The following is a 72089-nucleotide window of genomic DNA, read 5'->3' on the forward strand; positions in this document are numbered from 1 at the left end:
GCGGCTTTGTTGACCCTTTATAGTACATAACCATCATGTTACAGTCGCCTACTCTATAACTTCTTGCCTCCCGCGGTCTTTCCTTCCTTCTAGAATCGTCAGACTTTAAAACACAAGCTTGGGATCAGATAATCCACTGCTTTCCAATTTACCTAGTCTATTCTATTCTTTCCGACCTTGGTGGAGTCCTGCACTATGGGCATCAGCTCTTCACCTTGATTCCTTAATTAAAAATACAGAAGACCATGGTTTCTTTATTACACGAATGCATTTATTATCAATCTATGCATTCGAACCATAAACATTAAGCAGCAGCGCCACAATAGAAACGACTGCTTATTTAAAACTGCCTATTTTAAACATGTTAGTGCATTTTTAAAATTATTACTGTGATTTATTTCTCTGATAATTACCAAAACTCATTTTAATTAATAAGTTGAAGCACTTCTAGCTCGAAGACGGAAGTGGAAAAGTCACGAATAATCAACACGTTGTGTTCATCTTTACCAAGGATTCATTACAATACAAAGGTACCGCAGACATTTTTAAAGACAGCATAATCAAAATAAACAATCGTGATATTGTCACGTGTCTTCTCCTATAACTGAAGGTTAAGCAGAGTACAATCTAGATCAACACATCACTAATTTGTCAGGAAATGCATGCGTGGTTTAGGATTTTTAGATTGTTTGTATAAAGTGAGAGATGTGTAATATTTGTGCCCTCACCAATTCCCCCGCCCCACGCACACACAGACAAAACTAAAGTTAAATTAAAATCCTTTATTATACAAAGGATTTTTTCCCCCAGGAAGTTGTCATTGAACGATAGATGACTGACACATGCTGGATTAGCAATGTTCAGTTTGCTGAGCAATGAAAACACGATCTGGGAAATATTTTACGCTTAGTTCAGGATTTTACATGAATACTATCTCAGAATTAAGTTTGGTAGAACTTTTGAAGGATAAATCCCCAAGCTTGACAGCTTTTCAATCATGTGATGACCGTTGTAGTATATTTGACCAGCACTTAGCACCAACACTAGGAATATCGAACAGTAATACGAATTCTAAAACATTGCAAAAGGATGCCTAACAAGTCAATTGGTTATATGAATTTTAATTTCATATAATATAGAGTAAAGACAAGCATTTCACTCATAAAACAGAAATATAGTAGAATATTCGAATTGAGTCTAATTAAATGATACATTGGAATTTGAGTCGCTGCGTGGTTCATTAAGTTAAAAAGTAGAAAAAGTTATTAATGCTTATACTGTTCAATATTTTAATATGATTAGTGCGACTTCAGAAACAAACATTGTACTGCAGGACATGATTTGCAGCGTTGAAGAGAGTATGAGGCCAATTTAAGCAGTTTAAGCAGACTATGATTTCAACAAGTGGACTTTCTAGCTGGGAAACTAACAGCTGCTGACACTGCCAACAGTACACAAATATCCTATTTCACTTAAACCCTTGTGCCTTAAAACTTCTCTGTTCGAAATTCTTATATCCTTTTATGGCACTTACAGGCTTTTTGAATCTTGGCTACAGCAAAGCACTGTTATGTTTACTGAAAATGCCCATATCTAAAAATCAGGCTCCTTTCGGAAGTTTTAGAATCGTTACTCAGGAACGGTCATCTGCATTTCTGTATCAGCTGTTTATCAATTTTAAGCATTATTCATTCAAGTATTACTTTCAAATGGTTTAAGCGGTCTCAATTTTTAATGGATGCGGAAATGAAAATCGCGTATAGTACTTATATAAGGCCCATTACCTTGATATTAGATGCAATTCTGTGCATAAAGTGTGCAGAGATAACCTTGAATAGTGGATCGCATTGCCGTGCAAATGAATGTTACTTTTGCTCCGTAGGATTGCAAGAAGAATACGCTAATTTGTGGGTTCATGCTCTCCTACAATGAGCCAAAAGCATACGTTTTTGACCAAAGGGTTTGAAAATATTTGTGGTCTGTGATTGGACTAACAATAGTGGTGTCAAATAATTCTTAGATTTTCTCTACTTTATCTATTCAAGTTACCATTGCTATAATTATGATCAGGGATTAGTTGAAAGCAATTTGTATTCAGTTCTCAAAGTTAACATACCAGCTGTATGTTCCACTTAAGTATACCTCCCTATTAAATATATACTCTGCCAAGATAGAGTATGTGCTTCAACATGAGATGCTATAGAATGGTAGGATGCAGTTTGGTGCCTGTAGTTTCCCAATGGCAAGTCATTGAAGCACCAAACAGAAACCAGGTAGCTCTCCACAAGAATGGAAGGAAAACACTAAGTGTGTTCCTCTCTGGCTGTCCTCTCATCTTTTTAGCAGATTGATCTAGAATGACTCAGATAAAGGAAGCAGCTCATTTGGGTCCTCTCTTGGCTGGGGATAGGAGGAACCAAAATGAGGAGGCATATTTAAATATATTGGGAATGTATATTAAAAAGATAATTATTTCTATGAAATCCTGATTTGTTAAATGTATATTAATACAAGTTATCTTCATTTAAATATGGCTTACAATTCCTTCATAGAAAGCATCTTTCCACCTCTGCAAATGCTAATGAGTTAATTGTTCATGCCAACAGATCAAGTTAAAACTTCATTATTCACCAAATACAGTATAAACAACATTCTTCTAAGTTCTTTGGGTATCCTGCATTGTAAAGAAAACTTTAAAATAATTTTCACTGCAGTAAACTTTGAAAGTATGCTTTTGATTGTATATTCTGGCAGGCAATGGATTGATGCCCCAACATGCTGCGCAAGAAGCAGTGGCATATAAGATTGTGCCCATGATTTCCACATCCTGAGTTTCTGATCTCAGCCATGCCCATCAAGCGAGGCACCAAATAGAGGTCTTGTGCTTCAACATGGAGAGAGGAAAAGTTGGAGTGCAAGTCACTCTGCACTACTTGCATGTATCATGGCAGTCACTTTCAAAATAGGAGGCATAAGGGGGAAGGTTGGCTACCTGTCCTCTCGAATAGGGATGCTGAATGGTATAAGGACATCCAAAATAAGGAAGAAGGGGTTAAAATATCTTAATGACTGAGTTGTATCAAACAGTGCTTCAAGTTAGATCCTGCAGACCATGAGAGATGGCACCACAAAGCTCTTGGAAGCCAGTTCTTATCATTCTGTTCAGGTTGTCTCCCAAGGCCCAAAGGCTAGTGGTCAAAGCATTAACTTTGAATGCACTAACTGGTCTGGATGCCTCTCTGTCAAGGGGCAACAGCTACAGTTGTTCTGGGTGCCTTCATTTGCTCCAGGTAGCGCTGCACTATGTCAAATCCTTCTTAGATATTATGCATTGAGAATGTCATAGCACTCCACTATGACCCCTTCCATCTGTCTCAAGTCTTCCAGGATGGTCCTCAATGCCTCCATGTGAATGCGATACTCATCCAGAATCCTTTTTAGAGCAGAACCCCAGAGATCTGAGTTTATAGGCTCTGGAGCTAGGGACTGATGTGTCACCACCACGTGCTCAAGAGCAATTAGGGATGGGCAATAAATGCTGGTCTTGCTGATGATGCCAATATCCCAAGAATGAAAAATAACAAATTTTAAAAATGTGTGTAGAGTCTCCACACCCCACTGTCAGATCCCACTTTCACATCTGCCTCCTCCGGCACCTTAATGTGTTGTGACTCACCCAGTGAAAAACCCTAATTGAAAATATCTACATCCCCCTATATGTATTTCTCTGGGCTGGTGAGTGAGAGACAAAGGGTTAATGATGGCTTAGGTGAGGATGTGGCTTGTTGGGAGAAGGTGAAAGGCCATTTGCTGCTTTAATCCTCTTCTTCTTCAGTTGCAGCTGCTTTGGGTTATTTAGAGAAAAAAAATGAAGAAATGTTGTAATGTCACACTGTTACTGTGACAGTTCGTCTGTACTTTTGAAGGTACCTGATCATGTTTCTTGCTACAGTGTTTATGCTCCCAAACCATTATACAGGCCTGCGGCAGATAGTCCAGACAAAACTGCAGCTGCTACTGTCCCTCCTTCATCTTTATCCCCAACAGGTTCAACCACATGGCCGTCCAGAATCTCCAGGGCTTTTTCATCATGAGGAGTCAGAGGTGTTTGGTTCGGAGATCACCAGCTGTGGCCTGAAATTCTCAGCAGTTATGGTTCACCTTCTCCCAGAAGAAGAAGACATGACTATTGCAGCGAAGGCTGGACAGAGTCTTTTGTTACAACAGTTTGACACATAAGGTTATTTGATGGGCAAAAATCAAGAAAAGACAGCTGTGGTGAGTTAGCGAGGCTTGTTCATGCATGGCACACTATGAGAGAAGGTGCATTTATAGGTAGCAGGTGACTCAGCATAACAGAAGGTACTGTCCTAGAGCACCGTGAGGGTAATGAATGAAGGAGTGCCACAGATATAAAGAGATTCCAAGGGAGGGTCAGAGGGAACAGGTAGCTTATGTTGCCTACTGTAGTGAGGTTGTTGAAATTCTTCCAATGTTATGTAGGAGTCCAGGGGATCAAGGAGGTGGCACTGACTTTTTTTATTCATTCATGGGATGTGGGCATCACTGGCAAGGCCAGCATTTGTTGCCCATCCCTAATTGCCCTTGAGAAGGTGGTGGTGAGCCTCCTTCTTGAGTGGCTTGCTAGGCCATTTCAGAGGGTGATTAAAAATTAACCACATTGCTGTGGGTCTGGAGTCACACTTAGGGCAGACCAGCAGGTTTCCTTCCTTATAAGGGCATTAGTGAACCAGATGGGTTTTTACAACAATCTGGTAGTTTCATAGCCACCATTACTGATACAAGTTTTTTTATTCCCAATTTTATTTAATTAATTGAAATTAAATTCCCCAGCTGCTGTGGTAGAATTTGAATTCAAGACTCCAGATTACTAGTCCAGTGACATAACCACTATGCTACCGTACTCGCGGACTGACATAACACCTTCCTCCACAGAGTGCATACTACATTTTTAGTAGGTTTCTTATCCCTAACTCCAAACAACCCATCCCTCCACCTGTGTATTTCCACTAGGAGGACATCCATGTCAGGCTCCTTTAAGATTGTTGCTATTCTCTTGGCCCTTGCTGCTATCCTTCTCACGCAGGATGACTGCTTCCTCCAGTGCTGTCACTGTCACTTTCAGCAGCACCAGCATCTATATCCTGCTGTTGCATGGGTCTCTGCCTCTCCGATCGCTACTTTCTGTGCCCCTGTGCCAGCTTTGGGAGCTTAGTTTTTGCCGCTTTCCTATCGTACCTCCCAACGTACCTGAGACATTGCAGACTGGCTTTACACAGCTTGTCCATATTCTAATTACCTAACCCCGCAATTTAAGATGAGGCCAGGAACAGAACATCATTGCAGGCAGAAGTCCTGTCCTGCCCTGCTTAACTTCTGGCAAAGCAATGGTGCCATTCGAATTTTGTGGTGTTTACAAAGATATCAGGGGGAATTTCAAATGTGCAGGAAGACCGCCCGGAAATTGCAATGGGAGGCCTGGTTCATTTTAATGGTCGGGTCTCATTAACATCGCGGGCCAGCTCCCCATCCAAAAATGGACGTCTAAAGGCAGCTTGCAAGATCAGGCGGCCCAGAGGCTGCCAGACCAGCAATCAGGTAAGTCACGACGGAGTTCAGGAGGGCTTCACAGGTGAGGGTGATGGGGGTGGGGGGATAGCTTGGCGCTGCAGTGGCCCAAACCTTCTTTGCGGGGTCTGGAGGATCACACCTGCTCCTCCTGACCCTACACAAAAATTAGTTTTAAATTTACCTGACAGGGTCTCTGTTGGGCATCCATCAGGTTTTACAGAGTGTCTGTGGCGAACACCCCACTCAGTAGACAGTTAGATAGCACCAAGTTATCCTGATTTGCATATATTTATGAGGCGCCTGCCTGAGTCAGGCGGCACCTCACCCACCTGAAAAACAGCAGCGTTAAAATAGTCGCGGGGCAGGAAACGGGCGGTAAGTTTATCGCTTAGATTTCAATGAAGGTAGTTAAAGCTCCCCCTATCATTTTCTGAAAATATATGAGCTAAAGTGTCACGTATATAATACCTACATAGAATCATTTCAGGAAAGAACTCGAAGGCAGGGGTCAATCTTAGGGTTCAGATGACATTAAGTCATAAACTGTCACACCTTTGGGAAATAAAAAAAATACGATTTTATGAAGAAGACGCAAACCTTTTACTGCTGAAGGTACATATGTAAGTACAGATTGTGGATTGGCTCCCCCGAAGGGCACAAGATTCTCACAGTAAGAGGAGGGGGGCGCGCGATAACACAGTGCTATGGAACCATTCATGGGGACGCTCTTGAATTACTCTGATTTTCCATATGGCCAGTCCACCCTTGTCTAAGTAGCTGCTGCATAAACAGAATATATGTTAGAATGCTGGTTTACAACAGAAAACATTCATTACAAAGCTAATCTAATTCAATCACACCAGTCATACTCATATGCTCTATGATCTTGCATCACTGATTGGTAGAGTAACTGATTTGGCATGGCATAACATCCCATGACAAATCCTGCTTTCTACATTTATCACACGCATGCAATTTGCTGCCTGAATACTGTATTTTTGCATAAGAAGTCCCAGAGGCAGTAAAAATGACAGTTTCTGGTGGGATTTGAACAACAACGAATCACATATCATTTACTCATTGGTTTATTTTCAATAAACAACCATATCCCAACATGCAGCCTGTACAAAAAAATTAAGAAAATAATTCTATGCTGAACAAGAGCTTATTGTGTTTATTCCTTAACTCTTGTTAAGTTAATATTTTGTTTCCATATATTTGCTCTGTTTCCCAATTTGGACAAAGCCCCTTTTATATCGGGTTCTTTGTATGTGTTGCTTGTTTTGCTGCTGTTTGCTGATAGTATACATGCTCAACTCTATAATACAAAGTAAGTAATAGCTATAAGTTTATCTTACAGTTAAAATTGTAGCAGAAGTTGTGTTGTAAAGAAAGACTTTAGAATAATTCCTATTGAGTTCATAGTTATGAAAATCTACCAAAAATTAATTGTAAACAACAACCATCTGCATATAATTAATTTCCTAAACTTAAAAGAGTGAAATATTGTAATTCACAATCTCAACATTTTACCAATATGTTTTTAGTTCTTTGGCGCCATCTTCTGGATTCACTAATGATCTGCAGGGCAACTCTGGAAAAACATTTCATAATTAATTACAAATATTAGCTTTCCTGGCCCCTGTAAAAAAAACAAAATAAAACTTTTTTGGAAATGGTGTTTTTACTTTTTGTTGTTGCATTCTGCCTGAAGCCTATACTTACAACATTGTTTAATCCAGAAAATCATACTAAAATTACCCCAAAACTTGTGAGCACTCAAACAAGTGCAACTTCTTGTAATATTCACCATCTATCTATATAGTCTGAGTTATGCAGCCTGACATCATTTGGTTATGTTTATTTTCAATAATTTATCAAGGTCTGACAATATGGCCTAGAAATTCAATCACGCTCAAAAATGAGAGTGCAGGAGTCAGGGCACACACACCTGTTCACGTGAGTGCAGGGACCACTTGACATTGGTGCTGGTACCCCATTATAATGGGTCAGGCATATAACTATGCTGCTTATTGGCTGTGCAACTGATTGGGGGGTGGGCAGGAAATCGGGGGTCTCTGATGCCACTTATAGGCAGTCTGCACCTCTTAAAGGGGAGGTGCACTCTGGCTGCAGAAAGGAGAGAATGCTTATGAAGAAAAAATGGCTGCAAGAGCTGAAGATCGGGCCCCCAGGTTCACTGATGCTGCTTTGGCGGCCCTGTTCACCCTGGGGAGCAGAAAGCCTCAAGGCAACACCTCCATCATCAGTGAGAAGAGGTCGCTGAGGAGGTCAATGCCAGCAGCTTAGCGCCCATGACATGGCTGCAATGCCAAAAAAGTTTAATGACCTCAGCAGAGTTGTCAAGGTAAGAATCCTATCTCTCAACTCAACTACTCTCTCCTCACACCTGTACCACATGTAGCCTCACTACTCTAACATTCCCTTCCCCTGCTTCCCTTAATTCTATTACAATCACTGCACCACCCTTCACTCCATCTCCTTCTCCACTTACTCATAAGAACATAAGAAATATGAGCAGGAGTAGGCCATACAGCCCCTCAAGCCTGCTCCGCCATTCAGTAAGATCATGGCTGATCTTCTACCTCAACTCCACTTTCCTGACTTATCCCCATATCCCTTGATTCTCTTAGTATCCAAAAATCCATTGATCTCAATCTTGAATATACTCAATGACTGAGCTTCCACAGCCCTCTGGGGTAGAGAATTCCAAAGATTCGCAACCTTCTGAGTGAAGAAATTTTTCCTCATCTTGGTCCTAAATGGCCAACCCCTTATCTTGAGACTATGACCTCTAGTTCCAGACTCTCCAGCCGGGGGAAGCAGCCTCTCAGCATCTACCCTTGTGGTGAATTACAATCCTAGCCACTTGGGGACTATCCCAGATCAGGCGTACTTCTCAGGTGTTCACTCTCAACCTAAGATTCAGATAGCCAAATCCTAAAGACACTGAATGCGTCTGAAGGTCTGGTCTATCTATTCCCAAGGGAAAGGGACAACCCGAGAACATCACCATCCTCCAGATAGTATTTTTAGCAAGTTCCAGCCAGATTGTAATACCCTTGATATTGTGAGGGGTCTCTCCTCAGTAATGTACCTCTTCACCAAAAGAGTGTACGGAAATGGGGTTCACGAGTTAATGATACAGAAAACTATGAGAGAGTTTTATAAAAACTACAGAGGTTTATTGATTAAGCAATTTTCAATCTATAGCTGGTGAGACCAGCAATTGCAACATTAACAGTTCCTTAAGAAGGTAAAAAATTATCATCTTCCTTCTAGTAGAGAATTTAACCTTTCAATCTAAATTTCGTTACGGTAGATTGGTTCTCAAAATTATTTAGACAGGATATCCATCAATTATCAAGGAAGCTTTTACCTTAAATCCCCAAGTAGTAGAAGACTATAGAGCCGGCAAGATGTCTCCTTCCTTTTTAAGGTGAGGATTCAGCTCACCTCACCCTGATAGCCAAGAAACGCTCCAGCCCATCTAAGCGAATCTAAAAAACCTAATCTGAGCTCTCAGTATTTATACTATTCTTTCCCGGTTGCTTCATTTTGGCTGTGAGTGTTCTTGTTGACAAAGTTCTTGTTGATCAGCTTGGTCACAATTCTTGTTGATCAAATTAATCAAAATTAGTCATGTTTCAGCTCACTGCTGTTTTTCAGCATATGTCCACTGTAAAGGGTTATCAAGCAATGGTCAAAGGCAGGTACCCTTGATCAAATCAGCCATGATTCAGGTGACTGCTGTCATATGTCTGTAGTAAAAGGTCATCAAATGATTATCAAGGGCAGGTACCTCTTGACCCCAAATTCCTTCACACCCTGACAAGCCCTCTAAAAATTTTATACGTTTCAATGATATCACCTCTCATTCTTCTAAACTCCAGAGAATATAGGCCCATTTTACTCAATCTCTCCTCATAAGACAACCCCCTCATCCCAGGAATCAATCTAGTGAACCTTCGTCGCACCCCCTCTAAGGCAAGTACATCCTTAGGTAAGGGGACCAAAACTGTACACAGTACTCCAGGTGTGGTCTCACCAGAGCCCTATGCAGCAAGACCTCCTTACTCATTTGTCTTACTAATTGCTTGCTATACTTGCATGTTAACTTTCTGTGTTTCATGTACAAGGACATCCAAATCCCTCTGAACACCAACATTTAATAGTTTCTCACCATTTAAAAAATATTCTGTTTTTCTATTCTTCCTACCAAAGTGAATAACTTCACATTTCCTTGCATTATACTCCATCTGCCACCTTCTTGCCCACTCACCTAACCTGTCTATATCCCTTTGCAGACTCTTTGTGTCCTCCTCACAGCTTACTTTCCCACCTAGCTTTGTATCGTCAGCAAACTTGGAAACATTACACTCTGTCTCTTCATCTAAGTCATTAATATAGATTTTAAATAGCTGAGGCCCAAACCTGCCAACCTGAAAGTGACCCGTTTATTCCTACTGTCTGTTTTCTGTCCGTTGACCAATCCTTAATCCATGCTAGTATATTACCCCCAATCTCATGAGCCCTGACCTTGTGTAACAACCTCTTATGTGGCACCTTATTGAATGCCTTTTGAAAATCCAAATATACCACATCCACTGGTTCCCCTTATCTACTCTGCTAGTTACACCCTCAAAAAACTCGAATAAATTTGTCAAACACGATTTCCCTTTCATAAAACCGTGTTGACTCTGCCTAATCATATTATGATTTTCTAAATGCACTGCTATAATGTCCTTAATAGATTCTGGCATTTTCCCTACTCACACACTCTTACTCTCAGCATTATTGCAACCCTCACTTTCCCACACCTCAAATCTTGTACAAAACATCTGTACCATTCGACCATGACAGGCACACTCTCAACATAGCTCACAAGGATGTCACGATCATCCTTGCTTCTTTCTTGCAGAAGATGGTCACACACAACTTAAGGCAGCAGACATTAATTAGAGAAGCCAAAGGCTGCTTGCACACATTCTCTGCACTTGAGGAGGACGTGCTGGACATCACGGGCAGGGGGCGAATCATGGCTGGGGCAAGCAGACATCCTGGAAGAAACATCATGCAAGATCTCTCCACACAACCCTCTTTTTTCCTTCTCACTTCTGAGTCACCCTACATACCTACCTGACAAACTGCAGCTGCTTTTAGCACCACCCATCTTTCTCTGCTCTCCCTTCACTCTAAAAGCTAACCCTTGTCCCTCTCTTTAATTTCAGGTTCTGAAAATGTTGAGGTCCCTATGCCAAAGCAGGAAGAAGAGGGTAGCCTTCCTGAAGATGCAGCATCACTTGATCTCACCCTAGCAACAGCCAGCTCAACCATATGTACTTTAGAGGGTAGACTAGAGGAGAGGACTTCACAGGGGCTTTCAGAGTGTCACATCACTCCAGCACTCTGTTCTTACACAGAGCTGTTGGAGGGCCCAGATACGGCCCCAGGAGAGTGGCATTGACTTCATGGGAGATGCTGTTCTTTCCCAGCACGACAGCATGCTCCCCCGCCACCCACTCTGCCATTGCCTTTGTCGGTACCACACAGCTAGCTGGGCTAGACTGCCTTGGCCCATGCTGAGCTACTGCAGTCTGTATCCAAGCCCTCAAGTCACAGAGCTGCTTGAGGTTGGCCACCACGGCTATCTGAAGTGTCCTGAGTGGAAGCTTAGCAGCCTTCCACTTCCCAAGACGCAGCCACTGAGGACACACCCCGTAGGAGCACGAGGATAGGTAAATGAACACAGAAAGAAGGTAATTGGACGGTGCTGGTGAGGATGGTGGTGATAAGAATTATAGGACTGTTGGTGTATTGGGGATGGGAGGGATGGTTTAGGTGAAATGCTCTTGGATCAGTTGCTCTCTGAGGGCTCTGGCAGTTATGGGAACTGGTGGTCAATGCTCCTCTTTGTGCTGCTCTTCCTTTACCTCCACTTCTTGCTGCGTGATAAGAACTGGTCCCTCAGAATAGCGATTATGCAGCACACCATTACATGTTTGAAAATACGGTTAGGGCTGAACTGCAGAGCTCCTCCCAATGGCCCAGGTAGCAGAAGTGTTGCTTGAGCACACCCATGGTTTGCTCAGTTATATTTCTGGTGGCGGTATGACTCTCATTGTAAGCATGCTTTGTGACTGTGCCCGGGTTCCTGACAGGAGTTGTGAGCCATGTCTAGAGGGGTTAACAATTGTTGTCAAGTAGCCAGCCTGTGACCTGATGGCCTGGTTGGAAGAAAGGCAGTATAGAGGACTGGCGTAGCATAAATGAATCATGACTGCTGCCAGGAAACCAGGCACTGACCTGCATGATGCGTTGCTTGTGGTTGCAAACAAGTTGCACATTTAGGGGAGTTGTATCTCTTTCTATTGATAACGATGCCAGGCTAGTGATGGAGAGCATGCAGGGCACTGTGGGTGCATTCCATGGCACCTCGGACCCTGGGAAAGCCTGCAATGTGGGCAAAGCTTGGTGCTCTTTCGTTCTACTTCGTTCTGTCTGTGGTGAAAGTGATGTATGTGTTCCTCCTGATGTAGAGAGACCCGGTCACCTCCCTGATAGAGCAGTGCACAATAAACTGGGAAATGTGGCTGATGTCACCTGCTGCAGCCTGAAATGAACCTGTGGCATAAAAGTTAAGAGCCATGGTGACTTTGACAGCCACAGGCAGTGCTGTCCATGCCCTGGTTTGGGGATCCAGTTGTGCCTGCAGCAGATGGCATAGCTCGGTGACACGCTCCTTGGTGGAAGTACAGGTGCCTCACACATTTCTCCTTAGTGAAGTTGAGGTATGAGAAGTGCTTCCTGAAGACCTGCTGTGGGTATGGCCTGCTGCACAGCGCCATCCTGCTCCCTCTTCTCCCAGCTGCTCCTTCTCTCTCCTGACTTCTTTGCTGCTCCCCCTCCTCCTCCGTCCCAAAGGCAGACCTACCCATCCACCCATGACTGGAGTAAACTCTTTGCAAAGCAGACATAAGCAGTCCAGCACCAGCACAAATATTTTCCCAGATGTTAAAATTCACTTGTGGAATGCAGAAAATAGCAAAGAAAAGGCCCAGAAGTTAACTAGCAACCTAAGAGGACAAACCAGCATCTCACCTATATGGTGGGAATTAATCCTTTAAATAGTGCTTCTGCAGGGTTCTTCCTGATCGTTAGAGCCATTAGTTGCTGATCGAGTTTATCACGTGGCTAGTCAGGCGCTGGGGCAGACCAATTTCACAACAGGGTCCTAAAACCAGCATTGGACCCTTATTTTAACATTACACTGAGCTTCCAGAATAGTTCCAGCATGCGCCCTGGACAGCTACAGAGGAGCTTGATCCAATATGGAGGGCAGCGAACGTCCAGCTCATGCACGTGCTCGCCATTTTGGATAGCTAAGCACCAATTTTACGCCTGAAAAATTGCCGCTGCATGATCACATTTCCAGGCTCATGAGGATTATGGAATGAAAATTATTTTTGTCTTTTTTACACGGTGGCAGTATCAAACATATCTAGGCCAATTGTACCTTACCAGAGCTTCACTCTATGCAAACATCAACTTGTTCAAAACTCTGCTGCTCACGTCTTGTCCCATATCCTACCCACTAATCCATCATCCCTGTCCTTACCAACCTCCACTGGCTCCCTGTCAGTCAACACTTGAGTTCAAAACCCTTTTTGATTTTTTACAAATCCTTTTATGACTTACCACCCTACCCTGTGGCCTCCTCCAACCTTATGTCCCAGCCCCTAGCCTACAGTCCTCCAATTCTCGACTCCTGTGCATCTGCCTCTCGTGATTGTGAGCCCATCACTTTGTAATAACTTAAAGTGGTTACATTTTTTCCCAAATACAATAAGTAACTTCAGTACACCAGGTTCTGAATTCTCTTTAAAAGATGAACATTTGATTTGTTTATATGTCTATGAACAACCAACTGCTAACTCAATAATTCTAAAATGCTTTAATGTTTTTCAACAAACTTAATAAATTGGAAATGTCTATGGATCCATATTAATAACAGTTTATTCAGCTATAAGCACTGACTTGCCACCTCAGTATTTCAACCAAAATACTTTTATTAGAATAATTAGAACACTGAGCAGGAGAAAGGAAGCACCAATTATTTTACATCACTGTTAGAGTCTTACGAAGCCCTTTGCAAATGGCATGATGAAATGTATTTAAATAAAGATAAAGGTCAAGTGAAAAAAATATCAGAGATAAGCTATTGCATTATAACATCACCTCAGTTTCTGTCTTAATGTTTCTGTTCCCTGGTACATAGAAGGCACAGCTTTGAGCTAAAGCAGAGTAAATTAGATATCAGCATTTATATCAGGTGGATTGCTTTCAATTGCTATGGTGTCAACTGTAGCTCAGCAGTAGCACTTTGCCCCTGAGTCAGCGGGATCAAGCCCCGCTCCAGAGACTTGAGCACATAATCTAGGCTGACATTCCAATGCAGTACTGAGGGAGTTCTGCACTGTCAGAGGTGTTGTCTTTCGGAGGAGACGTTAAACTGAGACCCCGTCTGCCCTCTCAGGTGGATGTAAAAGATCCCATGGCACTGTTCGAAGAAGAGCAGGGGAGTTCACCCGGTGTCCTGGCCAATATTTATTCCTCAACCAACATTATTAAAAACAGATTATCTTGTCATTATCACATTGCTGTTTGTGGGACCTTGCTGTGTGCAAATTGGCTGCCGCATTTCTGAGTGATTACACTTCAAAAGTACTTAACTGGCTGTAAAGCGCTTTGGGACGTCCTGGGGTCGTGAAATGTGCTATATATGTGCAAGTTTTTTCTTTTCTTTCTTTAATAGATAGTCACAAAAATAAAATCTTTCATTAGTAACATCACGTACATTTTTCAAAACAAGTTTCATAAATTAGTCGGCATGTACCTAAACTAAATAGAAGCACAATAAAATTATATGTATAAATACAAATGTACTTGAATTTAAAAGTAGCATTTGAGATGATTAAAAGAAATTGATCCAAAACTTACTCCCAATTTAGTATTCATGGAATTTAGCATTACATTCACTGGAAGCTTAATTTCTTAATTAAACACAGCACACGGTGCTGTATTGTGAAAACCATTGCATCATATTGCATTTTGGCCATGAGTCACACTTTTTTATTTCTCATTTCACCAGAATGAGAAAACTAAAAATATTTTTTAAAATTTACGAACATAATGAAGAATTATGGATGCAAACTCAAATCCTACTATTCTGCGGGAAGCAGCATTGTACTGCCCCCACACCACAGCTTTATTCCATTACAGTGAAATTGTTTTCAACTCAAAATTTGCAACAGTTTCTATCTTCTGTCTTTACCAAGGAAGAAGATGCTGCCAAAGTCATAGTAAAAGAGGAGGTAGTTGAGATACTGGATAGGCTAAAAATTGATAAAGAAGAGGTACTAGAAAGGCTGGCTGTGCTTAAAATAGATAAGTCACCTGGTCCGGATGGGATGCATACTAGGTTGCTGAGGGAAGTAAGGGTGGAAATTGCGGAGGTGCTGGCCATAATCTTCCAATCATCCTTGGATACGGGGGTGGTGCCAGAGGACTGAAGAATTGCAAATGTTACATCCTTGTTCAAAAAAGGGTGTAAAGATAAACCCAGCAACTACAGGCCAGTCAGTTTAACCTCGGTGGTGGGGAAGCTTTTAGAGACAATAATCCGGGACAAAATTAATAGTCACTTGGACAAGTGTGGATTAATAAAGGAAAGCCAGCCGGATTTGTTAAAGGAAAATTGTGTTTAACTAAGTTGATTGAGTTTTTTGATGAGGTAACAGGGAGGGTTGATGAGGGCAATGCGGTTGATGTTGTGTATATGGACTTTCAAAAGGCGTTTGATAAAGTGCCACATAATAGGTTTGTCAGCTAAATTGAAGCCTATGGAGTAAAAGGGGCAGTGGTAGCATGGATACGAAATTGGCTAAGTGACAGGAAACAGAGAGTAGTGGTGAACAGTTGTTTTTCAGATTGGAGAAAGATATACAGTGGTGTTCCCCAGGGGTCGATACTAGGACCACCACTGTTTTTGATATATTAATGACTTGGACTTGGGTGTACTGGGCACAATTTCAAAATTTGCAGATGACACTAAACTTGGAAGTGTAGTGAACAGTGAGGAGGATAGTGATAGACTTCAAGGAGGACATAGACAGGCTGGGGGAATGGGCGGACACATGGCAGATGAAATTTAACGCAGAGAAGTGCAAAGTGATAGATTTTGGCAGGAAGAATGAGGAGAGGTAATATAAACTAAATGGTACAAATCTAAAGGGGGTGCAGGAACAGAGAGACGTAGGAGTATATGTGCACAGGGCTTTATAGGTGGCAGGACAGGTTGAGAAAGGGGTTAAAAAAATATACAGGATACTGGGCTTTATAAATAGAGGCATAGAGTACAAAAGCAAGGAAGTTATATTGAACATTTATAAAACTCTGGTTCGGCTAGAACTTTAGTATTGTATCCAGTTCTGGGCACTGCACTTTAGGAAGGATGGGTGAAGGCCTTAGAGAGGGTGCAGAAAAGATTTACTAGAATGGTTCCAGGGATGAGGGACTTCAGTCACGTGGATAAACTGGGGAAGCTGGGGTTGTTGATTACACAAATTGGGGTTGTATTCTCTAGAGTTTAGAAGGTTAAGGGGTGATCTGATCGAAGTTTATAAGATATTAAGGGGAACGGATAGGGTGGATAGAGAGGAACTATTTCCACTGGTTGGGGATTCTAGGAGCAGGGGGCATAGTCTAAACATTAGAGCCAGACCTTTCAGGAGTGAGATTAGAAAACATTTCCACACACAAAGGGTGGTAGAAGTTTGGAACTCTCTTCCGCAAACGGCAATTGATACTAGTTCAATTGCTAAATTTAAATCTGAGATAGATAGCTTTTTGGCAACCAAAGGTCTTAAGGGATATGGGCTAAAGGTAGGTATATAGAGCTAGATCACAGATCAGCCATTATCTTATCAAATGGCGGAGCAGGCACAAGGGGCTGAATGGCCTACTCCTGTTCCTATGTTCCTGAGTTCCTATGTTCCTACGTTGTTCTCCTTCGAGCAGAGAAGGTTAAGAGGCGATTTGATAGACGTGTTCAAAATCATGAAGGGTTTAGATAAAGTAAAAAAAGAGAAACTGTTCCCATTGGTGGAAGGGTTGATAACCAGAGGACACAGATTTAAGGTGATTGGCAAAAGAACCAAAGGCAACATGAGGAAAAACGTCTTTATTCAGTGAGTAGTTATGATCTGGAATGCGCTGCCAGAAAGGGTGGTGGAAGCAGATTCAATCGTGGCTTTCAAAAATGAATTGGATGAATACTTGAAGGGAAAACATTTACAGGGCTACAGGGAAACAGTGGGGGAATGGGACTAACTGGTTTGCTCTTACAAAGAGCTGGCATGGACTCGATGGGTAGAATTGCCTCCTTCTGTGCTGTAACCATTCTATGATTCTATGTTTTATAGAGTTACTTTTATCAGTTTACATTTATAAACTTGGTAGGATTTGCATGGTATTTGTAAAATCAATGTTAGCCAGTTGACATCTTCTCTTGTTTACTAACCGTGCAATTATGTGCAATGCCACAAAAGTTTTTTTTTATAAAAATAATTCTTGCTTATTATAGCTAATGAGTTCAATATGTTTACTAATATTTCGTATATAATTAATTTGAGCAGCGTTTTGTTATTATTTACTCTATCAGTGTGTAACAATGCTAAACTTGAAAAAGTACATTTCTGTATGGCAAGGATTCAAGAAAAGTAAGAAAATATTTAATCAATGGTTGTTATGAATTCTAGCTCTTTAAAGTAAAACTTTTTTGTGTGTGCAAGAAGCATATAATTGTTTAGCCATTGAGCTCTGCATACATTTTTATTTCTTTTGATTTAATCATTAGCAATTAATTGAATTATATTTTATTTACTTCATATTTTGCAGTTTCCAGTTTAAGTAACAATTTGAAAATGCCATTATTCATCTTGAGTGCTGAGTGGGAGATGTATTGTTTTAGCATTACATTATATCACTATGGCATTTCCCTAATTTATTGACTGGCTTTTATAAAATTGTTGCAAATTTTAAATTGAAAACAATGTCACTGTAATGGAATAAAGCTGTAGTGTGGGGACAGCACAATAGCGTTTGTAACAGAATAGTAGGATTTGAGTTTGCATCCATAATTCCCAATCATGATCTCAACCACACCATAAGGAGGTAACAAGCAGAGGTGTGGTCCTTCCCCACACAGAGAGATGGGGAATTTGAAGGAGAATGACTTCAGGCTGCTCGCACACACATCACATCGATCATTTATAGAATATTAACAAGGGCCTGGAAACTGGGACAAGACATTAAAAAGAGAAAAGTGAGAAAATACATATATTTAAAAACTACAGTAGCGAAGTGCCCTTTTCTGTCAGAGTGTAGCTAAGTATCCCACTAATCTTCTCATACCAGTCCCTAATGAATCTTTGCTAATAAACGAGCAAACGCATATCAACTTTAGCAACTAGTACAGTCTTTGATTACTGCAAGTAGCTTACAAATTGATCCATAAATCCTTTCAGATAAAATCAAACAATTAAGATAAAAATATATTAATGAAACTAATTAATACAATCAGCAATGTATGTGAAATGTTATACTGGATAGAAGAATTGCTTATTTTCTGTTCAAGATGTTTGTTAAAAAAAGTTATTTTTGTCTCTAGATTTCTCAAAACAGAATAATATTTAACACTCCCCGTAACGGCATATTTTCTGGACGTCACCACAGAAGTTCTGTACTAAAATGAATAGTTAATATTGATCAAAGAATCTGGATAAACAAATGACTGTGGGGTTGCTGGAATTAAACATACTGACAAATGTGGGGGCCAATAGTCCCCCAGGGATCTGTGGTTTGACTTGTCCAGATGTCCAATATTTGTGCACTCTCCATTTATTATGTATCTATGCCATTTCCAGTACTGGCTGTTGAAATATTGCCTCCTCATTGTAGAATCCAAACAATACATTGTCTCCATGGGTCCTGTGTAATATGGGCCTGTTCTAGTGACAGAACCTAATTGAAAAAGGCAAGATGAACACAAATGTGAAGTACAATAACTAAAGCCAGCAAAGGTTTCCAAACCTTTCCTGTGTCCTTTTTGTTTAGACCTGCGGTTCTGTCTGAAGTCACCATGAGCAAAGTCATTCAAATTAGCTGGGTGGATGCTCCAATAATTCCCCTTCCCATCCTCACAACGACCCACTTTTATGAAGCAATCATTCAGGGATAAGTTATGCCGTACGCTGTTTTTCCAACCCTGCCCACGATTTTTATAAAAGGAAAAATTATCCTCAATGTATGTATAAATTGAAGCCAGACTCAGTCTATTCATAGATGATGAAAGGATTGCCTTTGCGATCAATGCTATGTAGGAGAGCGATGGCTTCTGATAGACAGCTTCTGCAGTCCTTCCATGTTTTTCTTGAATGGTTATGAAGTTTTGAGATTTATCTGTTGGCTGTTTGTAGGCTTCATAAGCAGATTTGGATTCCTTCTGTTTCTCTTCTATGTTACAAATATCAATAATTCCAGAATCTTCTGCATTGTTGTCTTCATCCATTGTTACAGTTTTTGTTCAAGATGTCAAACAGATTCAGTTTTTCAGGACACTTTCCTGCTACCTGTAGTGTTAATCAGTAAATTGTTAGTTGAAGGTTAGTTAGTTTGCTCCAATTCAGCAGGACCACAGCAAACCAACTGCAAAAAGTAGAATCACATACACTACGAAGTGTGCATGTTGCTTTATACTGAGTTGTGTAAACATTACTGGACATTGAGAATGAGCCACTTTTATGGAAAAAATGACAAACTACATTTCACAAGACTGATCAAAACATTTAGTGTACACTTACAGTATGCCAAATGTTAAAACAAATGGTTGGACTGACGTCAATCTTTCTCTTCTTTTAAAATTATTGGAAGTACCACCCATGTTTGCATTTGAATTTCTGAGATTAATGCAGAAACAATTGAAGTTAGATAACATTGAGGCTGAAGTAAGATACACACAGATTAGGAAAGCAAATTCAAATTGTCACCTTGGTTACAGTCTCACTCTTAAGCTAACATTCAAAGGCTAGATTTTCATTGCACAAAAGAACATGAAGATATTTGTAAAATAATCCTATTTAATTTGTTGTTCATTATAATGTATGTCAAAGAGAAAATAGAAGAAAAATTATCTTGGCTATACTATGACACTTGGGCCTATTGACTTTGGTGTTCAAGCTGTTTATGAATAGGTTGCACATCCATATTTTCAATCTAATTGATTAATTACATCAATACATTGCTTTTCATTTCTTCCATGTTCTCTTTTTCAGATTCATGCCATTCACAAACTTTCACCACTTGTGCCATGGGTCACCATCAGAGCAGAGTTTCAACAATGGATCTTTAGAATTTTTCATTGCAATGGTGCGACTTCCATTTTCCACAGCTTCAACTTTTCTTGGGAAGAACATTTACTGGATTTAGAATAATCAAATTATTACACTTATTATTGAATGTTTGAATCTGTTACAATTTGAACCAATACCCATAAGCAGATGCTAAAACTGGCAATAAAAGAGTTTTCCTGCTGCATTTTAATTGGATAACCAAACTGTTGCTCAATTTTGATAAATAGGAAACAGTGATTTAGCAGTCAATTACAAATACAATTAACAGTGTGGCTACCATGGTTATATTAGCCAAAAATAAAATGATTTTGACAATACAGAGAAAGTCAAGAAATCTTGGGTGTTACTAAATATGGCTGAATTCTGTGAAGGAGGAATGAAAAGTCTCAGTGAAATGGTAGACTTATTCTTATTACAAGAATTACATTACTTGATTGCTGGAGCTTAAGTTATTAGGAAGCTTTGTGCTTAGAAAGGCAATATATAAATATTAGCAGACTGTACTGGTAAATGGGCCTAACCATATGTTCATTTGAATGCAGCTACTGTGTAACAATGCTCTGGATTGTCTTTGGCCCACTGGAAACATGGCGGGGTGGGATTTCTGCCTGTCCTTGTGATCCTTCCAGCATATGACAGCATTATCCTTGGGGCGGCCGTAATTATGTGTGCAGGGAGGATTAAGGGTAGGAATCTTGCTGCTGAGTAGTTCTCCACCATTGGGTTGGAAGGAAATGTAGTGTAATTGCAGCAGTTAAAAGTCTACTGCAGCTTAAAGGGCCATAGGCAATCAGTCTTTCAGGAGACAGAGACAGAGCAAGAGAACACAATGAAAGGAGAATAGAGAAAATGGACCAATATTTGGAGGTTCCATAGAGGTGATGTTTGTACAGATAAGGGCAAGGAGGTAAAGGCTATTTGGCACCCAAGACAGGAAGCCCCAGAAAAGATTGGTACAAGCAGTATGAAGGGAAGTGATGCAGACAGTCACTGTCTCATCAACCATCCCACGAACGATGATCCAGTGCTGGAAACATTTTGAGACCACACAAGGTTGAGCAAAGTAAGTGAAGGCACGAGTACCCATGCAGATCTTCAAATAATGCTATTAGCATTATCACCACCCCCTGCTCCCACCAACCACATATTGCTCTCCCACCATCAACTGTTCCTTATCCCATTTCCTGAGCGTTTGATTAAAAAGTAAAAGTCATTTTCTGAGTCCAAATGATTTATGATGAGAGAGAGAGATAAACACGTCAATTACATGCCAGTCAGCTGAACATCGGTGGTGGGGGAACTTTTAGCGACAATAATCCGGGACAAAATTAATAGGCACTTGGAAAAGTATGGACTAATAAATAAAAGTCAGCACGGATTTGCTAAAGGAAAATCGTGTTTGACTAACTTGATTGAGTTCTTTGAAGTAACGGAGAGGGCTGATGAGGGTAATACGGTTGATGTTGTGTATATGGACTTTCAAAAGGCATTTGATTAGGTACCACATAATAGATTTGTTAGCAAAATTAAACCCCATGGGATTAAAGGGACAGTGGCAGCATGGATACAAAATTGGCTTGGGGACAGAAAGCAGAGAGTAATGGTGAATGGTTGTTTTTCAGACTTGGGGGAAGTATACAGTGGTGTTCCCCAGGGGTCAGTATTAGGACCTCTGCTCTTCTTGATATATATTAATGACCTGAACATGGGTATAGAGGGTATAATTTCAAAGTTTGCAGATGACATGAAACTCAGAAATGTAGTAAACAATTTGGAGAATAGTAACAGACTTCAGGAGGACATGGACAGACTAGTGAAATGGGCAGGCACGTGGCAGATGAAATTTAATGTAGAGAAGTGTGAAGTGATTCATTTTGGTAGGATGAATGAGGAGAGGCAATATGAACTAAATAGTACAATTTTAAAGGGAGTGCTGCAACAGAGAGACATGGGGTTGCACATACACAAATCTTTGAAGGTGGCGGGACAAGTTGAGTAGGCTGTTAAAAAAGCATATGGGATCCTGGGCTTTATTAATAGAGGCATAGAGTAGAAAAGCAGGGAAGTTATACTAAACCTTTATAAAACACTGGTTAGGCTTCAGCTGAAGTATTGTGTTCAGTTCTGGGCACTGCACTTTAGGAAGGATGTCAAGGCCTTAGAGAGGGTGCAGAAGATATTTACTAGAATGGTACCAGAGATGAGGGACTTCAGTTATGTGGAGAGATTGGAGAAGCTAGAACAGCAAAAGTTAAGGGGAGGTTTGATAGAGGTGTTCAAAACCATAAATGGTTTTGATAGAGTATGTAAGGAGAAACTGTTTGCAGTGGCAGAAGGGTCGGTAACCAGAGGACACAGATTTAAGGTGATTGACAAAAGAGCCAGGGGCATCATAAGGAAACATTTTTTTACACAATGAGTTGTAATGATCTGGAATGTACTGCCTGAAATGATGGTGGAAACAGATTCAATGGTAACTTTCAAAAGGGAATTGAATAAATACTTTAAGGGAAAAAATTTACAGGGCAATGGGGAAAGCGCAGGGGAATGGGACTAATTGGATGGCTCTTTCAAAGAGCCGGCACAGGAATGATGGGCCGAAAGGCTTCCTCCTTTGATGAACTTACTATGATACTTTGATACTATGTATATGGTGAACAACAGTGGACCCAGAAAAGATCCACTACCAGCTTTTGTACCAGTTTGAGAAACTTCCCTTAATTCCGAGCTCGCTTTCTACCCCTGCTGCAGAGAGCACAGATGAAGATCTCCAGGGCCCAGCCTATAAAAGAAGACTGATGTGCACCAGCAACTGCTTGATGCATTGGGCTGCCTGCCAGGCAGCAGGCACACAATGTCAGAGAGCATGGAGGAGTCCAGATCCAACTTGTATTGAGTATTCGAGAAGGGCATGGAAACAATACAATTAACAATGGAGTATGTGGTCAGCACTATGAACACTACAGCGGGGGCCACAGTGATAGAGCCTCTAATGACAGCTTTAATGGAAGCTCAGACTTTGCCATCTTGACTCTGAGTTCCAACATCTCCTCTGGCTTTCAAAACATGGAGAGCATGGATAGGGGCTTTCAGACAGTTACATTACTTGTAGACTCTGTTCTTATTGCAGAGGAGCTGGAATGCTGCGGTGCAGCCCCATGCAAGAGGCAGTGGCAGCATGGGAGAGACTCAAGCGGTTCTCTCTCAGGATGAAAACCTGCTTCCTCGCCAGGCCTTCAAGCAGTGTCTATGTTGGTGCCAGAAAGCCAGACTGCCCTGCCTGTAGCTGAGAAGCTTTAGTCTGCAATTGGGTCCTCTCAGGCCCGAGCACCTTAAGATGGCCCACAACTACCATCTCAAGTGCCCTCATTGGACGCAGAGCAACCTTCACTTTCCATGTTGTAGCTACTGGGGTAGCATCCCGTGTGAGCACTAGTTGAGGTAAAAGAGCAGCTGAAACAGTCACTGGAAGTTTGAACACAGTGGCCATTAGTTTTTGTATAACTTTGATAGCAATTTAAAATCATGGTTTTGGACCGAATTCTTGTTGTGCAGAGTTTCTTTGGATGAGTGTTTGTTGACCATGTCATATGATGTGGTAGAAATAATCATGCTTGTGTTTAAGTTGAGGGCATTCATCTGGAGGGTGGAAGGCCTGAGTTTGATGGTAGGAGGAACTGTTGGTGCAGAGGGGAAGGATGATCCAAGCAAAGTATTCCTCAATAATCTGCTGGCATACAGCTCTGGCAGCTGGCAGGATTGGTGGCCTTTACTCTTCCTCAGCTGAACCAACCTGAACCTGAATCTGGAGACTCTCAAGGCCATATTGCCGTGCACCTTCAGACCAATCCAAGCAGCAGAACCTCTGTTTCAGGATATTGATGTTTGTCCAATCAGAGCTCTGGTAGATTGTATCACTTCTCGGCATCCATGACTGCGTTCCTAAGAGATGTCATGAGCCATGAGGTCAGGGGCTACCCTTTGTCCCCAAGCAATTAGCCTGTCACCTGATGGTCTGGGTGGAGGAGAGGGGGGATTGAAGCCTGCTGCAGCCTCGTCTCATGGGTTGCAAAAGTTTAAAGAGTCCATGATCCACAATTACAACACAATGCTGGAGGTAAGTGAAGACATGCTGAACACCCTGGTAAATATAGCAGACCAAGAAATTTCTGTGGCATCAAGACATCAGAAGGAGGTTCTAAGGAAGTTCTGCCATAATGAAACTCCAACCCACCCTTCTCAAGGTCTAAAGAAGGCTAGATTTATTTAAGCATGTTTAGTGGTTCATATACACTGCAGCCACTGCTCCGAGACCAGCAGCTGTAGTTTGTGTTTCAGCCAGGCAGAACTGTATTCACATTGGCTGGCACTTCCCTGGCTGGAACGGTAGCAGTCTTGCTCAGGGGAGATCTGTGCACATGCCCTGGATATAGGTGTGAGCAGCTATCTCTCCCAGCCGTTACAAATGTAAATGTTTTGAAAGTGGGGAGGAGAGAATCCATATTCTCTATCCATTTAAACTGAGGTTAGGTGAATTTCCAAAGTAGGGAGTTCAACAGACTCCATGAACATTTTGTAAATTAAGTTTGCTACTCCACTGGATTTACATTCCATGTCGTGTCAAACCATAGTAGTGTGAGACAATCTCCTCCAAGGAGTCTCACTGCTTTGCTCCAGAATCAAGTTGGGCCAACCCCAGTTCTATGTTGCCAATTTAGTGTTGGTGCAAAGTTGAAATCACTTCATATTGATGCTAAACTTGCAATGTAAATGTATCTTACAAACTTTTCTCTCACATTACTCAGCAATAACATATTTGAACCACTTAATTTCCTTAATACTAAGTGGAAGCATGACCAGAACTAAAGTTTATCTATGTCCCTGCAATTAGGATTCATGATTGTAGTTTTATGCATGTTCTAATTCATGTCAATATTCATGTTCAATAAAATAATTTAGTTCAGATGACAATTTATTTGAGCTGAGAATAGTTTACTTCCCCATTAAACTGGGAAAAAATAAACTATTACGTAGTAATTTCCTGACTCCGTTGTCTTAAGTGCAGCAAAGTGTCACTTCTCTACACTTAAAGCTTCTTTTGTGTTATCTGTAAAAGGAGGTTTGGCCCAACTCTCTGTGCACTGTGTAGAGCCAAAAACGCAGCATTGATGTTAGGAGGAGCAAATCTTGGTGAAGGCAGACGAGCATAGTTTACACGCCAGTGGAGCTATTAATAGGCCTGAGTTCTTTTACAATGTCAACTGTAACCAAAGCTGTTGTGTTAAAATTTGTTTGCCTGAAATATCTACAGCCACTCGTTGAGAGGTCTTGCTTCAGTAAACTTTAGACACACCAATGGAGTCGGCCGAAAAAGACCAAAACCAACTTTTTGCAGTCAATTTATTAGGTCTGCCAGCTGAAGATGACGTGTTTGCTGAGGATGAAGATACTAACGAAATTTGGATAAAACCAAAATCTTCCCCCCTTCCACGAAGACGGAGTTCTTCTTCGGACGAGGGGCCAGAACCTCCCCTAACTCCTAATCGAAAAGTTTCCTTTGCTGATGCATTTGGCCTGGAACTTGTATCTGTCAGAGAATATGACAAGTGGGATATGCCCACTGGTACTCTCAGCGGCGAACCGCAGGATAAGCGGCCACCTCTTGAAGAATGTATTTTATCACCACTTTTTGAGATACCATCCTCCCCTGAGCATCTGATGCAGAAACTTTATGCCCAAAAAGTGGAACTAGAATCGACAGAGTTTCCTCCGGGCGTAACGTGCATGAAAGGAGTAATTCGTGTACTGAACATATCGTATGAAAAGCTGGTGTACATCCGGATGACATTAAACCATTGGGACAGTTACTATGACATACTAGCTGATTATGTGCCTGATTCCTGTGACGGTGAAACTGACCAGTTCACATTTAAAATTTTATTAGTTCCCCCTTATCGGAAAGACGGAGCCAAAGTCGAATTTGCTATCCGATATGAAACTCGTGATGCTACTTATTGGGCAAATAACGATCAAAAAAATTATGTGATTTTATGTCACAAGAAGGATGATCCGAACGCAATCGAAAAACCTCAAGAAGAACTCGACGATCGAAACTTAAAAAGCTGTCTAAAGACTTCGTATAGGTGAGAAGACTTTAATAATTAAGTGGGCACTGGCAAATTTAAAATGTTTTCTTATTTACAGCCCTTAACATTGCACCACTTACCACAAACTCAAAGGATTAATCGCGTTTATTATTTCCGTGACAGAGCTGTAGATCATCATTTTAAAAGAGTTTGAAATGCTCTCTGTAATCAGCATCTCAGAGTTATCAAAAATAATTATTTGCCGTGAAAATTGTTTTCTGCTGGCTGAGGGGCTCAGTGAGTTAATTTGCAAATTACCATGCAGATAAAGGAATTACTTTTTTCGTTAAATTTACAATAATAATGTTTAGTGCATATAATCTATTTCCTGTGCTCTGGCAAAAATGCATTATTGTCATATCACTCATAGGATGCCAAACTTCCATATGCCATTATTGTCTTTGTTACTATTTTACCCATATCACACAATCTCTACAATGTTAATGACTCACTGGGGTAGATGTACCACGTGGACTTGGACCAAACTGGGATCTTTCTGGTCTGCTTAGCTCAGTGACATACCACGTGGTATATCTACCCCACTGAATTAGTCCATCTCAACCTTGATGGCAGTAAAGATGCTAAAATTGACCTGGTTTGGAGGTGGGGGAATAGCCAAAGTCCTGCCCCTGATCAGTATTTCATGAATCCTGCTGGACATGTACCCGAGTAGACATAAGGCAAGGGGGGTTTGGGGTTTGCTGTTGTATCCTAACCCAGTCATAGTCCAACACCACCAAAAACAGATTGACTGGTCAATGATCTCATTTCCTGTTTGTGGGATCTCTGTTCCTATGTTCCTATCTTACTGTGTGACCTTACTGTGTGATTGGATGCTGTATTTGCCTCGAACAGTGACTATACTTCAAATGTAATTCATTGGCTGTGAAGTGCTTTGGGATATCCTGACTATGTGAAAGGTGCTATATAATACAAGTTCTTTAGTTCTTCCTTTCTGGGCAGAGGTGATAGAGGAGGAAATTGGAAGAAAATCTGTGAATAATTAATGGTTCATGGTGTGTTCAAGGCAGGAGTTTAATTTCTGGGTTTTTCTGACACTCAAGAACCAGTCTAGCTTAATTCTCAGCATCAGAACTACTTGACTGAATTACTGCTTTGTAAGTTACTGCCAGCCATCTATCATCTCCTCTGCATTGGATGAAGAATAGTTGTCTGTTACAGTTGCCAGTAATAATTCATGCTGACAAAAACATTATTGTTAATAAGAAAATATACCCACATTACTAGTTGTACCTTTCGATGTAAAGTTTATTTTATGGTTGGTATTTCAGTATTACCTGCCTAGAGCACAGAACATTCGTCAAAAGACATGACTGTTACATAGGATATCGAGGCTCTGGATCGGGTGAATAACACATGACCTTTGAGTTAGTTGTGAGGGTAGGTTCCAAGAGTTGGGGTTATTTACTTTGGAGAAGCACAGGCTTATGAGAGATATGCTAGAGGTTTTAAAATGATAAGAAATTGGACTCAGACTGGTTACATCGTGCAAATTGAGATGGAGAGAGGTGATAGGACTGGAGGTCAGGCATATAAAATCTGTAGTGAAAGAGTTTGGTTGGAAGCCTGGAAGTTTTTCTTTTAACAGAGATTCACCACCCTCTGGAGCAAACTACAGAAATAGTCTACAGTCCTTTAAAAGTGAACTTGACATGTTCTTGAGAGAAGAGGACATTTCCAGCTATAGAGGGAAAGTTGCCAGTTAGTTGAGGAGTTATGGGCTACCATGGTCTCATGGAGATTCCTTGATTGCCTTAGGCAGTGGTAGCATTGTAGTTGAAGGAAAGAGGAGTAAAGGGAAATGAGGACAGGGATTAGGACTACTGTTTGTGTGGAGGATAAACAGCAGTACAGACTGGTTGGGCTAAACAGCCTGTTTCCATGTGGTAACTTCTATATAATTCTATGAGTCAGAGAGGAATTTCCCAGAGTTTTTCCTGAACTGACCACAGGTTTTTTTCCCTTTTATTTTCACTTCCAGGAAATAACATTTTGGGATACAGTATATGAGTAATTTGAGACATGAAAAGTTTAAGTTTAGCATGCTTAGGAGGAACAGGTGACTTTGGACCTATGGTTCCCAAAAATCTCCACCACTGAGGTTTTCCTTGCATCATGTCTTGGTCTGTTGTAGACTAATTGATAACAATTAATTGCTATGATTAGTCAACAACTCCATTATTGTTGTATCATGCAATTACCAGGATGGTAGAAAGCAAACTAGATGGGCCTTGGTTTTTCTTCATCCAGCAATTGCTATGTCCTTATGTTCCTATGGAATTTGCAACATAGTTAACTGGAGAAATAAATATCTATAATATATAGTACACACTTTCTGCAGGTGGAACACTTTCTTCCTATCAAACTTTTCTCATCACATTTTTTGTTGCAATTTGTTACTATTTTTAGCTCTATTTCTTCAACTTACCTCTGACTGGCTCATTCTTTCCACCAAATGTATTATTTTACAAATTTATGCCAAGCAATTTATAATTTATTCAAACTTCTTTTAGTTGATTGCTTGATATACAAATTAATTTCACTTCAAGCAAATTTCTTCCAGCTGATTGGGTGACATACAAATTTATTTACTGGGATTGACTAATATTTTATAGAGCAGAAGGCTAGCCAAGCAAACTAATTAAATTGTTTAAAAAAGTTTCCAAGTCCTTTCTTCTGCCATTATTTTCTTAAGAACTGAAATTTATAATGTCCAAAAACATTTCCTGGTTTTAACAGGGCAGTAACGACCTCAAAATGTTAACACCAGCTATACAACTGGCTCCATTTTAAAAAGGCCTACCTCCGGGTATCCAAAGCACCTGCCTGTTTCAGGCAATAGGCCCCTTTTAATATGGACGTAAATGGGACCCCGATTGCCATTTTAGGTAGGAACTGGCCAGAACCTGTGCAGCGCAAATTGTGGCCTTTGACTCCCTGATGTTCAGTTGGAGGAAGTTTTGATTTGTCAAAAACTTGTCATCTTGGAAGATATGTGAAAGCATGGTCATTGTAATACATTTAGTGTATAAGCAGGTGCAGTAATGCAGAACATCTAGAATTGGAAGTAGCAACACCGACAATGCAGTTAAAATGAAAATGTTTCCAGGATGAACCATTAAAACATTAACCATATTTACTCAGCTTATTGCGAGACACATGAGGGTTTCTGGTAAGAAGCCATTCAGACGCCATTTGAATTAAATTTTGCAAACATTATTAATTGGAATAAATATTTTCCTTGATAATACAAAAAACAAGAATTCCATGTTTACCAAGTTGACAGAAGATTTGGCAACAAACAGCAGAATGTAGTCATTTTTATTTATGTGGAGAAGATCTGTTTATTTTAAAGACTTGGAAGTACTATTATTGAATGGCGAGCATTAATTACAGAAAGATATAATACTGTCAATATGCTGGCTCCCCAATTTCTTCTCCTTGTACCTAGCACTAACTTATAATTGAGGTGAAGGAAACCTTTTGCCAATGCTGGTTAATAGAGTATTTTCCACTTTTACATCCAGTGTTAGCATTAAGAACTATTTTAGGTGAAGCACAGGTTAGACACAGGATAAAGCTTCCAGTTCACTGCTCCAACAATACAATTTAACTCCAAATTCAGAAGAACACCTGTTTGATATTTCTTTTTCTCATGTCAGCCATTAGTCCACACCCCCCCACCACCCTCAATATGTCATACGAACAGCAAAAAATGCTGTTTCCTGCATCATGAAAGTCATGAGTGTTGCCAGGCATCATTCACAGTTTCAACTCCTAGGGAGCAGCTAGTGGTGCTGGTGGAACTCCTGACCAGCCCTTACACAGTCATTTTTACCCTAAACCTTTTCTCATCTGGTGATTTAATAATTCACCCCAACAATGTCTCTGCTGCACTCTTAATTTTCATCATGACACTGCCAACCACTGTTCCTTTCATTCCTAGCCTTCTTAAGAATCTCCACACCCATACTGCCAGAAATCCCTTACACCACATACTTTGATCATATGTCTCTGCACTTGTGTTTCTGCACTCCGCCACCAACTCTGTATATTTAATTTGCTTTCTTTAGGCTGTAACTGTGTCTCTCATGAAACTGTCGACTCCACCACATATATACTCTTTATCCTCTCTGATTTTATATAGTTTATATTTTCTACCTTCTTCATACATGCCAAGCTATAAAACTCAGGAAAGCTGACACAGCTCCAAAAAAGCTGACAATTCAAAAAACAATGTACAATGTCTGCTCTTTTCCTCCCTGTCACCAACCTCCCACAGTCTCCCAATGACTCCAACCTTGAACCCTCATTTCTTTGCAGTTTCTCCCTGATCTCCGCCATCAATCTTTCCAGACCCGTGCTTCCATGACACCCACCTCCTGCTCCCATGATCATGAGAGCTGAAAGGGCCATCTCAGTGCCATATGTAAAACTTTCATATATTACAATATCATTGCGTGTCGGCTGCAACCAGGATTCTTCCTCCACACAGCGAACCAGGCACTCTAACCCCACACTGTGTCACCTGCACCCCAAAGCTCTCACCTCTGTTCTGCGTCAGACATTCTCAGATGCACAGCCCTACACTTTAGTTTTAGTGCCACCAAAATCCCCACCCCGACATTGTGTCAATCCTATCCCAATCCACTGATGCCACCTGCTGCTGTAGTAGTGTCCAACAGACACTGTTTATTTGCATCTGCCTTTAAATTAGTGGCTGAGGAGAATCAATGGAACATTAGACCCCAACACATCTGCATGTAGCCAGATGAGCTTTGCATTATATAGCGACCGTGGCAAATCAGAAAGTTTAAATCCTGTGCTGATTCTTGTCTGCAAACATTGACAAAGGACAAGAGGCTCAAAATGCTTCAAATTGAGGATTTGCCTGGATGCAATAGTGCGCTCAAGGTAATGTCCTTGCTTCAAGTCACTACCCACTATCTTCCTGCCACTTTATCTGGTTGCTATTTAGAGCATTTTGGACCCAGCCATAGGTGCTGCTGGAGGAATAAAAAAGCAGATTTTTTTTCAACAAATACTGACGTGCGGATAGTACCTTAGAAATTCTGACTGTGCAAAATGTGAAAAGTTGACATCTAAGCTTCCTTGACGTCATCATCTACCATTACCTAACCAAGAGGATTGGCAAGTGACCTTTTCTGAGGACTTTACTGATGCCACCCAGTAAAAATCCTAACATGTCTAAGATCAAGAACTTACAACATAAGAATAAATCTCCACTCCCGGCTCCAATTCCCAGTGACACACACACACACACACACAGCACAAACTCTCTGTACTGCTGCTTCTGGCAGTATTTAAACTTCAGCTCCTCTGAGGTCAAGCTTTTCTAAGCTAGAACTTAAACTTAGCTGAGCCACTATCAACCTTCAAACCTCTTGCCTGTGCTATCCCGCTGAGGCCCTAGCCCCTACGTCAAAAAAAAGGACTAAGTAACAATAAGAAAGAAACAGAATCCAAATGGATTGAGACAAAGGATAAGAAGGGATCGATCAAGTTAATAGGGATATTCTACATACCACCTAATAGTGGAAGGGAGATGGAGGATGAACTATGTAGACAAATCTATGAAATGAGTGAAAAACATAGAATAATAATCATGGGAGATTTCAACTACCCCTAAATAAACTGACAAGAAGAGATAGGGCAAGGTGAAAAGGAAATGGAGTTTTTACAGTGTGTACCTGACTCCTTTCTTACCCAGTATGTGAGAAGCCCAGCAAGAGAGGAATCACTATTGGATCTAGTAATGCAAAATGAACCAGAGCAGATAAGAGAAGTAAACATAGGGCAACATCTACGCAATAGCAATCATAACATAATAAGGTTTAAAATAATGATTGAGAAAGACATAAGTAAGACAAAGACTGTAATAGATTGGAAAAAAGCTAATTTTATGGGGATGAGAATGGAACTAGGGAAGGTAAACTGGAAAAAAATGTGGACAAAGAAATAGAACAGCACTGGGAAATATTTAAAACAGTGATCAATAGAGTTCAGGAGAAATATATTCCTCTAAAAAGCAAGAACAAACTAGTCAACAATGAAGCACCATGGATGAATAAAGAGATAAGGGTAAAATTGAAACTAAAGAAAGAGGCATACTCTAAGTAGGTAGACAATAAAGGAGAGGACGACAAAAGGAAATACGAAGAGGTTAGAATAGAAGTAAAAAAAACAATTAGGAAAGCAAAGAGGAACCACGAAATTAAACTATCAAGGAATATAAAAAGAAATGGTAAAGCATTCTACAGACACATAAATAACAAAAGAAAAATCAGAATAGCGATAGGGCCACAAAGGAATGGACAAGATAAACTCACAGGTAAATACAGCGAAACGGCAGAAATATTAAGAAATTACTTTGCCTCCGAATTTACCAGGGAGACTAACAAGGTGAGCATGACATTAGAAGAAGAGATAAAAAATATATAAAAACATTTAAGGTAGAAAGGGGGGATTAATTGAAAAACTATTCAAACTTAGAGAGGATAAAACCCCTGGTCTGAATGGATTGCATTTGCGCATATTAAAAGAAGTCACGGGAGAGATAGTAGAGGCACTATTGCAGATATATAAAAATTCATTAGAAAAGGAAATAGTGCCAGAAGACTGGTGGACAGCTAATGTTATTCCTATATTTAAAAAGGGAGATAGAACAAGTCCAGGGAATTATAGACCAGTTAGCTTAACGTCAGTGGTAGGAAAGATAATGGAATCTTTACTCAAAGATATAAAAGAAAGACATTTAGAGAACGAAAATATAATAAAGAATAATCAGCAAAGATTTCAGAAGGGAAAGTTATGCTTGACCAACCTTATTGAATTCTTTGAAGACCTAACAGAAAGAGCAGACAAGGATAATGTAGTAGATGTAATATACTTGGATTTTCAAAAGACCTTCGATAAGGTACCGCATTGCAGACTCATGACAAAGGTCAAAGCATGTGGAGTCAGGGGAAAGGTAGCAGAATGGATAACAAGTTGGCTACAAAACAGAAAACAGAGAATAGAGGTTAAGGATAGCTACTCAAATGGGCAAAAGATGGGAAGTGGTGTTCCACAGGGATCGAGTCTGGGAGCATTGTTGTTCACAATTTACATTAATGATTTGGATTCGGAAATCGGAAATACAATTTCAAAATTTGCAGACGACACCAAATTGGGGGGGTATAGTCAATACAAAGGAAGAATGAATCAAAATGCAAGAGGACATTAATAAACTTGCAGAATAGACGTGTAATTGGCAAATGAATTTCAATATAGATAAGTGTGAGATGGTGCATTTTGGTAGGAAGAATAAGGAGACCACATACTGCCTGGATAATAAGAGTCTAAATGGGATAGAGGAACAAAGGGCCCTGGGGTACAAACACACAAATCACTAAAAGTAGCAACATAGGTTAATAAGGCCACAAAAAAAGGCAAATCAAGCACTGGAATTTATTTCTAGAGGGATAAATTGAAAAGCAGAGAAGTTATGATAAACTTGTATAGAACTTTGGTTAGACCACACTTGGAGTAATGTGCACAGTTCTGGTCTCCATATTATAAAAAGGATATAGAGGCATTGGAGAAGGTGCAAAAAAGATTCACAAGGATGATACCAGAACTGAGAGGATATCCTTATCAGGAAAGGCTGAACAGGCTGGGGCTCTTTTCTCTAGGAAAGAGAAGGCTGAGGGGTGAGCGGATAGGGATCTTTAAGATAATGAAAAGATTTAATAGGGTAGACGTAGAGAAAATGTTTCCACTTGTGGGGGAGTCCAAAACTAGAGGTCATAAATATAAAATAGTCGCTAATAAATCCAACAGGGAATTCAGGAGAAACTTCTTTACCCAAAGAGTGGTAAGAATGTGAAACATGCTACCACAAGGAGTAGTTGAGGCAAATAGCATAGATGCATTTAAGGGGAAACTAGATAAGCACATGAAGGACAAAGGAATAGAAGGGTATGCTGATAGGGTTATATGAAGTAGGGAGGGAGGAGGCTCACGTGGAGCATAAATGCCGGCAGAGACCAGTTGGGCCAAATGGCCTGTTTCTGTGCTGTAGTTTCGATGTGACTCGATGCAATGCAATCATGAATATAGACCGCTTCTAAAAATGTAACTTTTGTTGGTATTATTTTGTTATAATGTAACTCACAGAATATTAAAGAAAACCCTGTTAAAACCAAAAACAAATACGTGCCATTAAGCTGCAGCCATGCATTTTTCATTGCTGCCCTTTTGCTGGATCTAGGGGGAGGGAGGGTTTCACACTGAGCCCAAGGGTAAATAAACCCTTAATTTGGACCAGTTTCTTGCACTAATTTTCTTAAAGATAATCATTACTGCAATTTAAAACAAGTTCTAAGTGATTTTTTGCACTTAAATTAACTACCTTGACATGATGACTAGCAACCTGTTGTCAGCAAATCATAATACAAGTGTTTTTTTTTCATTAAATCAAAGTGTCCCGCCACCTCTAGTTATCCTACTTCAGTTTCATTCCAAATTAAAAAATCAATTTTAGATTTAGTTCAATTCACTTTGATACTCCATAATTGCCCTTCGGATATTATAGCATGTTAATCCTAAAAGTTGAAAGGTCAATTAAACTGAATGCCTTGGAATCCTATAAATTAGTACAAGATTATAATATCAGGCAATGGTGCATGATATTGAGAAGTAAGGAAGCAGGAGAATATGTTACTCAAATGGAGTCATCCTTGTGTGGAGTATTTCTGCTAATATCATTGTTATAAAGCTTCTTTTTAAAATAAATGACACTAGACTGTTTAAAGTTAATAGACTACAAATTTGTGTATGCTTCAGGGCAAACCAATCTTGCAGTGGAGGTCTCAAGCAGGTGTTAAGCCTCTTATTGCATATGCAAAGGGCCTAACGCCTATTTGAGGCATCGCCACGGCGCATGGATTTTTTTTGGCCTTTACCAATATGGCGTGTGGCACGCTTCCAGCTCATTATGAGCGTGCGCTTTCAGCAAATATATTGGAGGCTTTGGAGGCCGTTTAGCGCCTGAAAAATGGGCGTTGTGCAGGCAAATTGCTAGGCTTACACGCCTTATCAAGAAATGTTCAATGATACTTTCTATTTATAATGTCTTTTCTAATTTGGGCACGATAGTTATTCGAAATTTAAATCCCACGTTGGAATTGGGATTCACTGATTATTTTTTAGGGCTAAAGTGCACATTGCAATATTTTTTGATTTGTTACTTTTTCTCTCTCGCAAAAAATACATGAACAAAATTGAAATTAATAAAGCTATTGTATGGTGCATACAATGCATTGGAACTTTTAAGAAGAACAGAATGAAACGAAGCACTCCCTGAGGGAATGTGGGAGGGAAATATGTAGGGCAAGGGAATACACATATACATTGCACTCTCCCTCGGTGCTATTTAAAAAGCAGGAGTGTGGGAGTAAATAGCCCACCATCTGTGTTGGGACTATGTGTTTTGGGAGCAAAATAAAGTAACTTGAAAAATGGGAGATGAATCAAAACAGAAAATGTACACAATGTACAGGGACAACAGATTTGATAATTTACCTAATTATACATTGATGGAGTCTCCCATCAAATTGATGGATGAGACTCAGTTTTTGTAGATGTGCTGATGTGATGTATAGGCCAATCCTGGATGCACATATCACATTAGAAGCCAGTCATGAAGAAAGCTGCTAGCACATTATTTTCCAAAGTTTGATGCAGCAGCTTTTTAAGAACATTGGCCTCGAAATTCTGATGGTTTGTTAGAGCGTAAACCGAGCATATCTATCTGAACTTGAGACTTATCGAGGATATGTAGATTTTACATCCCATTTAACTTCTGCCTTAAATTCCACTAGAAGTGAGGGACGGTATCAGATATGCTGACCCGAGCTAACATTCAGCCATGCAAATGATGGGTTAGGCCATGATGGTCTAGATATTCCTCTGAATTATTGTTCGTTTTCTAGCAGTATTGGGGTAGTAAACAGAGTAAAACAGGTATACTTACTGCCTCAAAACCACCTGTCTAAAATTGCACCAGAGTTATGCTTCTAAAAAATTGGCAGTATCCTTTAAGGCCAACCAGGAGCCTTTCCACCACCTTTAAATGGGATCATACGGACATAGCTAACCCTTCCAACCTATTTTCCCAACCTCCACCCCAAATTATTACTGTTACTGATGACTCAAAGCGTCATGTCAAGATGGTTGATTGGTGATCGGGGTTATTCCCTGCAGTCATGGCTGATGACCCCAATAATCCTTTGGCAGATAGAGGGAGACAACAGATATAATGAGGCCTATGCAATTATAAGAAGTGTGATAGGCATTCTGAGGTCTTGTTTTAGGTACCTGGGTAAATCTGGTGAAGCCCTGCAATACAGTGAATCTGGAGTCTCTAGAATCACTGGAGCATGCTTCATACTACATAACATCACGAGGAAGAAAGACTTGCTGCTTTCGGCAGCTGAAGGCGATGATGAAGGGTGAGGGCGGGGAGGATCTTCCTCCCTACAGCATGAGGACAGTGCACAGGAAGGTTAGGACATGGACTAGGACAGCCAGTAGCCAGCAGCCAGAGAAAGAAAGACACAACATGTAGCTAAGTACTTTCAGTGATGGAATGGGCCAACTTCTGCTGGCAGTGCCAAATGTTGGAGGTTCTGGCTCTTCCCTCTGGTGTCTTCTCTCTTCCTGCAGTACTTTTCTTACTTTTGACTTCTATGGAGATAAGAAGAATGAGAAATGTAATGATTTTCTTTCTAGAATCAAAGAATCATAGAAGTTTACAGCATGGAAACAGGCCCTTTGGCCCAACATGTCCATGTCGCCCAGTTTATACCACTAAGCTAGTCCCAATTGCCTGCACTTGGCCCATATCCCTCTATACCCATCTTACCCATGTAACTGTCCAAATGCTTTTTAAAAGACAAAATTGTACCCGCCTCTACTACTGCTTCTAGCAGCTCGTTCCAGACACTCACCACCCTTTGAGTGAAAAAATTACTCCTCTGGACCCTTTTGTATCTCTCCCCTCTCACCTTAAATCTATGCCCCCTCGTTATAGACTCCCCTACCTTTGGGAAAAGATTTTGACTATCTACCTTATCTATGCCCCTCATTATTTTATAGACTTCTATAAGATCACCCCTAAACCTCCTACTCTCCAGGGAAAAAAGTCTCAGTCTATCCAACCTCTCCCTATAAGTCAAACCATCAAGTCCCGGTAGCATCCTAGTAAATCTTTTCTGCACTCTTTCTAGTTTAATAATATCCTTTCTATAATAGGGTGACCAGAACTGTGCACAGTATTCCAAGTGTGGCCTTACTAATGTCTTGTACAACTTCAATAAGACATCCCAACTCCTGTATTCAATGTTCTGACCAATGAAACCAAGCATGCTGAATGCCTTCTTCACCACCCTATCCACCTGTGACTCCACTTTCAAGGAGCTATGAACCTGTACTCCTAGATCTCTTTGTTCTATAACTCTCCCCAACGCCCTACCATTAACGGAGTAGGTCCTGGCCCGATTCGATCTACCAAAATGCATCACCTCACATTTATCTAAATTAAACTCCATCTGCCATTCATCGGCTCACTGGCCCAATTTATCAAGATCCCGTTGCAATCCTAGATAACCTTCTTCACTGTCCACAATGCCACCAATCTTGGTGTCATCTGCAAACTTACTAACCATGCCTCCTAAATTCTCATCCAAATCATTAATATAAATAACAAATAACAGCGGACCCAGCACCGATCCCTGAGGCACACCGCTGGTCACAGGCCTCCAGTTTGAAACACAACCCTCTACAACCACCCTCTGTCTTCTGTCGTCAATCCAATTTTGTATCCAATTGGCTACCTCACCTTGGATCCCGTGAGATTTAACCTTATGTAACAACCTACCATGCGGTACCTTGTCAAAGGCTTTGCTAAAGTCCATGTAGACCACGTCTACTGCACAGCCCTCATCTATCTTCTTGGTTACCCCTTCAAAAAACTCAATCAAATTCGTGAGACATGATTTTCCGCTCACAAAACCATGCTGACTGTTCCTAATCAGTTCCTGCCTCTCCAAATGCCTGTAGATCCTGTCCCTCAGAATACCCTCTAACAACTTACCCACTACAGATGTCAGGCTCACCGGTCTGTAGTTCCCAGGCTTTTCCCTGCCGCCCTTCTTAAACAAAGGCACAACATTTGCTACCCTCCAATCCTCAGGCACCTCACCCGTAGCTGTCGATGATTCAAATATCTCTGCTAGGGGACCCGCAATTTCCTCCCTAACCTCCCATAACATCCTGGGATACATTTCATCAGGTCCCGGAGATTTATCTACCTTGATGCGCGTTAAGACTTCCAGCACCTCCCTCTCTGTAATATGTACACTCCTCAAGACATCACTATTTATTTCCCCAAGTTCCCTAACATCCATGCCTTTCTCAACCGTAAATACCGATGTGAAATATTCATTTAGGATCTCACCCATCTCTTGTGGTTCCGCACATAGATGACCTTGTTGATCCTTAAGAGGCCCTACTCTCTCCCTAGTTACTCTTTTGCCCTTTATGTATTTGTAGAAGCTCTTTGGATTCTCCTTTGCCTTATCTGCCAAAGCAATCTCATGTCCCCTTTTTGCCCTCCTGATTTCTCTCTTAACTCTACTCCGGCAATCTCTATACTCTTCAAGGGATCCACTTGATCCCAGCTGCCTATGCATGTCATATGTCTCCTTCTTCTTTTTGACTAGGGCCTCAATCTCCCGAGTCATCCAAGGTTCCCTACTTCTACCAGCCTTGCCCTTCACTTTATAAGGAATGTACTTACCCTGAACCCTGGTTAACACACTTTTGAAAGCCTCCCACTTACCAGACGTCCCTTTGCCTGCCAACAGACTCTCCCAATCAACTTCTGAAAGTTCCTGTCTAATACCATCAAAATTGGCCTTTCCCCAATTTAGAATTTTAACTTTTGGGCCAGACCTATCATTCTCCATAGCTATCTTAAAACTAATGGAATTATGATCACTGGTCCCAAAGTGATCCCTCACTAGCACTTCTGTCACCTGCCCTTCCTTATTTCCCAAGAGGAGGTCAAGTTTTGCCCCCTCTCTAATCGGGCCATCCACATACTGAATGAGAAATTCCTCCTGAATACACTCAACAAATTTCTCTCCATCCAAGCCCCTAATGCTATGGCTGTCCCAGTCAATGTTGGGAAAGTTAAAGTCCCCTACTATTACCACCCTATTTTTCTTGCAGCTGTCTGTAATCTCCTTACATATTTGCTCCTCAATTTCCCGTTGACTATTTGGGGGTCTGTAGTACAATCCTATCAAAGTGATCTCTCCCTTCTTATTTTTCAGTTCTACCCATATAGACTCAGTGGGCGAACCCTCGGATATATCCCCTCTCACTACTGCCGTGATGTTCTCCCTAATCAAGAACGCAACTCCCCCTCCTCTCTTACCTCCTGCTCTATCTTTCCTATAGCATCTGTACCCTGGAACATTGAGCTGCCAGTCCTGCCCCTCCCTTAGCCATGTTTCAGTAATAGCTATAACATCCCAGTCCCATGTACCCATCCATGCCCTGAGTTCATCTGCCTTGCCCATTAGACTTCTTGCATTGAAATAAATGCAGTTTAATCTAGACTTCCCTTGGTCTTTGCCCTGTTTTCTCAGACCATCTGTCCGGTCATGTTTTGTACACTCTCCCTTACTGCCTTTTGTTTCTGTCACCACTTTACTTCCCACTGACTTCCTGCATCGGTTCCCATCCCCCTGCCATATTAGTTTAAACCCTCCCCAACAGCACTAGCAAACACTCCCCCTAGGACATTGGTTCCAGTCCTGCCCAGATGCAGACCGTCCAATTTGTACTGGTCCCACCTCCCCCAGAACCGGTTCCAATGGCCCAGGAATTTGAATCCCTCCCTCTTGCACCATCTCTCAAGCCACGTATTCATTCTAGCTATCCTGTCATTCCTACTCTGACTAGCCCGTGGCACTGGTAGCAATCCTGAGATTACTACCTTTGAGGTCCTACTTTTTAGTTTAACTCCTAACTCCCTAAATTCAGCTTGTAGGACCTCATCCCGTTGTTTACCTATATCGTTGGTACCTATATGCACCATTTTTTTCTTCCTGTTAGGCTCAGATTTCCCCTGTGCCAGCTGACATTGTAAATGATTCCTGCTTCTCAGATACTGTTCCCATTCCTTTCAAAACTGTTGTCATCACCCCATCTCAAAAACCCACTCTCGACCCCTGTGTCCTTGCAAACTACCGGCCCATCTCCAACCACCCTTTCCTTTCCAAAGTCCTTGAATGCCTCTCAAATCCGTGCCCATTTTTCATGAAACTCCATGTTTGAATCTCTCTAATCAGAATTTTTCCCTGCTATTGCACTGAAATGCCCCTAATCAAAGTCACTGTGATGACTGTGACCGTGGTGCAATAACCTTCCTCATCCTTCTCGACCTCTCTGCAGCCTTTGACGTGGTCCACCACACCATCCTCCTATAACACCTCTCCTCCGTTGTCCAGCTCACTGGGACTCACTTGGTTCCACTCACAAATCGTAGCCAGAACACCTCTAGCAATGTCTACTCTTCCCTTCCTCACACCACTACCTCTGGAGTCCCACAAGATCTATTCTTGGCCCCCTCCACTTCCTCCTGGTGACATCATCCGAAGACATAGGGTCAGGTTCCACATGTATGCTAACGGCACTCAGCTCTATATTTTTAAAATAAATATTACACTGCTTACCTAAAACATGTGATATGAATGCACTAAGACAAATGCATTACTGAAAAATACAACACCAAGCCCGATTACGGACATATCATCTTCTGGTTTATTTTTATTAATCACTGAGGTCTCCCTTCCACGTGTTCAGTTTATAAATGGAAATAAATATGCAGAGCTGCTTGTAATCGTACAGCACTTAATATGTTTGTGATAGCAATGTGGGATTAAGCCTATATTGAAAAGAAATTACAACTTCTAAGTTAGTTTGCATAAAATCTCATGATAAAATTACTAATAAATGGAAACTATTAGTGTGCAACTAATAATGGCTACAAACAGTTCAGAAACGAATGATACCAACGCACCCAAAATTGATTCATCAGTAACTTACTCTGTTTTTTTTTGGTCTGCTGTGTTTTCACATATAAATAACAGTACCATTACATCTATATCGGACCATCTACCAGAACGTGTACATTACAGTAGTTTCTGACTTATGAAAGAACCGTCATAATCTTTGCCGAAGACATTGCATCCCCAGCAATGATTACTCACCACTGCAGTGGTCAAATTATAATCAAAACAAACCTCGCTCGTTCTTACTCAGTGTGAAGTTTATCATCTCTACCAACTGTATGTTCAGCAGGGCAGGTTATTGCACCTCAATTGCCATTAAATTTGATTTGGTCATGAAACCCTGACATGCTGTTGTCAGTACTTATGATCAGCTTTACTGGTTCGGACTCAAGAGCATTTCTACCTCTAGCCATGCAGGATAATATGAACTGCTTACTGCTTTAGGATTTTAGGTTGACAAACCTCTGCTCTTCACTTTGATTTTATGGCATGTAAAATGGCACATCACTGCATTAGTATGGGCTTTCATTTTAGGCTTGGTGTAGTCTGTAACTGATGCCAGTCTATGTCTGTGCTACTTGTTGTCAGTTGATAAAAAATATCTGGAGGTTGAAGTCTTACAGTGCCATCTGCGAATGTACAAATACTGTTTGAACTTACTTGTTGATTTTCTGGATTTAAATGTCTTAACTTACATTAAAATAAAGGAAAAAGGACAGTAAATGTTACCTGGGAAATTAAGTAATTAGGATGATTACATAAATGAATTTCTAAATCAAGCAGTTTATAGTCATTCATACAGTGTAATGTGGTGAGTTAAAAATTAAGCCATGTGTTAGTCTGAACATATATTGTAAATAAAATTGAAATAAGAATATTAATCATTGGTGAATTCACTATTGAATTTTACACATTTAACTAAAAGTCAGCCTTTCAATATTTAATTCAAATGGATTTGTTCAAAGTATTTTAAACAGTCCATACATTGTTAGCAATTGTGGCTCTATTATCAGCAATCTGTCAAATATTTAAAAAAATTAATCAGAACTGTGATTTATATCTGCTACCCTGTGATAATTTAAAGAAATCTTTATTTTAGATGTTGGTTGCTGAAAAATCATGTTGTTTTGGAAGTTGCAATGAGGCTCAAAGAGTTAAATATTGGTGACAAGGCAAATAAGTATCAAATTTCATAGGCTCAGTTCTCCAATGTAGATCTGAAAATTCTTGGCTGGATTTCACATGTGCCTTCCTTAGAAGGGAGAGGCTTGTTCGTAGCACATCTCAAAACTCATCTGTCAATTTTTTTGCAGTAATAGCTAGGGTATGGCCTGAGTTTCAGTGACTAAAAAATCTATTTTGAAACTCAGCACAAGCACCTACTTGGCGCTCTATAATGACTGTTCTAAATGCGTGCTCCTGATACTGGATGGGTCTATCAAACTGTACGAGTAAAGGATTAATTTCACACAGAATGCCAAATGTTTTACAAGGATCTTTGGGAAGTGGGGGAGGGGAAATGATGGAAGCAGGTCTTGTGAGACTACAGGGTAGATATTAACCCCCCCCCCCCCCTCCAACGACAGGGAAGGAGAGAGTCAGGGTAGGGGTCAAAAGTTAAACATCACGAAACGTGACCCCAACTCGCCGCGTAAGCACCTGCCACCATTTATGCAGCGGCAGGTTGCGTGGTGTGCCTCTGTCCCATCTTGGAGAGACGGGACACTTCATTATCATATTTAAATCAGGCTCCCACAGTGCAGTTGGGTTCCTGATTTAAATCTAATGGTTGCCAGCCGGGTTTCCCAGGGCTTGGGAAACCCGGCAGCGAAATGGAGACGGGAGCAGCCGGATGCAGGAAGTAAGTGCTTTTTAGACCACTCCTTGTGAGCCAGGAGGATCAGGAGTACTCCCCCCTGGCCCCTTCTGCCGATCGCAGCCATTCCTCGCTGCCACGATCAGCCAACCCCCCCACCCCTTCAAACCTCCATCCCCAGCCTCTTGCCAACACCCTCCACCTTCAAACCCCGATATGTCCCTCCCCCCCACAATTGTCTTTACCCGCAACCGCACTCCCTCGCTCCTTCTCCGCATTCCTGTAAACAACCCTACATCTCATAGCCCCGATTTTAACCTGGAACATGATTCGGGTGGGCGGGAAGGGTGGGGAAATTGAGCTACCGAACCCCTCTGCCCCCCCCACCCCGCCCTGACATTGGCAGAGTGAGGCCCAGGTGATTTCCAGTCAGTTGTCCACCAAAATGAGCAGGAAGTGGCTGATTGACGGGAGAGGAAATTTGGATGGCAGGAGACCGCTGGCTGGCACCAAAGGGCGGCTTGCCGGCAAGAAGGTAGATCACGGGGAGGGGATTAATCGAGGGTCTTGTGGGAAGCAAGGGGGGAGCCTAGGGCAGGGGAGGCCTGAACACTCCTTGTGGAACCTGAAGGAGCATTCCTGCTCTTCCTGGCCCAACGAGGAAAGTAATGAAACTTGCCTTAAATGGCCTCTTCTGGTCCTAGATCCTCTTCTCACTGTCTTCACCTGGCGGGAAAGGCACAACGGCTTGCCCGCTCAGGCCAAAGTTAAAATTTCAGTTGGGGCCCGTTGACGTTAACAGGCCTCGATCTGCATTTTTAGTGAAGAGTTCCGCTGGCTTTAGGCAGGAGTCCATGTTGCCTGCTCAGAAGAGCAAGTTAAAATTGAATACTGAGGGATCTGTGTGAGTTGTTGGCACCTAAGTCAACCGGCCGATTTTACTATCCACCTGCTTGGTTTCCACCTGACAGGTAGGGTTAAAATCAGCCCTTGTGTTCCATTAATAAAGCACTATTTTATGCCAATTTCTCACTATATATATATATATATGTGTATTTTTTTTTGGTCTGTGGTTATTTACTAATTGTAGAGTACAATCAGATCTCTGATGGCATTGTTCTTGGTGAGTTGGATGATGTGCTACTTTATAACTAGAATAGTGTTCATGCCTTGTAGGGGATAACATCACAGAAAATGTCAAATTCTGTTTTTATTAAATGATGTTCTGGTGCTTTATTTTTGGTGCTATGTGGGTTAAATTTTGAATTCCACACTTCTGTCCTATTCATTGAAGTCAATGGAAAAGAAAATGGGGCAGTGTGCAAAACGGGTGGCCAATTCGCTATCACCCATTTCACACTGCTGCCCAAGACCAATTAAGCATGGTATTGAGGAATCAAGCACGGTATTGAGGAATTAAGCATAGTATTGAGGATCCCCTCATGAGATGCTTTAATGCATGACCAAGATTCAACCAATCAGTCCTGTCATTGAACAAATGGCAATATACAGTCTCTGTTACTTGGTGAGACCAGACAACAATTTTTGAATGCTGAAAAAGACAAGTACAAAGCAATGGATTTATCACTACACAGGTACATAGATATACATTGCGAAAACACCTTATCATGTTTCTCAGAAATGTGTCATGGCACTTCAGTACAATTAATTACTTTGAAGTGCAGTGACTGTTGTTATGGAACATAAGGAATAGGAGCAGGAGTAGGCCATACAGCCCCTCGAGCCTGCTCTGCTATTCAATAAGATCATGACTGATCTTCGACCTCAACGCCACTTTCCCGCCCAATTCCCATATCCCTTGATTCCCTTAGAGTCCAAAAATCTATCGATCCCACTCTTGAATATACTCAATGGCTGAGCATCCACAGACCTCTGGGGTAGAGAATTCCAAAGATTCACAACCCTCTGAGTGAAGAAATTTCCTCATCTCAGTCCTAAATGGCCGACCCCTCATCCTGATACTCTGCCCCAAAGTTCTAGACTCTCCAGCCAGGGGAAACAACCTCTCAGTATCTACCCTGTCAAGCCCTCTCAGAATCTTATATATTTTAATGAAATCGCCTCTCATTCTTCGAAATTCCAGAGTGTATATGCCCATTCTACTCAATCTCTCCTCATAGGACAACCCTCTCATCCAGGAATCAATCGAGTGAACCTTTGTTGTATTGCCTCAAAGGCAAGTATATCCTTCCTTAGGTAAGAAGACCAAAATTTTATACAGTACTCCAGGTCTGGTCTCACCAAAGCCCTGTACAATTGCACCAAGACTTCCTTAGTCTTGCATTCCAACCGCCTTGCAATAAAGGCCAACATACCATTTGCCTTCCTAATTGCTTGCTGTACCTGCAAATCGACTTTATGTGTTTGGTGTACAAGGACACCCAAATCCCCCTGAACACCAACATTTAATAGCTTCTCACCATTTAAAAAATATTCTGTTTTTCTATTCTTCCTACCAAAGTGAATAGCCTCACATTTCTCCACATTATATTCCTTCTGCTACCTTCTTGCCCACTCATGTAACCTGTCTATATCCCTTTGCAGACTCTTTGCATCCTCCTCACAGCTAACTTTCGCACCTAGCTTTGTATCGTCAGCAAACTTGGATACATTACACTCAGTCCCTTCATCTAATTCATTAATATAGATTTTAAATAGCTGAGGCCCAAGCCTGCCAACCTGAAAATGACCCGTTTATTCCTACTGTCTGTTTTCTGTCCATTGACCAATCCTCTATCCTTGCTAATATATTATCCCCAACCCCATGAGCCCTTATCTTGTGTAACAACTTTTTGTATGGCACCTTATCAAATGCCTTTTGAAAATCCAAATATACTACATCCACTGGTTCCCCTTTATCTACCCTGCTAGTTACATCCTCAAAAACCTCTAATAGATTTGTCAAACACGATTTCCCTTTTCTTAAAACCATGTTGACTCTGCCTAATCATGTTATGATTTTCTAAGTGCCCTGTTACCACGACTTTAATAATGGATTCCAGCATTTTCCTGACTACTGATGTCAGGCTAACTGGTCTGTAATTCCTTGTTTTTTCTCTCCCTTCTTTCTTGAATAGCGGTGTTACATTTGCTACCTTCCAATCCACTGAGTCTGTTCTAGAATCTCAGGAATTTTGGAAGATCTCAACTAATGCATCCAGTCTCTCTGCAGCCATCTCTTTTAGGACCCTAGGATGTAGGCCATCAGGTCATGGGGATTTGTTGGCTTTTAGTCCCATTAATTTCGCCAGTACTTATTCTTTACTAATATTAATTACTTTAAGTTCCTCACTCTCATTAGACGCATGTGATTGAAAAACAGTAACAGATTCCTTCCGTCATGTACTGGAGAAATCGAAACAGGTGTCTAGTTGAAGATCTTGTTCTTCAAATGATCTGCCTATCCTTAGTCTCCAGAATTGTATAGTCGTATGTTCATTATTACTTGTGTTTTTACATATCTACAGTAATGATATTATAAAGGGGAAAAATATAAATCTGTTCACATCATTTGACACTGCACCGAGAATATGCAACATCACTGCCAAATAGGAGCAGCCTCTCAAAGAACCGAGCTGATATTGTGTCTCCCCCATGATTTGGCTAATTGAAAATCTATTATATTTTGACAAGCTGACTTTCACCAAGCTTTAAAGTTAATATTGTCTCACCTGACAATTGGTAACAGAAAGTCGAAGAGACAATTGAGAATTCAGAGAGTATGTGGATGACAGTTTATCTGCATGCTGGATACATTTCATTTTAATATCATCAGCAACTATTGCAATACCCTCATTGGTATTCATGAGAGGTAGAAATCAATTTCAAGTACTGGAAGTAGTCTGTCACATTGACCCCCTAGGCCAATTAAACCTCTCTACTACTTGGAGTACAGTTTAAACTGCATTGAGATTTACAAGTAAGGCATGTATTTAGTCTTGCTGCAAATAGTATATTAGGTATAGTAGTATCCTTAGACATGATGGATGAGATTTTCCTCTTTGTGGGGCAGAGTAGTAGCAGGATGGGACTTCTGCCTGCTCCTTTGACTCTGTCACAACCCCAACCCATTTTCCTGGGCTAAGGGTCATTTTGCATGCAAGGCAGGTTCTTGGTAGGAGTCCTGCCACCAAGAAGGAGCCTGCCATTGTAAGTCATGGAAATCGGGTGGCGGGGTTGGGGAGCAGTGCTGCAGCATCAAAAGTGACAGCAAGTACATTAAAGAGGCAGAAGAGCCCTAAAGATGCAGACACTTAGTCGCTTGGTAGGCCTTGGCAGACACCACTTGCCACTTTCTTCCAAGTGGACCTGGGGAGCAGCGGTAAGAGGGTCGGATTGGAGGAAAATGGATGAGTAAGCTGGGCCTTGTCCTTCTTGCTGGCGTTTACATGCCATTGGCTGGAAAGAGGTGGCTAGTGGTGGTCCCAGTGGGCACAGGGGGAGAGAAATGGAGCTCAGAACAGGGAGGCGGCGGTAAATCAGGTCGCCCAAATTTTCCCCATTTTCTGCCATGCTATCAGATGGGATTGCAGAGGGAAATCCAGACCCATATATTTTAGAAACTCTGGCTAAGAAAGCAGTCTTACACTAAAGTCTTGTCTGGTTAAACTTAATCCAAGAAGCTTTATCTTATATTGTTCTTACAAATTGCATCATATGTTTTTTTAAAGCAAAGAGATCCTGGAAACAGCCTATGATGATGGCCGTATGATGCTACCAAGTACTGAAGGTATAAATTGATCCATTTTAAGCTGTATATACCTTTGGCATAATATTGCTAAAAAGAGCTGTCTATGATAAGTAACTGATATTGTTTCTGAATTTACCCAATCTCAGCCCAACAGGAAAATAAAGAGATGATTTTGGAAATGAACACAATCACACAATGGAATACTGAAAGCCTGTTTGATGAAAACACAGAACAAAAAGTAGCAAAAAGTAAACAACAACCAGACACACAGGTAAGGAATATTTATTCATCGCCCATTGTAAATATTTTTTATATTTATATTTTGACCCCATTTCCCTTTTCCCCTAACCCAAACACGGCCTGATGCCTTCAGCTGGGAAGGTTGGCAAAGGAGTCATTAATTCCTTGACTACTTCTACACGCTTCTGCAACGAAGTGGCATGTTTTTTCCTCCCATTTAGCTGAACCAATCCATTGCTTTGAAACCTACCTAAGAAATAAACTCATGCATAGGTGGTAAATCCTAGCTCTTCAAGCCATTATCAATGAATTGGAAAGCAAGTATTTTAACTACTGTGGTTCTGAGTTGCTGGCTCATGTTAGTATTTCAGTTTTGAATTGAAAAGTTTATACATGAAGGGTGGATATACGTTGGTCCAAATCCAGCCCAGTTAGATGGAGCAAAATCATCAGTCTCTGTCAACTGTACTGCTCCTAAGTAAAATGATTTTGCTCAGTTGTAACCCGATTTCTAACACATATGACTCCACTGTAGAAAACTGTCAGATATTAAGGAGACACTCTAAGTCCAATTTTCTGAATGTGCACTCCCACTGGGAGCACACATTTGGAAAATTGACCTTTTTGATTCAAAAAGAATTGGTTAATGTGGGAAATAGAAATGTCAGGCTGGCACAGCAGGCGTGGACATCTCAAGCTGGTTTAAGATTTAAAGGTGAGACAAAGTAGAGGGAATTTTGCCTTATAGATAAACCATGTCGAGGGAATGCTTGTGCTGATGTGTGCAACAAATTGAAAATTCACCATTCCTTAACATCAGCATTGCTCTCTTTTGTCAGCACAGCAATTCACCAAAAGTAATTTTTTTAAAGTGTAGGTTGTTTTTTTTTAAATGAGGGTTTCTGCCTTTAATGACTTTCATCATTTATAGAGGTACTTCACTCTTACAAATTTGTGGAGACCACAAATAATTCATCATATCAATATTGCGACTGAGTTTCTTTTACAGATTCGAGTGATAAAATTGCCATTACTTAAACCCGTTATTATGAGATGTTCATAATAATAAATATTGTAATAAAGCAGCTTAGCTATAGACGTTTCTGCATATTGAACCTTGTAGGTATCTGATTTTAAGGTTTCTGATGGGATCTGACAATAATGTGGTTGCATTAACTTACAGTTTTACAAAATTGTTTAATAGCACAGTGATTGTGGACTCAGAAGTTCTGGCAATTGTCACTAAATAATGTGATCATACTTTCAACATTTGGTGAACCCGCACACCTGGTTCTTAGTCCTGTAGCATCTTAATAACAAAATATCCTTTAATGTGTAATCATACTTTTTGTTTTTAAAGCCGTATGAATAACCTTATGTTTCTCAATATGAAATGTCATTTGACATTCATCTGCTCAAATTGCTAGGTGTTTACAGATTTCTTTGAACAGTTTTACTCTCACTGGAACATATTGCTTACCCAAACAAACTTATGTCATCCTTAAACTTAGATGGTATGCTTACAATAACCTCATCAAAATTTTAACAACCAGGGTCTAAGGTCTGATCACTGTGGGGCTTCACTGGTCAATGGTTACCAATTAGAACAATTATCATTGATAACTACCCTCTGTTTTCTATTATCTGGCCAATTAAGTGCTGGATTGCCTGAATTAAAACAAGCCATATAATAACAGGCAATGACCCATTTGGGGCCCAGTGGGTAATAGCAGCATGTGACAAAAATGCAAGAAATTGCTGTAACTAATTGATCTATGGAAAAAAGAAACAAGGATAAAAGAAAAACACATGGAAAATATTTTATTAGGAGATGCAAATTACCTCATCTTATTTTTGGATGCAAGTTTTGTGAAATGGAACTTAATTTTTTTAAATAGTGAGGGAATTCTACTAATGGTGTTTTGGACTGCAATTCTACATATTTTGTTAGCTTCAAACTTCTTAATTTGTAATATGCTAAATTGAAGGTGGGGAATATGAAATTGGAAGTCAGACCACCCAATTATAGGCAGGGAGCATCTTCCAAGAGATCAGGTATTTCTGGATTGCTCATCAAAAAATTAGAAGGAATTTGATGTAAACCCATTCCACAGATGCATTCTCCTATTTCACCACTAGGTAACACATATTCATCCTTTTCTTCCCCTCACTGTCCACCACTGGATTGACAGGTGATTATTACAGTGTAAGTTTTTTCCCACACTTTTATCTTGTGTCATGGCCAGATCGCAGATTCCACAAGCAGCCCGTGTCTCCTATGAACCAAAACCTGCGACCTTACATGTGCCGTTTAAGGATTAGCATGCGCAGGTTTAACTATTAGCATCTAATGGGTGTATACTGCTTACTGAAGAATATGTGGGATGTCCATTCCTTTCAAAATAGCATACTGTCATGCTATCTGACTAATGTGTGCAGGTTCCAACTATTTTGTTAGATTTATTTACAGGTTAAGTAATATACAGAAGCTAAAGACACAGCGAGATGCTCAACAGCAAAAAAAAATGTGAAGGACGATTCAGTCCACAGGGGGTTAATCAACTCGTTTTAGAAATTGTGGGGCTTAAATCTATTAGCACCCAAACCAGGTGCGATTCTAGGAACTAAATTCACCTTTAGGCCTCATCATCATAATTCAGGTGAGCCATAGGTACCAATCAGGCACCCCAATGCAGTTCACCTGTCAGGGCATTACCAATTTCGCCCCACTCCGAGGCCCACAGGTAAGTCCACGAGGGGGGAAAGATGATTGGGAGGGGTCAAGGGAAGGCTGGCAGGAGCCTGCAGTTTTGTGGAGCCAAGAGGAGCACCCCTGCTCCTTCCAACTCCACAAATACCATATTCCTGGAAGTGTCGGTGCCTTTTTCTGAGTGGCTTCCAGCAGTCCCTTTAAGGGTCGTTGGTTAGACTAATCAAGACCCAGAAATACCAGTCTGAGCTTGTGCATTGCTGCCTAGAAAAAGGCCCCAACCAATTTAGCAGTGGCCCGGATGCCCATGGCAGGTCAGGTGCCGGCCTCTGCCCTACTAAATTGGTTATTATTATGTCCATTTTAGGCCTATGAAATGGCCACAATGATGTTAAATTTAGACTCCAGTATATCTTGCATAGTCTGATAAGCGGCAAGACTTTTGGATGAAATGGTCAGGTTTGTTTCTTGGTAGACTTTCAAGGGGAGATGTTGTACATGAATGATCCAAATTCTAGTTTGCCCATTGAGTTTGGATGCTTTTGCCAGAACTAATGCCCAACCTGTGATTTATGCCATGGAATTTCTTTCATGTTATAGCTATTTCTTTTCAAGTAAACAAACAAACTGAGATTTTAATAGATCTTACACCTTGTGAGATGAGGTATTATTGTCTGCGTATTTGCCATTTCCTCCATATCATTCTCCCGACATGATGTTTTGCCCCATAATGGCTTGCCCAATTGCTCTGTTATCAGAAGGAATAGAATTGTCTACTCCACTGTCAATTCATAGTTATTAACATTTCAAATTGTCTGTTCCAGTTTGTTGGCAGTTTCCATAAGCAGTCCGACTCTCCTAGGAACAAAACTGTGATCGTATATGGACATCCCACATTGTCCACCATAATCAATTGTTTATATACAAAGCACAACCATTGTTATAATTGTACTTGCTTTTTATCAGATGGTATGCATTATTTGTCAGAGGTATGCTATTCAATGGAACATAGAATCCGGTCAAATTTTTATTACATGGTAATTTACCATCCTCACTACATAGTGCCTGTGAAGATTTGATTTCAAATAAAAATGAGTAAAGTCTGTTGATTAAAGATTTTCACTCATTCAAGTCTGTCAAATAAATGGCAGATCTTACGTGAAATAGCCTTTTAAATCCTCTTTTCATATGGAAATTATAAATAATATATTAGCTATGCAAATTTCTGTCTGTTTTAAATGTGACTTTCAGCTAATACTAAATAATGCAATAATTTTATGCTTTATTTTGTTCGCATTTTTTAAATGTTTGCTGCAAAACAATAGGTTAACTTAGTTAAACCGCTGAAATAGTGAATTCTTCCTGTGGTCTGGCTTTTATATAAACATGCAAAATTTGAAGACTTTTAATGTTTATTAGTCATTCATTTAAGGATCATGAAAGTACATTTTAGCTTGTGTACAGTGGAAGAATTCTGACCTCTGAGTCAGAAGGTTATTGGTTCAAGTCTCATTACAGGACTTGAGCATATAATCTCAACTGACACTCCATTGCAGTGCTATGGGAGCGCTGTACTGTCGGAAGTGCCGTCTTTCAGATGAGATATTAAACTGAAGTCCCGTCTGCCCCCTCAGGTGAATGTAAAAGGTTCCATGGCACTATTTAAAGAAGAGCAGGCAAGTTCTCCCAGTTTTATTGGCCAATATTTATTCCTCAACCAATATCACTAAAACTGTTTAGTTGGCCTCTTATCTTATTTCTATTTATGGGACCTTGCTGTACATAAATTGACTGCTGCATTTCCCTACATTACAACAATAACTACACTTCAAAAGTACTTAATTGTGAAGAGCTTTGGGTGCCCTGTGGTCATGAAAGGCGCTATTATAAATGCAAGTTTTTCCTTTATTATAGAATATTGAGTTAGGCAAATGTACGTGAAAACATGACTTCATTTAACAATTACAATAAACCTTCTGTAATTTTAACATACAGTATATCAGATTCTATACGTTATCCTGTTTGACAAATCACAAAATAAGTGTCAGATTTTTCACCAAGTGTTAAAGAAAATGGTTTGATTACCTGTGAGTTAATATTTAGCTAGATCATTTAGTTCAATTAAATTGAGGCATAAATGATTGATCAATCAACTCAATTGTATAACATTGTGTCGAATTGGTTATCTAATAATCTACTCAGTCTTTCTACTTTTGAAATCTACTCTTGGGGGTCAATTTTAACCCTACCCACCTGGCAGAAACAGGTCAAATGGGCAGTTAAAAACAAGTAGGTTACTTAACTGCTCCGAACTCAACCTTTTCGTGCCATTTTAAATTTTAACCTGCAGGATCCTGCAGGTGGAAGAGGTACCTCGTGAATCAGGATCCTCTTATGTCAATGAGATCCCAATTGCATTTTAACCGGGGTCTGAGTGGGGAAGCCGCCATGGCTTTCCCACCAGATGAAGCGGGTGGGCTGCCGACAGAAGAAGTCCCCCCGAGGTAAGTACAAACCTCTCTTTTGTGGAGCCAGAAAGAGCAGGATACTTCTCCGGGCCCCACAGGAAAGTCACAGCCTCCCCTGCCCTGGACCTCCCCCCCCGCCCCCCCCCCAACCCCCCGTCTCTCCCCAAGACCAGGCCAACACCCTCCCACGGCTTAGCTGATCACTGGCAAGGCTTCCCTTCGTTCCGGCCACCCGAACGTCTTCTCCCTTTTTGGGTAGGCAGCTGGCCGGTGGCATATCGATGAGATCTGGAAGTTATAATATCCAGGACCAGCAAATGCGTTTTGCACTCACACCACTCTCGCCTGAAACCTGCTTCAGCATTAAATTCGACCCTTTGGTTTTTAATCAAGCATTCTGTGGAGCAAATTGATGCTTTTAAACTTCTCTCTACCTCTTTTATTCTGTGTAACACAAAGGAATGTATTCCTTATTTTGACTCTTACTGGTGTACTTTATCAGTGTTTCTGTTAGGCCCAGTGGCTGAAGTTGTTTTTCTCACTGAGCCACAGTTTATCATATATCAGTTAGGTATTATAGTCAGGGAACTTTTTCTTGTTGTATTTGTAACTCTTCCCAGATGAAGCAGTCATGGAGTTTAAAGAGCTCTTTGGTTGGGGTTTGATTAATAGCTTACAGCTGGCATGGAGCATAGGGTCATTTAGTTTATGTAATCTGTAATATGGGTATTGAACATATTTTGTTTGTGACTACAGATTTAATTCTCCCAAAACTGTTATTTTTTTGGGCTGGGAATGGGCTTAAATTTCCATAGTAAGTTGATACAGCAATTGATTTAAATGGTCATTTATTTCATGAGATTTTTGTTTTCATGGCAGTGCCTGTGGGTATTCACAAATGTAAAATATTATTAAATGTGTGTAAATGGTTTTGGTGAAAGCATAAATGTGTTCAGGTAAATTTGCTATTGATTAATTTATTTTCACAGATACATCCTCCATTGCACATTTCACTGACCACCCCAAGAGGACAGGAAACTAACTTAACACTTATGGAAGGAGCACACGCTCAAGTTAAAGAAGAAAATGAGAAGAATGCCACTACAGTCAGTGAATCACCAATTAATCAGCAGAATGATTCAGAGGTTGAACACATCAAGTTTTCAAGTGTAAATTACGACACAGAGAAAAAGGTAAAGCAAGTGAAAGAAACTGAGTGGGCTGGAATGCTCTTAGACAGTAACAGAAACACTTCCAATCTATCAACTCAGAGTCACAAGGGAAATATAAATACAACAGTACAAACAGACAGTGCTAATGTTGTAACAAACAATGACAACATAATGACCCAATCTTCCAATTTGTTTTGTATAAATGAAGCACATTTATTACATGAAGGCAGCGTTTCTCTCTCTCAGGGAAGGAGTGAAGCTGTTACATCATATGTAATTGATACATCAACTAAACCTGAACTAGAAACGAATAGCCTATTAAATTTCTCGGAAAACAACACAGACGGTGCTTCTGCTAATGTTATGCAGGATATGGTGATCATTCAGGAGGTTATAGATGGATGTGATAAACTCTCCAATAATCCACAAACTCCTATAGATTTATTACGAGAGAACACAGATGATGAAAATCGAAGTGGTGAATATATTTATTTAACTGGCGATACATTAACAATCAGCGAATCGGAGTCCATCCCTGTTTCTGCAGCATGCTCCAACACTGACTGGGAACTTGAGCCAGAGAGAATCAGTTCTTCATTCCACAGATCAATCTCATCAGAGGAAAAAAGGGATTCCAGTGCAAAAATAAGTGACGCACAAGAACAACCCCAATATTACACTGAAGCTGAAAATTTGGAAGATGTAAACCAAGAAAATGATTTTTCTGGGAAACCTCATTTACCAATCGAGGGAGCAGAAAGTAAGCAAGAGCAAAACCCAACTAAAGGAGCTCCCAAGGTTATTACAAAAGAAATATTTTGTGATCCTTTAGAAGTTACAAACCATTCAGAGATTGGAAAAGAAATGGCCATTGCATTTCAAGTTGCTCCAGAAGAAGAAAGTTCTTGTGATATGTACTCAAATGACAGAAGAATTGCAACAGACATAGCAGATGTCACAGAATTCATGCAATGTACAAATGCGCACAGTGCTTCAGATAATGTACAGTATCAAAATACAGGAAAGGAGTTTGGGACTTGTCTTCAGACCACATCTAATAAACAGCCGGAAGTTACAAATGTGCTAAATATTGAAACTACAGCAGTGAGTACAGAAATTGAAATAAAGATGCTTGCTGCTCCGCAGGGATCTTTAGAAGAAGAAAGATATCAAGACCCTTGTGAAATGAATAAAATTCTGACACAAATTCCAGAGATTGATTCAACAAACAAGGATATTGCTAATGAACAAAGAGAAAGGAAATTAACAGCCATTCAAATTGCAGAGAACTGCATTAGTGCTCCATCACGTAAGTTAGCTGATACAATAGTAAAGGAAGCAATAGAAGCAGCTTTGTTTGAAATTACTGGAGATGAAGGAAGAACTACCACATCTGTATCACAAAAAGGGAAAGCCATGCAGCATTCTTCAAGTGATGTACGATTTTCAAAGTCCGTACAGGAGGAGACCACAGCTTTTCACTTAACATCAAAGCATGAACAACCTTCAAAAATAAACATTACACATGAGCAAATTGCAAAAAGTGTTTCACAGTTTGGTGAACATATAAGTGAAGCTAGCACAATGTGTGTCCAAATGGAAAAGGATGTATCTGATGCTCCTCAGAAAAACATAGAGGAAGAAGCAACTCCTAGAACAAGGATATCCCTAGAAATTTCAGAAGATATAAAATATGCACAAAATTTGATTGCTGGGCTTCAAGAGGTTGTGGAGAATCAAAATGAAGGCACAATCACTGCAGAAGTTGGGAAAGGTGTTGCTGATTCAGTGAAGATGGTTCCTGACCTTCAGGAAGAAGCAGATGGAAGAATCTCCTGTGAAATCACTGATATAAATGAAAGAATTCCTGAAAATATTTTTGAATCTGTGGAACTTAAAATAGGAGACAATTGTGAAATTAAACGAATGGGTACAGAGGTTGGAAAGCAGTTGGCTACTAATCTTACGGAGCTCCCAGAGGAAAAAGTGCATTCAAATGAGAAAAAGACTGAGAATGAGAAGGATATAGACTTTGCACAGAATTGTAATGTTTCAGAAATGAATTTTAAACATAATTACAGTGTACCAGATGTTAAAGAATCTGTAGAGGTGGGAAAAGCAGGTCTTAAGGAAGCAAAAGCACCGAGCATAAAAAGCATTTCGCAACACTATGGTGGAACAGATGAATCAAGATCAACAGGATTTATCCAGTTACATAATGTTACAGTTATATCTCAAACTATAAAGGAAGTTGTTTCTGCTCCTGAACAGATAGCAGAAGAAGAAGGCCATGAAACCAGTATAAAGTATGAGACAGTTGATAAGCAAAAATGTGGGACAGTCAAAGAAACTATTATGGACAGTGAAAGAGAAACAGCTGATACATTTTCTGAATCAATAGTTGCCCATAGTCTTGAAAAGGTAGAAATGCTTCATGTCACTCAACAGATGCAAACAAATGAGAGCAGAAATCAAAATGTAGTAAGGCCTAAAGATATTACAAGTCTAGGATACATTTCAAGTGATATAAGAGGGATGAAAAATAGAATTACCACTCCAGCACAGAATTCTGAGCCACGTACCCATCACAAACACTTAGGTCCAGTAATTTTGATTAGTACACCAGTTGAAGATGAGGAAAAGGAAACAAACATTGATGTCACTAGTAATATCCATCCATATGCAGAAGGGTTAGAATTTGGAGAATGTAATGAGAAAATACTTGAGAATGAGCAGGCAAGTGAAGCTTGTGAAGGTAATGTTGAGAGTGAGGAATTGTGGTTACAGAGTGAGCCATTTGCAGATGAAATTAGTTTAAAAAGCACGATATGGAAAGTTTGCTATTTTGTTTTGTTTGTTGTGTTTCTTGTTACTATTTATCATTATGATTTTATAGGGTGTTTTGCACTTTACCTGTTTTCATTGTATTGGTTGTATTGTGAAGGAGAAACAAGCAGTGATTCTGTCAGAAAGGCTTGATAAAGGTGATTGAATTTTTATTGAATGATGTAAGGAAAGGCAATGGTTGCATTTTATGAAGAACTAAAATTGGTTATGGGAATTGTTAACCATTTGAGTACTGAAATAACCTTTGCTTTTCAGAATGCATACATCTTTTATTTCACACATCTACAAAATGACTACCTACATTTCTAACAATATTACAAGGTAAAAGTAATCACATTTTCAAAACTTGTAATATTTTGTAATTCATAGCATTGTTGGAATAAATCAAAATAATTGTAGCCTTTTATTGTTGATTGAGATGCAAAACAATATTGGGCCAGATTTTGCTGTAGCAGGGCATCTAACGATGTCTGCTGTTAGTTAGACTTACCCCTGCACCCTTCAGCTCAAAAAATGTTTGCCCACAAAGTTTCTGAAAGTGCAAGCTGATAATGGCACAGCGAGGAAAATTGGGCATCTGGGACCTGAGTGAACAGGGCAAACAAAAGGGTAGCTCCTTAACCAATGAGATTTAAGGATTGGGAAATAAACACAGGAAGGACTGAGAAAGAGAGTGAATTAAAGGGGGTGAATTCAATGTCAAATCAGGTACAGAAAGAGAAATAAAGAGAGAGAAAGAAAGATTGGATTAAGAGAGAGGGAGAGAGAAAAAAGTGACAGAAATGAAAAATAAGAAAAAAAAATTTAATTTTAAAATTTGACATTTTAAAAATCTAATAGTTAATTTTTGATGCCAGTGAGGTTGATTGGCAGCCATTAACACTTATCACATCGTTAAAAAGGTACTCATGCTTGTAATTAATAACCCTAAAATCTGCAGTGGGTTTAGTTCATATCTATCGCGCAAATACAACAACTTCATGATAGTCAATGCATGTCCGAGATCTCTGCGCTCCTCCAATTTTGGCCTCTTGCTCATCCCTGATTTTAATCACACCACTGTTGGCGGCCGCGCCTTCAGCTGCCTTGGCCCTAAACTCTGGAATTCCCTCTCTAAACCTTTCCGCCTCTCTACCTCTCTCTCCTCCTTTGAGACACTCCTTAAAACCTATGTCTGGTCTAATATCTCCTTATGTGGCTCGATAGCGCTCCTGTGAAGTGTCTTGGGATATTTTACTATGTTAAAGGCGCTATATAAATGCAAGTTGTTGTTGTTGAGGCAGACAGCGAAATGTCATTTTCGTGAAGCTAATAGTGGAGCAGTGCAACTTGGACAGCAACTTTTGGATATTGGCATTTAACCATGCATTTGCTCCCCACTTGAAGTTGCTATCCCATTTACGCATAAATAACAGCGTCAGCCTCACCGTTAATTTGACAGCAAAATCTGGCCCATTGTAGTTCTCAAAAGGTTAAATAGTGAATGTCAACAATGCTAGTGAAATGCCTTATTCACAATTAAGTCAGAAAAACAGTGCCTAAGAGAGATAACCTTACAGAAAATTAACTTTGTTGCCTATTGTCTTTGTAAAAGTAACGTGTTCGAATGACATATACTTTTTACAGAAACTTGGCTTATAAATTTCTGTGTGAAATTATATGACCATTTTTTCTCTATCTTGTAGCTTTGAGTGCAAAGTGACACTTTAGACAATAATTTCAGACCAAACATTTTTTTTGCTGTCATAAATGTCTCTTATTAGCTAGCCAACACTTATTGGATACTTCTAGTCGTACAACTTTTGCCCGTTTATAGTCAATGGGTCGAAGCCTGGCCTGGATTTCTAAATGGTAAAGCATTAAAGTTGTTACAACTGATTTTAAAAAACAACTTTTATTTCCTGTGTGACATCTGTATTTGGTGTCCTCCAATCAACATTCAGGACTGCCCCAGATGTTGGTTTATGGGCTTTCCTTTGTTCCTGATGCCATTCAAGTGGCTTCCAGTTGTATGTGGAGACATGAAGTAGAGGGTATTCCAGGAGAGGGGGGAGAAGCAGATCAGAATTATAATAAGTTTTTCAGAATACCTATATGGATGAAAACCTTTATACTGAATTATGCCCTTAACAATGTTGCTCTTTTAAGCGAAACCATTTGGGAGAGTATGATCTTACTTACTGAGATATTTGTTTCTCATTTGTTCAGCCTCCTCACACAATTAGAAACTTCCATCATCCAGGAGAAATTAATCACCAATGGTCTCTGTCGCTTTAAGACATTTGTGCTATTGTTTGCCATTTTGTTTTTATTTCATTCTGTTGTATACAAGATTTTGTTCTGAGATACACCTTTAGTTTTTCTTTCCTGTTAGCAGACGATCTAAGCTGTATCTGCACACACTAGAAAAAGTTTGTCTGGTGCTATTTAGTATTTTTCCTCACTGTATCTTATGTATAATTTTGTTAATAAATGTAGTTTTTTGCTGCACCACCAGCAACTATTTCTTCAGGCATTATGCCACCCTCTGGAACTCCCTCCCCCATCACCTCCATCTTGCTGCCTCTCTCCCTGCCTTCAAATACCTCCTTTAATATTTCCCCCTTTTTTACTCTTATTATTTACAGTATTTGTGAATGATATGGAACATGATGTGAAGTATCATTAGATTGGCAGATGACATAAAGCCACGTGGACAGGTAATGAGTGGAAAGTTGAGCCCTTCTTGTTTAGTTGCATCCATTGAAAAGGTGATAAATTGATTGCGCTTTTCAAAAAGGGCATCTGTGACCTGCCTTATGCAGCAATGCACGGCAAGTTGACTGATATTGCTAATGTCACCAATTTCAGCCTGGAATGCCCTGGAGGCATAGAAGTTGAGGGCCACAGTAACCTTTATAGCAACAGGTAGGATTGTGCATGACCTGGTGCTGCAATAAGTGACATTGCTCTGTCACACTCCTTGGTGCAGCAGAGCCGCCGGCCACATTGCTCCTCACTGAAGTTGAGGTCGGACATTAGGTTGGGGAAGACCTGCGTGGTGTAAGGTCTCCTGCGCCCTCCCATCCTTCTGCCAGCTGTTGGTCTTAGCTCTCTTCATTGCTGTTATGTCCGAATAAACACTGAAATTGGTGTGGTAATAACCAGTTGCTTTTATTTCCAGACCCTCAAGAATATTCTGTCAAAGAATAACAAAATAATACAAGAGTAGACATTGGAGTGTAATTGCTACAATATGCTTACTCCCATCAGGGGCCATAAAGTTCAGTTAACAATGTACAAGTATTATACATATCACTTTCCCCCTTCAGAATTACAAGGTGAAAATAATGATCTCCATGAATGAGCTTGTTTAACAGCTACAAAACATTAAGTAAAGAAATTCAGGACCTATAATAACGTGATCAAAAAAAATAACCGTAGGGCTCTCCCAGTAGTACACAGGAATGATGGGTTGTACCAATACTAGAGCTGTAATGAAAACCACTAGGCTCGTAACTATCTACAAGTCCAGATGATTTGGAGGTTTCCTTAACCTTTGAGGATATCTTCAACTAGGATTGACAATGCTGGGAGTCATAACAGGAGCAGTCGTATATAGCCTTAAGATAGCCAACACCATTTTTCAAATTCCATTAAGATATGATGATATAATCTTGCCAGAGGAGAAAGGAGTTTTGCACAAATGTTACCATTGTTACTATAATAAATCTCCAAATTTCACTCTTAAAGTGGAAGACTGAGTGCTTTGCCTTCATCACACCACGTGCAAATGATGGAATTTATGAAACACTGCCCTAAAAAATACAGAAAACCGTTTTTCCATAGTAAATATATAAAATTCGGGCTATGTTAAATGCAATCAAAAATTAGCAGTAATCTTATCTAGCAACTTCACAATGAACCAATGTCACTTTGATAGACTCATAACATTAAATTAGCTAGGATCATTACATCTTAGTTTATGCAAATAAAGTGATGTGTAAAACCTACTACATGATGAAAGTCAAAACAAAATGTTCGGCGCCACAAGAACAGTGTTACATCATTGTACAATCTTCCTGTTTGATAACATTGGTGGGTTGAAATACTGTACACAAGGTATGGCAAACAAAGGCATTGTTAGCTATTGCTAATTCATGAAACTAGTGCCCAATGTTGATTTTCTTATCTGTCTTCTGAAGGGCACAGTGTGTGGGAGTTGTATTAATACACTTTACAGCTGCAGAATGATATATGATTGCCAAGGTATTATTCAAGATAATCATTGTGAGTACAGGTGGCTGAAACATTGTTAAATAGCTCCAAGAGGCATTGATTAAGATGCTTTGTTGTTTCACACTTTAAGATTGTACAGTTATCAGTAGATTATGGTGTTAATCAGTTACTCAGAGAAAATAACAAGCTATTTTTAAAACATTTTAAAAATATTTAATGTTACTTACCACTTCCTTATGGCTAAAACATATGTTTTGCCTTGAATAATACACATGGAAAAGTCCAGGTGAAGGTTTATGGGTCAATCTGTATCAAAAACACAGGGAAGAATTTTCATCTTAGAGTACACAAGCCATGGCAGGGCAATGCTATTTTGGTAATTTCACATTGGCACAAATTTTGTTGCATGACCTATTTTCTACCTCTTTATGTGAGACAAACAGTGAAGCAATTAACACTGGTGCTAATGCAAATCAAACTGAAAGGAAATTTCAGAGCCCAAGCGTGGAGGCAGTAGTGGAAGCACGCAAGGAAATGCAAGACCTACTCTGTATCTACCTACATATAGTGTATAGACCTAGAAGATCAATTGTTGGCCCTTCTGAAAGAGAACTTAGAGGACATTTTTGCACAGACAAGGAGCTGTACTTGATTTATGTGAGGATTTATTTGCAGCAACACTAAGAAGGTGAGTTTGTCATTGCTACTGTTATGTTAGTTTTGTGAAAGTGACCACAGAGCACAACTTTTATGCCACTGGCTTGTTTCAGGTACTCACTGGGGATTCTGCAAGCATCAGCCAGTCTGTCATGTGTAACACCATTAGTCAAGTCATGGCTACATTGATCAGTCAGGCTGATCATCAGTTTTTCTTCTGTTTGACCTTAGAGGAGCAAGAGCAACACAAAAAGCAATTACATCCATTTGAGATTTTTACAGGTTCCTCAGAGCAATAGATTAAACCGTAAGAAACTTCTTTGAATGCATTCTAGGAACCGAAAGGGACCCACTCAATGTGTGGACAACTGGTTTGCAATGTCAAATGCCACATTACATATGTATTGGATTTGGATTTTGGATTTTGTCACACCTATAGTTTAATATTAAAATCATAGATTGTTTCAGGTGTATTAGAGTGTGCAAGAATTCCTGGTGGGTAATAATGGATGTGACCTGAAACACTGGTTCATGGATTCTATCCTCCAGCCAAAGATTTCTGAAGAGGACAACTACACTGGTGTGTATCAGTCCAGTTGTAGCAAAATTCACATTGAATTACATAGAATGTACAGCACAGAAACAGGCCATTCGGCCCAACAGGCCCATCCCAGTGTTTATACTCCACATAAGCCTCCTCTCTCCCTACTTCATATAACCCTATCAGCACATCCTTCTATTCCTTTCTCCCTTATTTGTTTATTAAGCTTCCCCTTAAATGCGTTTATGCTAGTAGCTTCAACTACTCCTTGTGGAAGCATTCTAACCACTGTCTGGGTAAAGAAGTTTCTCCTGAATTCCCTATTGGATTTATTAGTGACTATCTTATATTTATGGCTCCTAGTTCTGGTCTCCTCCACAAGTGGAAATATCTTCTCCACGTCTACCCCGTCAAACCTTTTCATAATCTTAAAGACCTCTATCAGGTGACCCCTCAGTCTCCTCTTGACCCCCAATCTGCTCAACCTTTCCTGATAGGTATAACCTCTCAGTTCTGGTATCATCATACTAAATCTTTTTTGCACTTTCTCCAGTGCCTTTATATCCTTTTTATAACATGGAGACCAGAACTGTTCACAGTACTCCAAGTGTGGTCTATCCAAGGTTCTATACAAGTTTAACAGAACGTCTCTGCTTTTCAATTCTATCCCTCTAGAAATGAACCCCAGTGCTTGGTTTGCTTTTTTTTTATGGCCTTATTAACCTGCATCGCTACTTTTAGTGATTTGTTTATCTGTACCCCCAGATCCCTCTGCTCCTCAACCCCATTTAGACTCTTATTATCCAAGCATTATGTGGCATCCTTATTCTTCCTACCAAAATGGAATACCTCACAGTTATGTATATTGAAATTCATTTGCCAATTACACACCCATTCTGCAAGTTTATTAATGTCTTTCTGTCTTTTGTCGCAGTCCTCCTCGGCATTAACTATACCCCCCAATCTGGTATCATTCGCAAATTTTGAAATTGTACTTCCAATTCCCAAGTCCATATCATTTATGTAAATGGTCCCAGCACCAATTCTTGTGGAACACCACTTCCCACCTTTTGCCAGTCTGAGTAACTACCTTTAACCCCTACTCTCTGTTTTCTGTTTTGTAGCCAGCTTGCTATCCATTCTGCTACTTGTTCCCTGACTCCACATGCTCTGACCTTAGTCATAAGTCTATTATGTGGAACCATATTGAAGGCCTTTTGAAAATCTAAATATATTACATCTACTGCATTACCCTTGTCTATCCTTTCTGTTACTTCTTCAAAGAATTCAATGCATGACTTTCCCTTTTGAAATCCATGTTGACTATTCTTTATTATATTTTCAGTTTCTAGATTTTTTCTATTACATCTTTGTGTAAGAATTCCATTATCTTTCCTACCACTGACTTTAAGCTAACGTCATTTGGAGCAGAGGACTATAATCTATATATAATTTTAAACAACTAACAGTGATTAATTTATGCTAACAATAGTTTTTGTCTTTTAGGACCTGCCAAAAATGCAACCTTTCCTTTCATTATATGAATTCTAAACACTTTGGTTGGTAGCTTCAAAGAAAAATATGTAAATAAAAGATAAAATGGGTTCTTTAAATGTATTTGGGAAATTCAAATAATACATACAGGGATTCAGATTTAATCCCAAAGTGTCTCATTATATAGTTGCAAATGCAGCAATTTTTTTTTTTAAATGAACCTCTCCTAAAAAAGAGTCAACTACCTGACTTTTACTGACACTTTATCATATTTCTTTTGCTTACAGAAATTAAGCTTTCAAAACAAATTAAATTAAAACTGAAAATGAAACTATCCCAAGATTATCTGAAGGGGCTATAATGTAGTTTCAACTGAAATTAGTTGTGGTGTCAGTGGTTCAATGGCAGCACACTCACCTCTGAGTCAGAAGATTTGTGTTTTCAGTGGCCACTCCAGAGACTTGTGCTCATATTCTAGGCTGACACTTCAGTGCAGTCCTGAGGGGGCGCTGCACTGTTGGAGGTGCCATCTTTGGGATGAGACAACTGCCCTCTCAGGTGAATGTAAAAGATTTCATGGTACTATTAGTAGAAGAGCAGGAGAGTTCTCCCATTGGGCTCTATTTTAGCACCCGCTATCGGGTGAGTTCCTGGCGGGGGGGCTCCGAAAATCGGGGAATCCCAGAGCGGGTCGGGAGCCCGGCTCCAACCCGCCCACTTCCAGGTTCCCCACAGACGCACCGACGTGCGCGCACAGCCCCCGCATGTGGGACTCCCGCAGGCAATTAAAGCCAGCAGGGTGCCACTTGAGACTATTTACTTGGGTATTTCAGGTCATTAACAGACCTGATTAAGGGAATATATCAGGAGGGGTGGGATTTTAGAAACAACTGGGACTGTTTCCCATACTGGGGGAAACACTCCCAGTTGAAATGGACGTGTTGCAGCCATCAGCCTGTGGCAGCTGCAAAGGTCCATTTGACAGGTGGGGGGAGGAGTCCCTCACTCATTGCAGGAGGCCACTCTGTCACTTGGGACAAAGTTTGGCCTCCACCACCCTTCTCCTGACAATAAAATTCACCAACTTGCACACTTACCCTGGGGTCCAGAGACATGAATCTACCTTGCGGACCCCTCAGATGTACATCTTCCGGATGGGGGCCGCCGTAGCTGCAGTCATGACCTCCTCAAAGGACGAACAGCATCACCAGCCTCGCCGGCCATGCCATCCATCTCAGACACGTGGAGCTCCACAACAGAGTGCTGTGACACATCCACCTGCACAGCAGGAGGGAGGGCAACCACAGAGAGAGATGCGTCACAGAGGGCACTACCCTCGCCACAGGGTCCACAGACCGAGGCTCAGCTTCCTGGACCTCTCTGAGCAGCAGTGCACATGGATGCTCAGAGTCACTCGACATGTAGTAGTGGACATCTGCAGCCTCCTTCATGCCGAGTTGCTCCCAGCTGGCCCGTGCACCATCTTCTTACCTGTCGCTGTCAAAGTCACCACTGCCCTCAACAACCTCTCCTCCGCATCCTTCCAGGGTGCCACCGGGGACATCGCCGATGTCTCTCAGCCGTCTGCACAAAAGAGCCCTGCAAATACACCTACACCCACTCTGCAGTGACACAATGGGTGTCATCAGTTGTGGGTCTTCATTGTGATCCTCAGGAAAGGGCATTATTGCACAAACCAGACAAGATTCGCAAAGACGTGGCAGTAGTGGCGCCAGTATAATATATAATGTGAGTTGGTCAGAAATTCAATATAAGTAACAACCATGACAAACCCTCAAACACCCTTGTGCATCCCCTTCATGCTCATGACAACGTTTGCCTTATGCTGCCTACTGCACATATGTGATGCATGCCCTGTGGCTGCAGCAGGTAGTGGCAGGTTGAGTGAGGCTGACTGTGAAAGAGATGCATGAGAGGGTGAGTATGAGATAGAGCCATGAGATTGTATGAGGATTGGGTTGAGTGGTAGTGGTGGGATGAGTACTGGCGAGGTGAGTAAGTGTAGGTAAGATGAGGATGAGCTTTGAGTGGGTGTGAGGTGTGATGTGACAGAGTAGTGTTGGCAGTGCAGAAGGAGATGTGGGGTGGGGGCAGTGATGTGGCAGATGGGATGTAGGGGAATGAGTAAGTGTACTCACTTTGGCTGATATACTGAGGTCATTGGAGCGCCTCCTGCACTGTATGCAGGTGCGTGATATGTTGGTGGAGCAGATGACCTCCTCTGCCACCCCGAGCCAGGCCTTCCTGATGGCAGAGGCAGGCCGCTTCCTCCCGCCCGCCGGGGGGAAGATCTCTGTCCTCCCCCTCCTCCTCACCCCATCTAATGATACCTGGAGTGAGGCATCATTAAACTGGGAGCAGCCTTCCCCCTGGGCTGCTCCATGCTGTAATTTTTCCTATTTGTTGCAGCATCTGTCAGTGGAGGACTGCCCCTTTAAATAGAGCTCCTCCAGCTGACAGAGCTTACTGCGCATGCGCAGCCCGCCCGCCGCGCAGATCAGCAGTGGGGAACCTGGAAGACAAGGTAAGTGGATCCAATTAGGCTGCGAAGGTGTGGGGGGCAGACTCATTTCACCGGGCGCATTACCCACGCGCCCAATAGCCCCCCCCCCCCCCCCCCCCCGCCGCCGCGAACCCGCAGCCCTGGTAACATCGAGCCCATTATCTCAATGCTGTTTGTGGGACCTTTCCCTGTGCAAATTGGCTGCCATGTTTTCTACATTACAAAAGTGATTACACTTCAAAAAGTACTTCATTGGCTGTAAAGTGCTTTTGGATGTCCTGAGGTTGTGAAAGGTGCTATAAAAATGCAAGTTCTTTCTTTCTTTGAATCGGGCTCAATTTTGCTGGATTCATCCATGAAACATAACTAACACAGCTAGAGCCTCATATCTTTAGAAACCTTTAGCAAATGCCAAAAAGAGGAAAAAAAATCAACTTTGTCTAGCACAAGGAGCTAGGTTCCCAAGACAATTAGACATTGTTTAATAACAGTTAGAAATATGTTGACTCCAAAGTGTAGACATATCTGGGCCTCAGACAGCCATATGCAGATCTTCTTGATCATTATTCATTTACTGCAAATTTCAGAGAATGTCAGAAGGCAATTGTTTCTTAACCTTTTTGTTTAATAACCTTGTATTAGGACAGCATTCTGACACCACTGTGTTACCCAGCATCATGCTTTGGCCGACACTTTAAGCTTCAGAACTATTTATAAACAGTAGTATTCTGATTTTTCTCATTGTGTAAATCCTTTCTCTTGAATATATGGTGGTCATCAGCAAACACCATAATGGCCTGGAATTTGCGCTGAGTGACAAACGAATGACACCCACCGCTTGTCAGATTTAAACTTACCCACAAACAATCCACGGGCTTCTGGGCGCCAACTTGCTACAGTGGGGAGCCGAAAAAAAGTGCAGCGCCTTCTCCCGGGCATCTGTGAACTGTGTGAACGGGGAAAGGAACTGTCTGTCCCTTTAATCAATCAGATTGAAGCATCCTTGACAAGCCGCGCACAGTGAGAACCAGAAAGTGCAAATAAATTCAATGTAAAATCACTTAGAGAAATTGGAGAGGGTAAGAAATTTGAATTAAAAGACAGAGATAAAAGAGACAGAAAGAAAGAAGAAAAATTTTTTTTTAAGTATTTTCTTTTATTAAATGTCCAACTGCAATCAAAAGCAGAAGGAATGAGACTCCATGTTTTTAAAAGTTAATTTTCAGAGCCAGAGAGGTTGTCCGGCGGTCATTACCACGCTTTTAAAAGTTAGCTTAGACCTAAAAAACTGAGCATACCTCTTCCTGTGTAGATTAGTTTGTTTCCAGTTGGACAGGAGAGCAATTTTGCGTTGGTCCATTCATCCCAATGAGGATAAAGCTGGCGATCTGTTCTTCCTGCACAGTTCCGGGCCAATGACTTTTTGTGGTCTTTGATTTATTTGCTTTTACTAAAAGCAGTATTAAAGAGGTATCATTACTGTTGTATAAATTTTTCCAGCAGGAAAAGTGCTGGAGCAACAGGAATACCTTGCTCCAAAAAACTCTAAATCTCCCTTTTGGGGTCAGTTATCCTTCGATGTAGGCTCTTGGAATTGTTTTAATTTTGATTTCTTTGAGGATTTTGATTAAGTTAAAAACATTGGGGGTGAATTTCCATGAGGTTCTCCCACTCGTCTGCCATACCTTTGCCCGAAGAGCCTAGAAATTTACGGCAGATGAATGGGAGAAACCCCATTGAAATTTACCTCCATTTTTGGGGTTAGCCCTAGTTCACTGGTATCGTGAAATTGCTATGTCACTGATAATGTTCTTGTGAGTGGTTACAAAGTTGTTAAAGTGTCTCAAAAAGAGGTGCGAGTTGAAAAAGATCTTTAAAAATAATTAGCATGAGGTCCGATGGTGGTGCTGTATTGGATCATTCATACCACTGCATAGGTATGTTTGCATCTCCAATTCCCCAAGTGAGTTTCTGGTCACAACTGTGCTGTCAGTTGAACTACCTATGCATTTCTCACACAGTGAGAGATGATTGGAGGACAAGTTACCTCAGGTTGGATTGTGGTGGGCCAGGACTGCCACCTGCCCCATTAAACTCTCTGTGACCTGAACTGATTTTCCTGGGTTGGGGTTTACAGCATGCAGGGTGGGCTCCCGATGGGATTCCCATCACCAAGAGGGAGTCTGTCACTGCCAGGAGAAAAATCCTGGTGGTACTATAGTGCGCTACGGGGATAGGGCGGGGGAGTGGGACCAGCTGAATTGCTCTTGCATAGAGCCAGCCGGACTCGATGGGCCGAGTGGCCTCTTTCTGTGCTGTAACCTTGCTATGATTCTATGAACTATGGCTGAACCAGAAGAGGTGGAGAACCACTTAAGTAAGCAGAAGAGCCTCAAAGAAGAATTTAAGTTTTTGTAGGTCTCAACTGAGGCCTACAGAGGTATTCGTTTGGAGGGAGAGGAGACCATTACTAGGCACTTTACCTTCATCCTGGGACTTCAGGGCCTTACCACCACTGCCCCAAGGAATGTCGGTCTCGGGAAGTGGCAGTAACACTGGTGGACAGGAAAGAAATGGTCCCGGAACACAGACCAAGCTTCCATGACAGTGGAGAAGGAGTAGTCAGCAGCAGTTCCTGGTGCGGGTTGGGTAGGGAAAATAAAGTTGGGGTTGGGAGGCGCTGGTAGACCTTGCTGCCCAACTTTTCTCCATTTTTTTTTGTTGCATTCCTGTCCTGCCCAATTTCACATGAGATTGTTGAGGAAAATCCAGCCCCTTATTTGTCCCTCTTGCACAGCCATTCACAGAGTAGCATTGACAGGACATCTAAGTAGGTTAATGAGGGATAGTGCTTGGTGCAGGAAGGCACGAAGAAAAAGAAAATCGAAAAATAATTTAGGAAACAACAATAAAGTGCCATGGTGCCAGTAATTGGTTGGGAGGTAAGAGATAGAGAGTAGGAATAAAGGGTTCATTCCCTGATTACCGGAATATGATAAACGGTGTTCCCCAGGGATCTGTACTGGTACCTCAGCTTTTCACCATATTTTTATTAATTTGAGAAGAAATGGCGATGCTCTTGATATTGTGCAGAATTACATATTTCTAACTTGCATATAGGTTAATAGTTCGTCCATTCACTGTCATGTTTTTAAATCAGAATCATGATATCTCTCTTTCACTCCCTCTCCCACACTCACATTGGAAATGTTTGCTTGCCAAATTACATTCATAATTTAATAAGCCATTCAACTCTTTCGTACTCAAGATTTGATTATTTTACTATCACTTATCTAATAATTAGCAGGAATTATCATACACTTCAGGCAACTATTTTGTAAAATTTCAAATAAATTAACAAAATCTGGTTATAATATGGATTTATAATAATCATTATCACATGGGTAGTAATTTTACAGAAAGATTGGAAGCATGTATGAAATCCTTTGTTTGTAGAAGGCTATAATAGCTCACGTTAATTTTCCTTCTGTGATGTCAAAGCTCCAATAGGCTACGCACTTCAATAAAATGTTGTTACAAATATTTCCCACAGAGTCCAAATAGCTTTCCAGCAAAGTGCATTCCCTACCAAAATGTTGGATGTTTGGATATTTCCCAGTGAGAATAACCATTTTCCTGACTATAAATGGTTGTGCCGACCCACAGGAATGTTTTGGCTGGAGACTTTAGACTAACCAATAAAAAAATAAATACCAAGTAAGCTAATTATATAAATAGAACAGAGTGTAGGGTCATACAGAGTGGTATGATGTAGGTTGTAGTTCACAATTTTCCACATAGTGAAGTTTTCTGATATCATCTGTGTTACCAACAATAGTGTTGAGTGGAGGCAAAGTACTTCTCCACAGGAAGAAAGGGAAAAATCTCTGTGCAGTTTAGTGGATAGTTAGAAAGCAGTATCGGCAGACAATTGGGTTCAGGGAAAGAGGACATAGTCATTTTCTTTTAAACTGGAGCAGGCTATGTTTCAAAAAGTGAATGATAGCCAGGTATTTGGACATTACCATGTTCTCTCAGATTTTCCCTTTAGCTTTAAAGCCTATAAAAAGTTAGTTGTTCATAAAGTCACAACTGAAAGCCTGAGTCTTGCAAGCTAAGCCTAGATCACTGGGGAATATAGATGCATGCCTGATAATTTACTACTACTGAAAATAAATTTGTACTCATCACTAAACATGCATTGATCACAGACATTGCGATTAAGAGTAATGAACATATTTCCCCTATTATATCATCAAGCAAAATGGTTGCACATCCCACCATTAAAGTGCCAAGAATCAAAAACTACTCTATTAGTCTAGTTGGGGAATCAAACATTAAACCCACAGTAACAAATCGTAGGCAGCAGCAGTTCACCTACTGCTTACCTTAATAATAGGAAACTAACAGTGGAGCTTGGAATATGGATAGTGAAAACTGCCCCGTTACAGGTTTTGAGTCTGCATTACATATTCTCTTGGGTTCCACTTTCAGTTTTGGGCCTCAGTAACATTTACTCAATGAGCTGCAGACACCAAATGGGCATCCCACTGCAGCTCGCCAGTCTGGTGAGAAGGAAAATCCTCCAGCTGCACGGCAGGTAAGGCTTTTGGGGAGGGAGGAATAGATGCCGGTGGCGGGGACAAGAATAGGTCAGCACCGGGCTGGAAGATTTTTGTAGGGCCCAGAGTAGCCCCACCAAAAATCTTTAAAAAAACAAAAAAACTTACCTTTTAGGAGAGGCCTCCAGCTATCTCTTTAAGGATGGCTGGCTAGGTCCCTCAACACCTGGATAAAGTGACACTTGTGTGTACCATGCATGTCCTCACACAACAGGTGAGCTATCTGAGACGACTTAACCAATTGCTGAATATCCCTGGTCATCCTGGCTAATGGGCCCGAGATGAGACAAAAGGCCCTCACTGTATCAGTTTGAAATAGACTTTTAGCTGAGACTTTCCATAAATTGGTTCATCTGACTTCAATACACCTCTTTAATGCCTGCAGTCTGTGGTACTTTTAAAAAAAAACTTGTGCAAATTCATTTTGTTTTAAAATGCAACACTTAAACATAACTCAATCCTAATTCCTAATTGAATGATTAAAATTTTACTTCCAGGATTTGCACCTGGCAACCAGCCTGATTGCCAGTGTCAGTGTCCTCCAGAGATCAGTGTCCTCAGGGGTCGGATGGGGGAGGTCAGGGAAAGATTAGTGTCCTCCGGGATTGGATGGAGGGGGTCGGGGAGAGATCAGTGTCTTTGGGGGTTGGATGGGGGAGGTCGGGGAAAGAT

The 72089-nt window shown here is 40.7% G+C and overlaps 1 protein-coding gene across 1 annotated transcript; it reads left to right on the forward strand.

Moving 5' to 3' along the window:
• The first annotated feature begins 25410 nt into the window (after positions 1-25410).
• Positions 25411-59852, forward strand: ppp1r3ab (protein phosphatase 1, regulatory subunit 3Ab). Its single transcript, XM_067999558.1, has 4 exons — positions 25411-26227; positions 47905-47963; positions 48071-48195; positions 54332-59852. The coding sequence occupies exons 1-4, from the start codon at positions 25440-25442 to the stop codon at positions 57491-57493; spliced, it is 4134 nt and encodes a 1377-aa protein (XP_067855659.1). The 5' UTR covers positions 25411-25439; the 3' UTR covers positions 57494-59852.
• The last annotated feature ends 12237 nt before the right edge of the window (positions 59853-72089 follow it).

The sequence above is a fragment of the Heptranchias perlo genome, chromosome 18, assembly GCF_035084215.1.
Source record: "Heptranchias perlo isolate sHepPer1 chromosome 18, sHepPer1.hap1, whole genome shotgun sequence".
Lineage (NCBI taxonomy): Eukaryota > Metazoa > Chordata > Chondrichthyes > Hexanchiformes > Hexanchidae > Heptranchias > Heptranchias perlo.

Bases quoted from the DNA above. Each gene is read 5' to 3' on its own strand.
- ppp1r3ab (XM_067999558.1), top strand. From the start codon at position 25,440: ATGGAGTCGGCCGAAAAAGACCAAAACCAACTTTTTGCAGTCAATTTA. The intron at 26,228-47,904 runs GTGAGAAGACTT...GTTTTTTTAAAG, and splicing joins TGTCTAAAGACTTCGTATAG to CAAAGAGATCCTGGAAACAG. The intron at 48,196-54,331 runs GTAAGGAATATT...TTATTTTCACAG, and splicing joins AACAACAACCAGACACACAG to ATACATCCTCCATTGCACAT.